Source organism: Diadema antillarum, unplaced genomic scaffold (genome assembly GCF_040938485.1).
Source record: "Diadema antillarum isolate AM-2024a unplaced genomic scaffold, OU_Dant_1.0 seq00001153_RagTag, whole genome shotgun sequence".
Classification (NCBI taxonomy): Eukaryota; Metazoa; Echinodermata; class Echinoidea; order Diadematoida; family Diadematidae; genus Diadema; species Diadema antillarum.
Genome location: NW_027271964.1, coordinates 75325 through 147413, shown reverse-complemented (window position 1 = coordinate 147413; position 72089 = coordinate 75325).

The following is a 72089-nucleotide window of genomic DNA, read 5'->3' as shown; positions in this document are numbered from 1 at the left end:
TCAAAATACTCTTCATCTTCCCCAACCACCACGTAATCTCCGTTCATCAAACTCGTTAAAATTACAGGTACCTCGAATCAAGCATAATTGGGGGGATCGGGCCTTTTCATATATGGGCCCAAAACTATGGAATGGCCTACCAAAATCTCTTAGAGAAGCATCTTCCATTGATGGTTTCAAAAAGAATCTCGACACATATATTTTCAATTTAAATTGACGATATTGTATACCTGTATGTATAGTATGTGTACGTGTATAGGCCTATTGTTTGTTGGTTTATTGTCTTATTATTTTCTGTGACACTGTTGTAACGTGACACAATAATATATGTACTCTGTTCTATAGCGCCTTGAGTATCCTTTTTAGGTAGAGATGTGCGCTTTATAAGAGTCTCACTATTATTATTATTATTATTATTATTATTATTATTATTATTATTATCATTATTATTAATCAGGACACAAAGCATGTATTTCACAAATCATATTGTTCTAACAATTAGTAACACGTATACGATGAGTGACAAAGTACGCGACGTAATTATATCGGAGTTATGAATTGACTTTAAATGGAATTCATTTTCATAACAGTGCTGAGTAAGGTCATCGCTCCGTTGAAGGTCTGTTTTATGTTGTATATTTGTATATCTCTCAATGAAAGAAAACAATGCAATACAATATAAGCTTTAAGAAAAAGTGTCTCTTTTCTAATTGAATAATAGCCAGATTCAGTATCCTCTATCCTTCGTGTGGATTTTTAAAGATAATCTCTGCTCAAGGTGCAAGCAAATCTTTTCGGTTATACAACAAGGAAGCAGAAAAGGAAAAAGAAGGATTCAACAATTAACTTCTACTTTACCTTACATACATGTTTTTTTTTTTTTTTGTTTTTTGTTGTTGTTTTTTTTTTTTGGGGGGGGGGGGGCACTGTTGCCTTCAGATGCATTTGTTATGAAAACGGTAGAGTTCTCGTGGCCCTGTCACACATTTCAGGGCAAGCTACGTGGGCTTGTTTCGAGTAGGATTTTCCAGCACGCAAGATAATTTTCTGCGGGCGGATAAGAATGTCGGCGAGTTTCGCACTTGCGTCGTACCTGCTAGACGCATGCTACTTTCCTGCTTCTTGCGTGTATTCCGTGTGACCTGTGTGAGAGATTCGAAACCGGTCCGTTTTCAGTTACGAGCGACATTCGGAGATTGCGAAGTACCTTGGGAGGTGCCTGCAAGGTGCTGCCGCTAAAGGCCTCCTACTGGTGTTCTTCGCCTACCTCTGCGGGCAAACCCCCGCGACTCACTCGGAACAAGTTTGAGCATGCTAAAGGCCTTGTCACAGCGTATCTGGAGAAGCCTTGCGGGTTGACTTGCGGGGAAAATTTTCTGCCACCCGAACCTCCCTGCAGGTGGCGTACACCTGACAGTACCTAGCACGTACCTTGCCCGTAGGGGCGCACGCAAGCCCGAGGTACACGCAGTCAAGTTTTGAGCATGACCAAAGTTTTTTTTTTCTTTCTTTTTTCTTTTTTTTTTTCGGGTGAGTCGCGAGGGATTACCAGCAGAGGTCCACGCAGAACACCAGTAGGAGGCACGCAGCTGTCTCAAGTCACAGGCAGTTAAAGACCCGCTTGAAGTACGTAGGTTGCCCATTGATCTATGCCTATGCGCGTGTCATCTGCGGGCATTCTGCGAGCATAATATGCGTGTTTTACTGGCAATGAACGGTGTCGATATTGCAATATCCGTGTAGCTGGTCAGTTCTGCGGGCGTGCAGCGAGCTGGTTAGTTATGGCATTCCGTGGGACTTTGTCAGAGAGATTCCTTCACCGAGTTGTCAGCCCTCACTCGCCACCCATGCGCCTTTCATGCAGATCACCAATAATGCACTTAAATAGAACGTAAGTAGCACGGGTCAAGCAGGTAAGACGCATGCGAAACTCGCCCAATAGTTGTCCACCCGCAAAAATTGTCCTGCATTCTGGAAAATCCCCACACGCGACAAGCCCGCGTAGCTTTCCAGGAAAGGTGTGACAGGGCCTCAACTTGGCTCCGGGCAACTATACGGGCGAGATACGTGCTAGGCGCTGTCATGTGCGGGTCATCTGCGGGGAACTTCGGGTAGCAACAATTGTTCTTCGCAAGTCGGACGTAAGGCTTGCCCGGAAAGGTGTGACAGGGTCTTTGAGCAGCGTCACACATGATCGTCCACACGCATTGATACCCCTTTTCGCGCCTTCAGTCCTACACTCTAAACAAGTTTCGCGATATCTAAGACGTTCATAAGAGCAACGGAAAAAAAATCCAGATGACATTGCCAACTAAATTCAGAAAAAAAGGAGCATGCAGCAAAGTACGGTTAAAAGAGGGAAACAAATCGACATTCAGTGGTTATATAGCAAGTACGCAGAAAAACAAAACAACCGTCATTTGAAACGAATGTCATGGAATTCAGGAAACTTTGGGTGTCAGTTTCATGCGCTACTGTGCATGGAGATAGAGAGATAAGAGAGAGAGAGAGATCTTTATCTCTCCTCTCTTGTGTTATCTGCATTGTGATCATGATCAAATCGAGCAAACAATCGAAAGAACAATAAGCGCATCAAAACCATTCGGCTATTAATAACAGACATGCATAAAGTTGCATCATTATTGGGGTTTTTCACTGGACGTGTTTGCGTGTGAAGGCAGCAAACGAAGAGTCGAGATTCTTATCAAAACACTATTTCAAGGATTAGAGGGGGAAAAAAGATTGATGACGTGTGAAGCTGACTCAGTTGATTGATGAGTGGAGTCATGCAGAGGTAACTGTGAAAGTTTCAATCATGCTTGGGGAAAAAGAAGAACTAACAGCTGTGCAATCACTGGTTTAAAGGCATAATTAACCATTTGCAGATGAAACAGAAACCAAGCATTAGTGCTTTAAAATAGTTCTAACATGTGACAACACGTGTGTGAGTTAGGGATGGAAACAACCACTGTAAAAATTTGAATCCGTATAATGGATGTTAGGTGTTGTTAAATACCCAAAATGTGAACAATAGGTATAATAAAAATGTTTCCAGACTAAACCGTCTACAGTTATGGTTTTTGAGAAAAAGAAATACTGATATCACCTTACATTTTAGGCTTTATTGCCAAAATTTTATATAGTAGGATGTTTTGTGATACAACAGACCTTGACAAGTCATATGCATCAAATGCGATATCTTGAACAGTTTTTTTAAATCACTACGCCCAAAGCTAAACAGGACCTTTAACATCATTCTCATAAAACAATGGGATAAAGTGGTGATGGCCATCGTCTAACAAAGTTTCCGTTTTTATTAACACACATACAAACTCACACGCACGCACACATACACACAAACACGTACATGCATATATCATTGTATAAACACAAATCATATACATATATACATGTACATGTATATGATTATGACAATGAATATTATGTCGTATAATGCTATCATATTGGGTAATAGGATCATTTCACCCTGGGTCTTCCTAAAATTTGTTATCTGTACAAATAATTACAATAAACCTTCTCGAAAAGTGTTTATTGAGAAAGGAGGCTTTAAAGGTTAGGGTCTATTCAAACACCCAATCTCACCCAGCGGTCCTCGATCTGTGCAATGAATGTAATGTGAAACTCCGTAGAGACCCCAATGAAGGGATTATTAGATTATCTCGAAATTTTCATTGATTAGGAGGACATTCTATTCATGACTATACCAACCACTGTACATACAGTATAGCATCATCCTTTCAAAAGGGATTTTAAAACAATAGAAGGGACCTCTTACCACGTTATTCGAGAGAAAAGAATGTTCCAGAGAAACTGCGAAAAAACCAACAGTTTCAAATTCACTTTGTATTCCCAAACTAGCAGTTATGTAGAAGAAGAATTGCTCTTTCAGGATACTTGTATATTAAAAAACAACAACTGAAGACTAACCAGGTTGAGTAATTTCACCCATTTGGGGTCTTTTCGTAATGTGTTTTTGTGATGCACGGTAACATGAATGATACATTATGTATAGTGCGAGAAGGGGTCCCGACCGTGTATCCACAGAACCAGTGTAGCTCCTTCATATATATTTATATGTGTGTGTAAGTACAATGATATATATATACAATGAATATATAATTGGGCCGTGACGCGAGAAAAGGGCTCTTAGCGCCGCTGCGCGCAAACGCCAGAAAACGGCGCGGAAGTTTAACAAAGCAATACGCGCAAAAAAGATCAACTGGCTAACTACGCGGAAATGCATAGACGCATCAAAAAGTGACAGGATTTTGGACAAAACATGCTGTTTTGAATGCCGTAATTGGAGCATTTAGGAATGGAATTTCAGACAAAGGTTTGCATATCCAAATACGTCAGAGTTTCTTCTACAATATGGAGGTGAAAACTCATTTTCGGTATATAATGCCCTAAGGGCCCTTTTCTCGCGTCACGGCCCATATGTATATATAATATATGTATATATATATCATAACATATCGAATTTGTTCACTCTTGAAGGAGTGAATAATAGAAAAGAGTAAGTTTCGAGTAAAATTGGAGTGAATTTTGAATGAAAATCTTCATTTTCACCTGGAGTGACCTCAGGGATCACTCCAAAATCTTCGAGTGATTCCTGAGGTCACTCAAAAAATTAGTGAGAATGAACATTTTCACTCAAAATGCACTCCAATTTCACTCGAAACTCACTCTTTTCTGTTATTCACTCCTTCAAGAGTGAAGATTTGCACTCTTCTTTTTTCAGAGAGAACATGATTATGTGTAAAAATGTCCATATAAGGCGTATGCGTCTGAAAACGAGGTATCTTAAGGGAATTCGCTCCGAAGAGGAAATTTTTGATTCCCCTTAAGGTTTTGACAATGTTTTTCAATGCCTTATCAGTGATCTGGGGCCTAAGGATTACTCCACAGTAGGAAACAGATCACGACTTAAAGACTGGAATGGTCACTTCTGTGAGTTCGGTGCAACATTTCACCTGTATGATGTAAAAGAAATAAGAAAAGGAATTCCAGTGAGGATCAGCGTAAGTCATAGACACAGAGGTGTTCTGGTTAGCATAACAATTGAGTGTAACCAACATCACCACATTCCCCCCCCCCCAAAAAAAAAAAAAAAATAGCGCTAGATACTGTCAACATCCATATCTTGCCAATATTCTTTCCTAATCTTGATGACATATTTTTCAGTCTGTTTGGGGTTGATTTCCCTCTATTTACTTCCAGGCGATTCGGAACCTGGAGGGCAGGTTCAGTTGTGGAGTCAAATGATGCTAGTTGTTCATGAACAGAATAATCTATACTCTAATTCGCACAGAGAACTATAAATTATGTCACTGACTGAAGAAAAAGGCCAACGTTTCACCTCAAGCCCAGTTTTAGGAGCTGTCTGTCGATGCGTAAAATGAAAGTTTCACATTTTAGTAGCCAACCTCGACTCACTCTGTAATTGGTTCTTGGGCAAATCATTTTTTTTTCTCCTGTAAATCATGTAGCGGACGGAAGATGACGATTTTTGTAATGCTTAATTCAGTCAAGAAAGAAAGCTTGACATCAATCTACACTTCTTTAATTAGGGATACAGTGGGCAGAATTTCACCCGAATACCATTAAAAACAACTAAATCCTATAAAATGCACTCTGCCGCTGTGCTCTTACACTCATATTCTTTGAAAAAAAGTATAATAGACTCTACATATAGCCTTCACACTGGTTTTACATGATGGAAGAACAATGTATACTGTCATTGTCACGATTGTGGCAGAGTTGAGTTGTTTTTCTCATCAATATCTTCTGATTGACACCGACAGATGAAAGACAAACAAACGAGCAAACAAACCAGGTAATAATTCTACGTCCATTGTTGCAATGCGCATGCGCAGGAGTGATATATTGCCAAAATGTCTGCTTCCCTCTCCGTTCTTTGACAACAAAAAGTATAGAAAGATCGAATAGGACACAATGAACGCTTGGCCCAATTTGTTCATGCACTCTACACAATTGCGTCATCTCTGTCTGTCTGTCTGTCTGTCTGTCTGTCTGTCTGTCTGTCTGTCTGTATATACGTATATATATATATATATATATATATATATATATATATATATATATATCTCAAAAGAAGACAAACAAACACTTACTGACGAGTTCAAATTCTGGCAAGTCAACAATAGGAAAATACTCCGTTGAGCAGGTATAGTCAGAGATTCACGTGCCCTTATTCACTTTTGTTCACAAACAATTGTGAACAATTGTATAGGGCTCCAAATATTTCTCTTTTTCTCTTTCTTCTTTAAAACAACAACAACAACAAACAATTGTTATCGCAAGCATGCCCACGCAGGGCAAGAATCCATGCGAAATAAACAAACAAACAAACAAAAATCGTCACGGAATGTCAAAGTACCACATAATTATTTGCAAAGCAAAGACCATAGAACGGAAGAGGCAATTGTGTAAAGACTCAAAACTCTCCCATTGGTTTGAACCCAGGCAAAATGTTATTATGTTATCAAAAAATATGACTGACCGCTTTTTCCTAAAGGTCATGTTCAGTTGTTATCCTAACATCTTTAATGAAAGGGGACCCATGTTTAAAACCTGATTGATGAATAACATAAATTATTGTTACATAGAGCAAGGTAAGTTATATGCTTGAGGCTTTGAAAACAAGTAAAGCACTTACCAACTGAGACAAAGAAATGTCATTTCGGTATGTTCCAATGTGCACATGAGCCAACTCTGAACTGGCTTTAACATTTGATGAGAAAGACACTTTTTGTTTTCACTGTATGCATCTACCCCCACCCTCCCCCCCCCCCCCCCCCAAAAAAAAAGAAAACAAAGAAGTTTATTAAAGATTTGGGTTCAGCTAAACTGCAGTCTTTTGAGGTGATGACGTCATCAGCTCCGTCAGTTTGAGGGTAGTTTGTGGACACAAATCCTTGTCGGTTGTAAAGGAGTCTGCGCCAAAATACCTACATGCAACATTGGCCCTATCCTATGCATTATGCACTTTTTTTAAAAAATGAAATTTTGTCTACCTCTTCACCCCTAAATTTGCTGGTGATAAAAGCCTCACTCTGTCACAGGCTTCACGTGTAAGAAATGCAGCAGATTTTAGCAGGAATTGCTCTTGTTTGGGTTTTGAAAATTTCATTGTGATTTGGGAAGGTTACATATTCGTTTCTTCGATTTTTCAAACTCTCTTCGCGAGTGAATAGCCTTGTGCCAGGTACTAGTAGTCACCGTGCGGACCGGCTGCTCGCTGGCTGGGCGCCACGGCCACTGCAGAAGAACAGGTGTCTTCACCCGTGCGGCGGGAAACCGGCGCCACGTTTGCTGAGCTGCAAGTGTGTAACCGCTCTTGCTCGCGCATGCTCACGTATGGAGACGGCGCCAATAGTTAGAAGTGGCCCAGTGCGAGCGCGTGTAGCCTTCACATGGCACAGAAAATGGGTCATTTGGGATGAATTGTTCAAGCTTGTCGGAGACCGGAAAATGAAATGGAGAGTAAGAAGGTGGGGGGGGGGGGGGTGGGGGGGAAGGGGGGGGGGGGGGGCTAGAGAGACGGGTGAGAAAAAGGTTTACTCAAGAAATGGAAGGAGAAAAAAAAAATCATCGGTTACATGTCCAGAGGTTTTTAATGTGGCCTACAGAAGAAGTAGAAGTAGAAGGAGCAGCAGTAGAAGGAAAACATTAAAAAAAAAAACAGGAGAAGGTGGACAAGAAGACGGAGAAAAAGATAAAGACGACGAAAAGGAAAAACACAGAACAAAAAGAAAAAGAAGAAGAAGAAGAAGAGGAGGAGGAAGAAAAGGAAAAGAAGAGAAAGAGGAGGAGAAAGAGAAGGAGACACATCTATCCTCGAGAAAGCATTGTCCCCTGTCCAAAGTGTCGGGGCAAGATCAGGGCGGCGTGTCACTCGGGAGCAGGCAATTTTAGATTGAAGTCCCGGCACTTAATCAGGGGGTGAGAATGGGGATTTGAGGAGGGCAAAACAGAAACTCTTCTCTCCCTCAAAGAGAGAGGGACCGATGGATTTAAATCCTATATACTCAGAAAAAAAGAAGAAAGAGAGAATAAACGCAAAAACGCTGCTAGAGACAAAGACTTATGAGGTGCAAAGCCATGCTGAAGTTATGGCATTCGTGTGTTATCGCTCTCTATGCTCTGACTATCTTTATAAACCATACTGCATTAATACTCATTCTTTCTATATGTTTGTGGTATATATTTTGAGGAAACGGGCACGCTCCTACGTATTCCTACAGAGCTTCATGGTATCCCCATTCTTTAGTTACAGCTGCAATAAATTACTCAGTACCCTGGCTTTCCCTCGTGTACTACTAGTCTAACAACGTTAGAACCGCATGCATCCTTTTTTTTTCAAATCAGGAGCACTCTATCAATCGAACTGAAAGGTGGTCAATTTAATGTACTAGCGGCGGATCCAGGCGGGGGCGCCCCCTTTTTTCGTTTAAAACAAAATGAATAAAAAGAAATAATGAGGGCACATGCGCCCCCTTTAATTTTATAAAGGCGCCCCTCCCTTTACGGAGTTCCTTGATCCAGCCCCTTTGTGATGAAAGTGTAATAATTACTTTAAATATCACGCGAATAGTTGGACAATCTGGCAGCTCGCTTTTGTTTTTGGTTCTTAAATTTATACTGTGATATAGTGTCCATGTATGTCAATCAATTTCAACTAAAAGCTATGTTTCAGGTTGAAAATGATATTCTGGCCGTGGTAAGCATCAAACACTGCCATGTGTAAGAAATCTGTAAGCGAGACACCGTATATATCATTACACATTCTAGAAGAAAAAGAAAAGAGAGAGAGAGAGAGAGAGATAAATCCAAATCCAAATAAAACACAAGAAAACAACGTCATGATTTACTGATACAAATGTCTCAAAAAAGAGATTGTTTGCGGGGTAGATGATATTCATTAAATCATTTCCCCTATTGCAATGTCTACGGGTGAAAGACACATTGAACGGCACACACACACACTCACACACACAGAGAAAACAATAAAAAGTAATCGTCATGAATTAAAGTGATATTGTACAAACCTTAAACTTAAGAAAACATAAAAAATCTAACATTGTTTTGACTGAAACATGCGTTTAGAACTAAATTGATGCGTGGAAGCGGAATTCCATAGAAAATGTTCCGAAATGTGACTACCACTAATTTCTTTTTTGTCTCGTCATTTGACACTGATTTCGGGGATAAAATTCCTAAATTTTAGACTCAGACTTGCTAGACAGTTCCCACAGGCATGGATTCTGTGCTGGCGTTGGTGAATTAGACAGTCTGAATAGAAGCATGGAGCTACAAATCTGTCTGTTGTAGCTCCATGATGAGGGCAAGCCAACCATGATAGTCAACATTGATGTTTATGACAAAGGAGTGCACGAAACTGGGTTTTTTAGCGGCCCAATTCATCATTGACCCGACTCGATATCATCGTCATCACAAGTTTCATGAACTCTTTCACTGGTCTGACAAATCAATTTAAATTAACTTACCTGATTCTACATACAGAATTGTCTGGGCGATCTCATTGGAATGACAATAACGCCAGAACCCGTCAGGCAGCAAAAACAAGCCAATTTTATTCGCCTGTCCCCACGCATCAAGATTCGAACGTCAGCTCGTCATGTGTCCGCTATGAGGGTTATCTCCAGAACAAGTAGACTATATCATATCTTTGTTCCGGAGAATGCACAGAATGCTCAAAGTTTTGACGCTTTGACGCATAAACGGGCGCGGACCAGATGTAATGCGCATGACCTGTGAAATTTGGTAAATGTTACACCCGTTATGACATACCCGTGAGCACTATCTGAAATGACAGAAACGATAGGAAACAAAAGCGGCCGGTGTATTGACCTGCTCCGACGATTTATCTCAAGTTACTGGGGTAGGGATCCCGTAGACCCAAGCCGTCACGTTGTGCCCCTGGTGTCCCATATCCCCCCTCGTGGGATGATTTACAGAGGAGAAAGTTAATTGAACGCGGAGAATACGAGGACACCGTTTCTTCACCGTACCGTAATGTGTGCACGCCATGTGTTGATTTCCACTCACCAAAGAGGTATTATCACACACGGACACTGTCTTGAGCGGTGTTTTCTCGCTGTACGGAATTAAAGGGAGAAGTCAAAAAATTGTGTGTTTGTTTATCTCAGAGAAATTAGGTGCAATGAAACGGATAGGGGGATCAATACCTATTTGAAAAAGCAGAAAATCAAAGAATGTTTATGTTGCACATACTTAATTGCACGGACACAACGACATACGTCACGATCATGTTCATAGACTAAAGTAACGATTATATCAAGGAACCGTAGCATAATAATCAGAAATATACAATGTGTGTGTATATAATATACACATATACTACGCGTTACCAAAAAAAATCCACTTTTGTTCAAAAACTATCAAATAACACTGACACTGATATGAGCAAAAGCTGAATGGTTTACAAGTTTGTTGGAGGTAATTTAGAATGATAGCATATATCAGTTTCATTAAATTCAAGATTTATTTCTAAGTTAGGTTTCCGTCAAATTTTGCTCTGTTTTCAACCCTCTGTACAAAATGTTAATTTTGCACATGGGTCAATTGGTATGTATGGGAGTGGGTGGTTAACACCCTGACAATGGTCCTGAGCAAGGGCCAGAATTGGAATGCTCTTTTACATATTCATGAGAAATTCTTCTATCACAGCTAGTCTTTATTCATCCTGAAATGTAGTGAATGCAAGCACATGAAAACACGTGCTTATTCTTTCATGTGCGTGCATTTTACCATTCACCATGAATTTTGACTAGCAGTGCCCAGGACAATTCATCGTAATTATTAATAAAGCATTCATGTACCTTGGAGCATGAGTCCGAAGCCTAGTCAGCAGAGCTCTGAAAAGGTGGTATTCGTGGTATTCATGTCTATTGACCAGGGTCATTGTAAGCACACACTCATTTACGCATCTTCATGGTTCTTGTATAAAAAGTTCAATTTTGTACAGAGGGTTAAAATTTGACAAAAATCTGGAACTTAACTTTAAAATCAGTCATAGATTTAACGAAACCGATTCATGCTCTCATATTCAAATCCCCCAACTAAATTGTACACTATTCAGCTATTACTCATACCAATGACAGTGTTATCTGATGTATAGATTTTGAACTACTAAGGATCAAAACGGGGAAATGTTTTTTGCAACACCTATAGTGTATATACATATATGCGCAAGAAATGTAGCATCATGTAGGGCTATGTGTCATGCGGAAGAAAACGATAGGTACTACAGAGATGTTGCTCTGTTCTGATCAGTTCATTTTGTCTCAAGTTTTCTGCCAGCTTTGCCTTTATCAATAGTTCTGTGTAGTATGCTGAAAGAAGGATACAATGGAATCTTTCAGTGCTTCCGTGGCGGTACAACGTTGGGTGGTAGAAGGCTTAAAGGAATATGTAGCCTTGGTGGAGATGAAGATTGAGCTTTTAATTCCTTGCGAGATAGTAAGAAACTAGTAATCAAATGTTACAGGGCATACCATTCTAAGAGGAATTCAAAGTTTATTTGATGAAAATCGGTTTTGAAATGGCTGAGATATCTAAAAAAAAAAGAAAAGAAAGTAGAACAAGGCGATCCTAATGAAAGATGCGCCCCATCTTTTTTTTTTTCTTATTCTAAGAATCGCTTTGCTTTGGATATCTCAGAAATTTTAAACCAATTTTCATCAAATAAACCTTGAATTCCTCTTGGAATGACATTTCTTTCATGTTTCATAAGATATTTCTCATTATCTCATTAAAAAAAGGGTTACAAACCTTAAGTCAGGTCTCAACCCAAACTATTATACCAACCCTTCATCGAGGCACCACGTATACAGAAGTATTCTTTCTTGGGTATATGTAAAGGCCCTGAAAAGGACCACCCGACGAATACGATCTGTCTTACCGGAAACATAATTGCACACAAGCATAATGCATACGAACAGGCATAATGTATAAAGTATATGATTATTTACCTATGCGTATGTATGTATGTGTGTATGTACGTGTGTATGTGTTTGTATATGTGTACGTGTGTGTATGTATGTGTGTTTCTTGAAAAGTTCATAATCACATCAGCTGCTTTGAGTTACCGCCAACATCAAATTTGCTCGGTCGTATTGATTGTAGAATAAGTTGATATGAAGGGCGTCGAATAGCTTCTGTCTTCCTTTAAACAAAAGCAGAAATATTTGTGAAGGGAAGAAAACGCCAACTCAACTTGGCGGCATCGATAAAATAATGATTGATTTTCACGAAATACCTTATGGGTGACCGTTTGGCAAACACGGGATGTTCAACAGCTAAAGAAGAATTACCGATCAAAGTTTCAAAACAACGTTGTCATTATTTTTCGCTAATCCCTCTACACACATCAAGGGTGTCGGCAAACAAAAAGATGACGTCGACCTTCAAGGACGGAAACACGAATGAAACGATCCAAGACACACGCAAATGCCACAGTTAAATCGTGACACCTGCCCACATCGTTATTTTAAAGAATTTGATCGCATAACTGGTTAACCGCAATTTGTAAACATTTTAAAGTAAGTCCATCATAAGCTTTAATGCCACATATCTCAAAGTGAAAAGACTTGGGTTTACTAGTTCAGTGATCATACTCTTCATTAGCTTGTAAAAGGGTTGGCAGATTCTTAAATAGCGCGTCATTTGTCAGGTATATTCATACCTTTTCAATAATTTTTGAATTATGTAACGGACTTAAAGCTTTACATTTCATCATGATCCAGTTATTACAAGTAATGGAAATTATTTTTACTTCATATACGTAGAAAATAATTGCCATATGCCTCGTTATTTACTATTATTATCATTATCATTATTCTTATTATTATAACTATTAATGTTGATATCATTATTTTCATTGTTATTATCATTATTATCATTATTATTTAATAATGATAATAATAATAATAATAATAGTAACAATAATAATAATAATAATAATAATAATAATAATAATAATAATAATAATAATCTATTACTATCATCATTATCATCATCATTATCATTATCATTAAAATCGTTCCCACTCTAAAAGAGTTGGAACGTGGGACATCTCGTTTCCCTATCTAAAAGGTTTGATAGAATGAGGGACATAATGTTGTACTTATGTATTTGAAATAGAAGATATTTCCTTCAAAAGTTAAAAAAAAAGATCTCTTCTATTTATAGAATCCATGATGAGCAAATAAGCTACGATTCAGTTTGTAGAACAAAAGATAAAAAATTGAAACACTGCACATTCCAGACAGTCTAGGTGTTGTTTAAGGTGTTGTTAAGGTGTTGTTTAAGATCGAGGAATGCGGTTCTTTGTGTCAGTTATGTCACTTAATGGGTATATTGGCTTCGAAAGCACAAGATAGAAACACAGAAAAAAAAAAAGATTCACCGATCAAATTTTCAAAACAAAGTTGTCATCATTTCTCGCTAATCCCTCTACACACATCAGGGGTGTCGGCAAACAAAAAGATGACGTCGGCCTTCAAGGACGGAAACACGAATGAAACGATCCAAGACACACGCAATTGCCACAGTTAAATCGTGACACCTGCCCACATCGTTATTTCAAAGAATTTGATCGCACAACTGGTTAACCGCAATTTATAAACATTTTCAAGTCCATCATAAGTTTAAGCAAATTAAAGCCTTTCCAATGATACCGCGCCTGTTGCACACACGCAATGTGGCGAGGAATATTCTAGAAATTAAGATATAAAATGTCTCATGGGTTTTTTTTTTATAATCGTCTTTGTTTTTTAAAGAGATTTAATGCCACATATCTCAAAGTGAAAAGACGTGAGTTTATTCGTTTATTGATCATACTCTTCATAATCTTGTGAAAGGGTTGGCAGATTCTTAGACAGCCCGTCCTTTGTCAGGTATATTCATACCTTTTTCAATAATTTTTGAATTATGTAACGGACCTAAAGCTTAACAGTTCTTCATGATCCAGTTATTACAAGTAATGGAAATTATTTTTACTTCATATACGTAGAACAATAATTGCCATATGCCTCGTAATAACTTCTTTACTATTATTATCATTATCATTATTTTTATAGCTATTAATGTTAATATCATTTTCTTTATTATTATTATTATCATCATCATCATCATCATCATTACAATCGTTCCCACTCTAAAGAGTTGGAACGTGGGACATCTCGTTTCCCTATCTAAAGGGTTTGATAGAATGAGGGAAATAATGTTGTACTTATGTATTTCAAATACAAGGTGTTCCGTTCAAGAGTCAAAAAACGAGACCCTTCGATTTATGGAGTCCTTGATGAGCAAATAAGCTAGTTCTCAGTTTGTAAAACAAAAGATTTTAAAAAGACAATTTGAAACACTGTACGTTCCAGACAGTCAAAGTGTTGTTTAAAGGGATCGTATAGTTTTTGGTTGAGACCTAATTTCAGGTTTCTAACATTTTTGGTGAGATAATGAGAAACCTCTTATGAAATATGAAAGAGCATGTAATTCTATGAGGAATTGAACGTTTATTTGATGAAAATTGGTTTTGAAATGGCTGAGATATCCAAAAAAGAGCGATTCTAATAAAGTGTGGGACCCACACTTTATTACGATCGCTTTGTTTTACTTTGTTTCTGGATGTTTCAGTCATTCCAAACCCGATTTTCATCAAATAAACTTTGAATTCCTCTTAAAATGGTATGCTCTGTACTTTATAATAAGTGTTTTCTTGGTATCTCGCAAAAAGTTAAAAGCTCAATTCTCATCTCCACCAATACTGTACCATCCCTTTAAGGTCAAGGGATCGAGGAATCCAGTCCTAGTGTCAGTTATGTCACTTAATGGGTATATTGGCTTCGAAAGCACAAGGTAGAAACACAGATGAACACACACACACACACACACACACACACACACACACACACACACACACAAACAACATAGTCACACACACACAGATCTATTACATCAAATATTCTTATGTAAAAAGCAGTGACACTATAGTAGGCGTGTTAGGTGGTGAGATATCATCACTCTGTGCTGTTATGGTTTATACAACGAGATCAGGACCGGGTATCATAAATTTGCGTATACTGAGGTATAATTAATCATCCAATAAAATCATAGAATCAGGATTTTTTTTTTTTTTTTTTTTGCTTGTGCGCGAGTGCGCTTGCTTGCATGAATATTTCGGCTGTATGTGTGCGTGTATGTGTCTATGTTTGTGTGAGTGTTTCGAAGGAAGTTCTCAATCTAAACTGCTTGAGTAATCATCACAAGAAAATCACTATTGCTCCTTAGTTTCATCTCTAGAAGAAGTTGATTAATTGGATTCGATATCTTTAATCTGTCTTTTGTTCAAAAGAAAAGAAAAAAAAAGAAAAGATTTTTGTGAGTGGGAGATATTGCTATCCACCATAGCTCGGCAGTATGGACACGTGATTGATTTCCCTGAAATCGCTTATGGTGGTAAACATGTCATGTTCAGCAGAAAAATAAATACCCATCGTCGTAGTCTTCAGATACAAAGCAATATCTATTTTCGCTAATCCCTCAGCATACATCAGAGGTGTCGACAAACAAACGATATCGGCCTTCAAGGACGAGAATACGGAGGAGACAATCCCAGACACAGACAATCAGTGGCGGATCCAGAGGGGGCGCACCGGGCGCGCGCGCGCCCCCTCTTTGTCTTTGGTTAAAACAAAAGAAATAAAAAGAAAAAATGGCGGGGGTGCGTGCGCCCCCCCCCCCCTTAATTTTGCAAAGGCGCCTCCCCTTTACGGAATTCCTGGATCCGCCCCTGGGCAATGACACAAATAATCGTTACGCTTGCAAGCATCATTGTTTGCTGAAGTGCTAACACGTTCTTTAATGGGAACATCGTCTGTTTGATGTATCAACAATTATCTTTTATTATGTAGTGGGTCTAAAGCTTCACTATTGTAACGTATTTTTGTGTTGTGAAAGAATTGTGCCTAAATGCTTTAATCATACAAGCACACTATCCCGAGCAAAACACGATGTACAATCTGCCTGGGTTGCTTGCCAAAATATATGGCTGAAGAGGCACTCCTTTTGTTTTAACTCGCACAGCAAATTCATGACAATCATGCCACTCACACAGTCATGTACTCAAATCACCATCACCAATACCCAAGTCATCTCAGAAGAGGCTTAATAAAGTAGGTCGCAAGACAAGTACATACCGTTCGCTGTTGACTTTATTCAGGCAAGGATCAGCACAAAGACAAACTTGTCCACTGGAGATTAGTTTCTTCTACCAGGACCAAAACCAGACTCTCTCCTCTCTCCATCTACTCGGACTTTTATACTGACCGTCCAAACTTTTATCCCCTCTCTCTCTTTCTTTCTGTCACTCTCTCCCTCCCTCTCTCTCACTACCTAGCTAGTTACATAATCTTGGGCGTACACAGCCCTACAGTGTACACCAGGGAGGTGGTCCCTGCCTACCCCCAACATCATTGCCATGCACAAGGAGGATACCCCTCTCTCGTACACACACACACACACACACACTTATTCACACAAACACTACTACCTCGTAGCTTGTGCTCAGGGAGCATACATGTACAACAAAGTAGGTCTGTTCTCTGGGAGTTCCATTTCTCTGGAAGGGGTAACACTAGGCATGGTCCTTGCTTTAGGTCAATTTTGTTACATAACTCCCTACCCAGCTTGAAACGTCCTCGTTTCAAACGATTCCATGAATAACAAACAAAATTGGACGGTAATATAATTTTTTAAACAAACTACTTCTAACCTATGAATAAACACAGTAACTAACGTAACGAAAGAAAAAAAAAACACAAGCCTGGTAAAACATATCCAAATTATACGAATAACACTATCATGCCTACACCTTTTATGTTAGGCATTGGTGCTGCAGACATGTCGCATGACTACATTAATCTTAACGCAGTTTCGTTCACTTTCTCATCTTTTGACTAATATTCTTCTGCAAAAAATAACACATAAAACATGCAATTAAAACAAACATAAGCAAAATTTTGATAATACAAATTTTGTACTATCCAAGTAGAATGTCCTGCCAACTTCAAAACATACTTTAAGGATAACTTCTCGTAATCGGTTGGAGCATGTTTAGAAAAAATATATGATGCAGCTCTATACACAAGTCCAACAATATCATTTTCAGATGTCGGTCAACTGCATACATTTGTGAATGTTTGAGAATTAACTTCTTTTCCTTTAAATGTAGAAAAACATGTATTCTGTCATAAAAAATGTGAACAAACTCAAAACATTTAAATGCGATCCCATGACAAAAGCTGTGGACATTACTCATCCACACGAGTAATGGTATCATCAAATTCCATTCAGTACGATTTTCAGGTAATGTTGGAAAGAAAAAGATAGAAATGATTAGAACGAAAAAAAAAATGAAAGTCAAGACAAGGACAGGTATAAAGAAATAATTACCTTAAACGTAAACTAGAATAGATTCCGCTTTGTAAAACAGACGTAAAAAAAACAAATAAAAAACTATATACATACTTTTTATACAAAACTATAAACATAGACAGACTTATGTCCTATGTACTACTTCCAAGGCAGACTTATGCCATTAAAAACTGTGAGGTAGGCTTATAACTCACATGATGCTTGAATACAATAGTATAAAAGTACAAAATGGTAAGAAACTCAAGGCACAACGCGCGTTAAGGAATGTTCTTTCGGCTACATGTAAAATTCATAAACTGTAAAGCGTTCACAATTCGACATACGTACATAAAACTTCATTAAACTGCAGCAATTTGTTTCACAGTTTATCATCCGTTTCTTTGATAGAAAGTCACTTGATAATAGAAAATATATATGTGGCAAAAATATACTATGGCAAGGAATGTGTATCGCATCCTAAAGACAATTTACATGTCCAATAACATATTTTTGAAACATTTCCAAAAACCCTTCGCGACAGGAGAGTACTGCAGTTTAGGCTTTCCTATATTATTGTTGTTTATATAAATACATAGACATATAGTACATAACTTTTGCACACACTGGCAAGGTGAATGATGTCAAGATTCAGCAAACACACTGGATAATGAACAAATCTTTGGCAATGATCATGAAGGAGGGAATAACTCAAAAGTAAAATAAGCATAAACTTCCCAACCTGAGTTAGAATTATCCATTTATGAAGACAATTATGTGACTTTTATCTCCTTCAATTAGAGTTGTCTTGAATGTTCCACGAGATTACGTGCAACTAGTGGAAGCTGAAAATTATCATTTAACAAACAGAACTTCCCTTTATTCTTACTCCTATTTGAAGAATTAAGTTGATACAGAAAAAGCACAGAGAAATATTGGAGTCAGGAAGAGAAGCGGAGAAAAGAACTAGGATAAGACAGTAGTGAAGACTTAGGAGGTGGAGAAGGGGTTAAACAATCTAAGAAGAAGAGCGAGCAACTCCTGAATAAACATGTTAAAATCATTCTGTCTTCAAACCGTAATCTGGTGTAACCTTTTGATCCCATTCTTTCGGTACCGATTTGACATAAGAATCTGTAGTGTCACAGTTCTTAATTAGCTTCCCGCGAGAAAAATACTTAATAATTCGTCTTTCTACAACCGAAACAAGAATATTGCCCTCAACTTTCTTTCCCTCCTCTGAGTTCTCAAGTTGCTCGTCTTTCTCCTCGTCGTCGCTATCGGATGAGTTGTCGTTGTCTTCTTCTTCTTCTTCTTCTTCTTCTAAAGATTGGATTAACATGGAAAGGGGCTTTCCGGTCATTTTGGGGGGCGATGGTGAGGGAGTCGGGGACGCATAGAGGGAGACCATTGGGCTTCCGAACACAGTAGTGGCATTGGTGACTGGTGGAACAGGTCCAGGTTGAGTCTCATCGGGGGGTGACGGCTTAACCAGAATGTTGGGTGGAAGTTGCACAGTTGCTGCAGGTCTATCATTGGTGGGTGCCTTTGATAGGTTGGTCGTTGGTTCTGGCGCTTCATTAACGGTTGAGGTTATTGGCTTGATTGGTGGGGGAAGGCTGGGATGCTGAGTCCGATAATGTCGGGCCAGATTGGAGGAGCGGCTGCTAATGTAATTGCATCGCCTGCAGGCATAGGTCCGCTGTCGGTGTCTATCCTGTATATGGCGCTGGAGATCAGTGTTGTTTACGCATCTCCGCCCACAGTCCCGGCAGTACACGGTATCTCGTCCATGCCTCGGCATCGTGTCTGTGAATAGAGAGGATATTTCAATAGTGGTTGAAATATTAATTGGAATGTTGACCTAGATAAGCTGGACGTTTTCTGGTGCGTGTGGGATACCTATGGCTTTTCTTTCCCAGTGTTCCAGCATTGTCTTCTGAGGGGCTGTTCATTTGGGGTTTTGAGGAGGAGGCTGGAATTTGAGCATGATTCTCGTCGTGAGACGGTGGGTTGCTGTCAGTTGGGGACCTTTCCACTCCAGGAGGTTCCTGAGTGTGGCTTCCCTGGACTTCCTCATTTGTGTTCGCCTTGTCATTCAAGGGATCCAAGATGACAATATCTTCTGGTTTTTTCCATGTCCAGGGGGTTAAATTCTCCCCACAATATGGCTTTAGCCTGTCACAGTGTACTACTAGGGGTTTTGATTTGGGAGACCTCTGAATACGAAATATGACATCGGACAGTTTCGTCACGATTAGGAATGGACCCTTCCATCGTAATTGAAACTTTGGTGAAACTCCCTTCTTCTTTGCAGGGTCATGAAGCCACACAAAGTCATTCTCCCTTAGTCCTACCTTCTGGGTGTGTCGATCGTATTCCGTTTTCTGATGTCTAGCTTTCTTGCTTAGGCATTGCTGGGCACGATGGTGAGCGGCCTGTATGCGCCACCGTAGCTGTTGGGCAAAGTCACCTTCCACTTCTCCCTGGTCCTCATCATCAGACACTGATGGCATTTCCAGGTCGATGGGGAGACTTAATTCTCTACCCAACATCATCATATTGGGTGACTCGCCAGTTGATTCCTGTGGGCAAGCCCGATATGCACTGGTTGCGCATGCCAGCTTTTCATCCCAGTTCCTTGTGTTGTCTTCTTCCATCATCATGGAGATGATGTTAATCAGCGTTTTATTAAACCTCTCCACTAACCCATCGGACTTTGGGTTATACGCTGTCGTTCTTGTTTTTCTGATGTGGAGGATGTTACATACCTCTTTGAAAAGGTTTGATTCAAAGTTGGATCCTTGATCTGTGTGTAATTCGTGAGGAACCCCAAAACGGCAAATAAATTCGTCCACCAATTTCCTTGCAACAGTTTCAGCCCTAGCGTCCGGAAGTCCATAGGCTTCCATCCAGCGAGTATTGTACTCGCCAACCACCAATATCCATTGATTTCCTGAGTCGCTTTTAGGAAATGGGCCCATGAGGTCTATTGCTACCCGTTCCATGGTTGCCCCTACTCTGTACTGTTGCAATGGTGCTTTCCGTTTCTTGGATGGGGATTTTCTCCTTTCACAAAGGTTACACATTCGGAGATGTGATCGCACGTCAGCAGTCATCTTCGGCCAAAAGAACCTTGCCTTCACTTTGGCCAGGGTTTTTCTCAACCCTAAATGACCCCCCAAGGGTCCCCCATGAGTGCCTGTTATGACGTCTTTTCTCATTTTCTCTGGCAATACCAATTGCCTCGTGACCGACTTTCCATCGTCAGCCTCCCAACGTCTAAACAGCACACCATCATGGACTTCCAATTGGTTCCATTGGGACCAATATGTCTTCCTTGCTGCTGACTCGTGTGATATACTTCTCCACTCAGGTCGTGGATCTTCCTTCTCTTTCGCAGAGAGAATCCATGCAATCGTATCATCTGCTAATTGCATGTCACGCAGTTGTGTGTGTGTCAACGTAGATTGAGCCCCTATACCTCTGATGTGGACTGTAGACCCATCCTTGGACAAGTCTTCCTCATCAGGCTTACTGGTAGCTACTGGAGCTTCATCTCTCCTACCGCACTGTTTGCACTGTTGACGTGACAGGCCATCAGCATTCGCATGTTTTCGTCCAGGTCGATGTTCGATTTTCAAGTCATATTCAGTGAGACGTTCAAGCCATCGCGCAAGCTGTCCCTCTGGATCTTTGAAGTTCAACAACCACTTCAGTGATGCGTGATCGGTTCGCACTTTTACTGTACGGCCATACAGGTACTGTCTGAAGTGTTTCAACGCAGATACCAGAGCAAGCAGTTCTTGACGCGTGACACAGTAGTTTCTTTCAGCCCTGCTGAAGCGCTTACTGAAGTAGGCCAGGACTTTCTCTTCCCCATTTTGCAGTTGGGAAAGCACTGCCCCCATTGCATCTGCACTAGCGTCGGTGTCGAGCACGAAGGCGTCGTTTTGAGTCGGGAATGTCAGTATGGGTGTCGACTGAAGTCGCTGTTTGAGCTCATTGAAAGCTTCCTCGCACTTATCGTCCCAAATAAATTTGGCTGACTTAGCGCTAAGTGCGTGCAGTGGAGATGCAATCTCCGCAAAGTCTTTGACAAATCGTCGGTAATAGGAGGCAAGTCCAAGAAAACTCCTAACATCCTTCTTGCAGCTTGGTCTTGGCCACTCTCTTATCGACTTCACCTTGTCTGGGTCAGTTGACACTCCTGATGATGAGACAATGTGTCCCAAGTAGAGGACGGATTTCTGGAAGAGCTGGCACTTACTTGGCTTCAGCTTTAGGTTCGCGCCTCTTAGCCGTGAGAAGGTTAGGGAGAGACGTTTGATTTCCTCCTCGACTGTCCTTCCAAAGACAATCACATCATCAAGGTAAATGAGTAGGATTTCAAACTGAAGACCCCTCATTACCTTCTCCATTAGTCGTTCGAATGTTGCTGGCGCATTTGTTAGCCCAAATGGCATAACTTTCCATTTGTAGAGGCCATTGCGTGCAATGAAGGAGGATTTTTCTTGCGCGTCTTCATCAAGTGCAACCTGCCAATATCCGGCCGATAGATCAAGGGTTGAAAACCACTTTGCGGAGCCTAAAGCGTCCAGGGTTTCATCAATTCTGGGTATCGGATATGCATCTTTGATGCTTACCTCATTGAGGTCTCGATAGTCCACGCAGAGTCTTCTGGATCCATCTTTCTTTTTGACCAGGACGATGTTAGATGCCCAGGGGCTATCTGAAGGCTCTATCACTCCTCTTTCTAGGAGGTCTTGCACCTGTTTGTCAATCTCTTGTCGGTGAGAGAATGGATGTCTTCTTGCTTTTTGTTTTATTGGGTGTGCGTCTCCAGTTTTGATGGTATGCTTGACTATGTCAGTGCGACCGATATCTAGGGAGGAGGTTGAGAATACATCAGCATATTCGATCAAACACTGCCTCAGAGTATCGTGGTGTTTTGGTTCTAGATTCACCTTGCTTCTGATGTATAAGTCTTGTAAATGTCGTGGGAGATCGTTAGTTTGTGTTGTCCCCTTTGACGCATCATCCTCTATTTCGGCAGAGGTTATTGTTCCCGCTGTGATTCCTGCTGGAATTTCAAGTTCTTCGTCATGGGGGTTTAGGACCCTCATTGGAACAACATCTGTTCCAGCATCGACAAGTGTCCTGCCAAGCACCAGTCCTTTTAACGCCAGTTCTCCTCCTCCCTCTACTGGCTCGATAAGTGCTGGGCCGCCAATCCCTTCATGACGATCAGCTATCCTCACGGGAACGATAGCCTCGTGCCCAGGAGGCACTGTGATTTGTCGCACCGTCACTATCCTCGCAACAAAGGGTCTTCCTACAGAGTTGGAGCACTGGATTTGTTCTCCGTTGATGTTCAGAGATAATGTCCTAAAATCTAAACTTCCTCCTGTTGGGAGGAGAAAGTCCATGCCAAGGATTGCTTGGCCTTTGATATCGGCAAAAATCACTTTCACCAACTGGGTTGTTCTCCCAATGCTTACTTCCATCCAGGCAGCACCTAGAACTGATAGTGGAGTGCCATCAACTTGAAGGAGTTTTACAGTGGGGCTCATCAACTGTGGTTTGCGTTCATTTTCAAGGAGGTGATAGACGCTTGAGTTGATTATTGTGTCTGTAGAGCCAGTGTCAACAAGAAATTTACACTCCATTGAGCGCAATTTACCTGTCACATAAAGCCCATGTTTTGCCTCTGCACCAAGATTTGGGATTGTGATGACTGTATCGCTTACTGTGCATTTGATTCCTTGTTGCTCGGTTTTGATTTCGGCGGATCCTTTGTCTCTGACAGCTTTTCCGCGGACCCTTCGGTCGGCTGCCGGTCGTTTCCCTTATTGCTATCATTCCTCTTGGAGGACCAGCAATTATGCTTTAGATGACCAACTTTGCCACAGCCATAGCATTTTCTTGTTTCTTTCTGTGGGAATTGCCCTCCCCTTTCATTGTGATGAGGTCCATTAGATGCTGATGAAGCCTTAGCTTCTTTCTCTCTTTGTACTAGCAGGTTTGTCAGCATACCCATCTGTTTTGCTTGCTGGGTAAGGACCGTTTCAATTTGTTGTAAGCGCTGGTCTGTTTCATGTTCGATGCCACGGGTATATCTCCCAGGCTTACCAGTACCATGCTCACTTCTCCTCTGCATTTCAATCCTCTCGAAGTTTTCTGTTTCTATGGCAGCCCTGATTGCGTCATCCAATGATGCCGGACGTGATCTATGTATAGCCTCTCGGATCGATTGGCTTTCCACGGCGTCAATGAAATGATTCTTCTCCAGTCTCTCCCTTGAGACTGGAGGGATTTCTGGGTACGCCCTGACCGAGAGTTCGTGGATCGCTTGACCCAACTCCTGTATTGTCTCCCCTTGTCGCTGTCTCCTGTGACGCAGCTCTGCCAGATAGTTCTCGGCTTGTAGGCTGGGCCCGAACCTTTGTCCGAGGAGTCTTGTCAAGTCTCTATAGGAATTCTTAAGGCTTGGGGGGAGGTCACTTATTGCACGGAGCGCTTTTCCTTGCAAACTGGCAGCTAGGTATATGGCTGACTCGCGGTTGTCCCAGCCGTTAACCTCTCTACATGCTTCAAAATGCTGCATGTATTCGCTCCATGAGGTTTGACCTTGAAACTTATCCGGTATTATCAATGGTCTTTCCCGTCTTCCTTGGTAATTGGTGTCCGGGTTTGCATGGTAATTGAAGGCTGGCCTCATTCCGTCTATCTTTGTGCCTGCAGCCTCATGATACCCCTTCATATGGCCTGGAGGGTTAGACATTTCATATCTCCCTGTAGTTGGCACACTTCCAATGTCTGCCATGCCAGCAGTTAATCTAACTTTTGGGGCAAGAGGAGTGGACATGATATCATACATCATGTTTGGGGTGGAATGTGTGGTTGGATTTGTCGGCACCTTTGGTTGTCCTACTTGTGTAGAGCCAATGTCACTGTTCGCATTTGGTGGATGTAAGACTTTGAAAGCTACTTCAGAATCAACTTCATGGAAAGACTCTGGTTTTTCTGTGTCAGGAGAAGTATTATGGCTTTTCCCTGGATGAGGATTTGCTGCATTTCCCTGCCGTTCTTTTTCTGGGGTTTCAGATTGGGACTTTTCCCATTCCAACAATTCCACCTCCATCCTAGAACGGTTCAATGCTTCCCTCAACCGAGATAGCTCTCTCTCCATCTCCACGACCTTTTCTCCAGAACGTTCCATTTTCTTTCCGTCTGTCTCTTTATCACAGTAGATTCAGAACAATTCAGGCAAACTTACTCTAGGCTCGCCAACTAGTTGATAACAGTCCAATATCAAACTGACTGATTATACACAGATATGGAACTCTATTGTACCTCATATAACACACTCAGGCATGAACAACAATGCTCAGGAGCGCTCATGACTTCACTTTGCTCGTGAGTGCTCGTGAGTGCTCGTGAGTTCACTTTGCTCGTGACTGCTCGTGAGTTCACTTTGCTCGTGACTGCTCGTGAGTTCACTTTGCTCTTGGGTGCTCGTGAGCTCTATCTTGACCATTCCGTTTACTCACGGACAGTGTATATGACTGAGTACCACTCTTCCTCACTCCATGTATATACCCCTTTGTCATCATATTTTGACTTGAGCAATACAATTGCGTCAATCACTGAGACAAGGCATATTTTCTAGCTGCGAATAACCGGACTTTTAGTTGATTATTAATGCACTGCCATGAGCATATATATCAATTGCATAAAGATGCATTCTAACCTGCTTCTCATGAGTGCTCATGAGGACTCTTGAGTGCTCATAAGTCAGGCCCTTTCTCAAAATTCAAGAGAGTACATTTGAGTTACTACATATGAGGGACTATTTTGAGCAAACTAGGCATCAGTTAGTCCATCTTCACGTCAGTTATGAGCAAGTGTTTGCATCACTTCTGAGTCTGGATAGGTCACTGTCATGAGGTAACTTCAGTTTTGAGCAAATGTTTGCGTCACTTCTGAGTTTGAATAGCTTACTACCATGGCATAACATGTACGCTGCAAGTTGCACGGAAGATGCTGACGAGAGTTAAAACGATGCCAAATTAAATCAATCCCACCGCTGCCACCATTTGTAACGTATTTTTGTGTTGTGAAAGAATTGTGCCTAAATGCTTTAATCATACAAGCACACTATCCCGAGCAAAACACGATGTACAATCTGCCTGGGTTGCTTGCCAAAATATATGGCTGAAGAGGCACTCCTTTTGTTTTAACTCGCACAGCAAATTCATGACAATCATGCCACTCACACAGTCATGTACTCAAATCACCATCACCAATACCCAAGTCATCTCAGAAGAGGCTTAATAAAGTAGGTCGCAAGACAAGTACATACCGTTCGCTGTTGACTTTATTCAGGCAAGGATCAGCACAAAGACAAACTTGTCCACTGGAGATTAGTTTCTTCTACCAGGACCAAAACCAGACTCTCTCCTCTCTCCATCTACTCGGACTTTTATACTGACCGTCCAAACTTTTATCCCCTCTCTCTCTTTCTTTCTGTCACTCTCTCCCTCCCTCTCTCTCACTACCTAGCTAGTTACATAATCTTGGGCGTACACAGCCCTACAGTGTACACCAGGGAGGTGGTCCCTGCCTACCCCCAACATCATTGCCATGCACAAGGAGGATACCCCTCTCTCGTACACACACACACACACACACACTTATTCACACAAACACTACTACCTCGTAGCTTGTGCTCAGGGAGCATACATGTACAACAAAGTAGGTCTGTTCTCTGGGAGTTCCATTTCTCTGGAAGGGGTAACACTAGGCATGGTCCTTGCTTTAGGTCAATTTTGTTACACTATGAATAGAGAATTAACCCCGTAAGCACGAGATATTGTAATTTTCATTAGAGTTGGTACAGTTCGCATTCTTTCCTCGTATCCAAAGGTTCATATCGTATGAGAAAAATGAATGATAGTCATGAACAAGTGCGTACTTCATGCGAAATTTGTAATGCCCGTTTTCTGATTACCGTGGCTACAGCATAAATATGACGATAGTCTGGTAGTCAAAAGTTTTTATTTTAACCAAAATCTGAAGCACTAAGAGTTGCAGACAAATATCAAAGCATTTTATAGTCAAGGTATCTAAAGCGGTCTCAGTCATTGGTGGTACTGTATATGTCATTTGACATAATTAGCGCGTTGTCACTTCGACAGCGGAAGGTAGAAACACTGACACAAACACACGCACACACAGAAAACACACACAAATAATCAACATACTCACACTCGTATACATACACACATCCAGTACAGAGACGCACGCACATACGCGCACATTACTAGTAAGCAAATAATCAACGTTGGTGAAGGTGATGGGACAAACTATCACTTCCGAGGCGATCTGGATGTAGCTATCTTTCCGAAGCGCAGCTGAGGAAAGATAGCGTACACATTCAGATCGCCGAGGAAGTGATAGTTTGTCTCATTGCCTGAAACTAAAAGTTGATTATTTGCTTTATATTCCACATCTAGGGTCCTAGAAATTCCCATTTTATTCCACATCTGAAACCGTTTTAGCTGTCTTTAGGTATCCTTATTAGGGCTTAGGCTACGTGCGCTTAGATTACAAAACAAAACAATGAATTTGCTGCGCGTACCGCGCGGAACCGAAGTGAAAGTGCGTTGCACTGTGTACTATCAAGTGACCTAGGTCACATGATAGTCCACAGTGCAACGCACTTTTATTTCGCGCGTACTCATCTTGCGTTAGGACTGTGTGGACTGTGTGGAGATCAGCGAAACAAAAGGGACTATCAACATAGAGTGGAACAAACTTTTCTTCTCAGGTGATGTGATGGGCAAAACTATGCTTCATCACGTGATCAGCTCTGGACCAATCCTATTGCAACATTCTTAGTATGTGGAATATAATAAAAACTAATACCAAATTCACTATACATTATTATAGCATTACCAAGTTTGTACTGGTAATGCCATGATTCTACAGGACATTATTCGATAGAAGGGGGTTCGGGTAGCGACTACGTGACGCTGAAATCGGCTACGTACTCATGAATAAAAAATTCTGATGATACGCGCAGGATTGGCGTTGTCGCGGCGTATGGTTACGTATGGTTGCGCAGGAAGCGCGTATCCTTGTCGTGTAGGCCTATTTTGCGTATACTGTATTGGGCGTAGGGTTGCATATATAAACGTAGGTCGGGGGAACGGGTCGGGTTTCACACCGGGCTTTGCGTAGATTTGCGTAGTGTTACGTAGTGTTGCTTAGTGACTACGCAACACTACGCCACTATACGCTGTGAGAACGCAACTTTACGTAAGAGTATGCCGAGGGACGCAAAATAAGTACGCGAGATGTACGTAAGAAAATGAAATATGTTAAATTTTTTCGCGTTCCCTCCGCGAAGAGCTCTGATACGTAGGTTTTACGCAAGCCTACGCAACACTTCGCAACTGTTCGCCATTTATACGCAACTGTCAGCCACCAAACCCTGTATGACATGGCGTAGTGCTGCGAATACGTAGACATTTGCGTAGACTTGCGTAGACCTGGCGTACATTTGCGTAGTGTTGCTTACAGTCGCGTTGCCTAATATTATAGGTGCAGATTTGGCATTCAAAAACCTGACCCATGTAGTGTTTGATATCATTTATCCCACTGGACTCTGAATTGCTGGTGAATGCATAGGCTACTTAACTGTGCTCTTCGAGACTTTATTATTTCTTTTGTAGGCCTAATAATTGTAAAATGCCGAAAAAGAAGAGCAAAAGGTGTGGTAGGGGCAGTAGTTCTTCTCTTGCTCGTTATACATGCCTCTACTGATCAAGATGGAGACAATTCGCCAGCACTAGACCCAAACGCATTTTCTACAAACCGTCTGGCTCGTGAGAGCCTGTAGTTGTACACTCACTGCTGGTGAGTCATGTCACGAAGTGGCACAGGCTTCATCAGCCAAATCCTCAGCGCAAGAGCGTCATCTCCAACAAGGAAGTATTCAAGTGGCTGCATGGTCACCACAGGGCAGAGGGTCTGTAGCTGCTGGCAGGTTCGTACCTTCCCGGTCTTAATGGCTGTCTTGAAAGGGTTCTGCTTCGAAACCCCAGCATCAGAGCCACAGCCAGTCTGTCCAATGTCCATTTGCATGAACCTGTAGTGAGCGTTTACAATTGCCAGCAAGATAATAGAGAAGAAACCTTTGAAGTTATGAAACAAACTTCCGGTCTTTGCAGATTTCTTGATGACAAGATGTTCACGAACAACTCGAAATCCATATTGTAGGGTCTTGTAGCTATTGCCAGTGGCCAGAAACCTCAAAGTTACAGCAAGATTGAAGTTCCAAAGATTTCCTGAAGTTTGTGATTCTCAGTGCCATTCGTGTCAGGAGTTCATCGAATACCTGTGGCACCTTCCGCATGAATTTGATCACATTAATGAAGAAAAATCTTTGGCATGCAGTCATTTCATTAGTTGTTCATGTTGCCCCTGTATAGTAGACGCTGGATCCAAATTTTGACCCACACACTCCTTCTCATTCGACTTGCAACAGCTCGTTTTCTTCTCTTTTCTCGTTCTTGAAAACGTTCGCATTCTGCGAATCTCTAGGGCATCCAAATGCTGAAGAATTGTAGTAGCAAAGAATTTAACCCCCCCCCCCTCCCCCCGTGATATTTTGCTACGGGTTCGAACAGCGCAGGCAAGAGTGAACTGAGAAGCAGAAAGTTATATGCTGGAGTAGCTCTGCAGTTTCATTAATTTGTGCATACAGCGGCGGTATGCAACTTTACGCAACTGCAAGCAACTCTACGCGGTCCGTACGCCCGACCTACGTACATGTACATGTACGCAACTCTACGCCCGCTATACGCAAAATCTGCTATTACATACGCGCTTCCTACGCAACCATACGCAATCCTACGCCGTGACGTACTACGCCAGTCCTGCGCGTATCGCAGCTGATTTCGACGTAGTCGCTACGAAACTCTACGCAAATCCCGATGTGAAACCCTCTTTACAGTTTGCTTAAAATTGCGTACCGCAAGCGTATGCACAAATTAATGAAACTGCAGAGCTAATTCAGCATAGCTTTCTGCTTCTGTTCGAACACGTAGCAAACTATGACGGAGAGGTTAAATCCTTTGCTAGTATCACAGATTCTTCAGCATTTGGATGCCCTAGAGACAATATTCACAGAATGCGAGCATTTTCAAGAACGAGAAAAGAGAAGAAAATGAGCTGTTGCAAGAATGAGAAGAGGTGTGTGGGTCAAACCTTGGATCCAGCGTCGACCCCTACAGGGGCCAGCCACTTGACTACTTCCTCGTGGGAGATGACGCTTGATTGCGCTAAGTTGGACTTGGCTGATGAAGCCTCTGTCACTTCGTAACATGACTCATCAGCAGCGAGTCTATACTATAGGATTTCATGAGACAGACGGGTTGTAGGTCGACTGGTCGACTGGCAGCAAGGTTCCGCTGCCCTATGGTCACTTTGCCTCTAATTCAGAGAGAGTCATCAAGATTACCCATGCATGCTGTGTCCTACACAGCTCTCTACTATTCAGAAACTCTACAATATTGATGTAGCTACACTTGATCATGAGGACCAGCAGCACAACAATGAAGTAATTCTAGGTTCGTCAAGACAGGACGACCATCTGCCAGACATGGAACAACTGTAGCGTGGCAACACAAGCAGAGCAGCAAAGGAGCAAAGGAAATTCCTCGCGGAGTATTTCAACTCGCCCTTAGGCAGTGTGCCCTGGCAAGATGAGATGCTAATCATTTAGATCAGTGTGACTGAATGACATTGCAGTAGCTCCCTCTACCTTGGGCATCAAAGCCACCAGTAACAATTTGGAGACATTATGTCTTCGCCGACTTTTCCCTGATGCTCCTGCAGAAATCTTCAGAAAAATAAACACCGATCGAATTCTTTATATACAAAGCATTTTATTATTTTCACTAATCCCTGAACACCTGCTTACATTGCTATTTACTTAATGGGTCGACGGGTTTTTTGAGTATTCATATATTGGTCTGATACATGGTCTTATACGCAGGGTTTTTTTAAAAAATATATATATAGTTAGGCAGGGCGAATACGTTCCAAACTGGAGTTTGGGTGGGGAAGGTGGTGGGAGGGAGTATCCCCTCTCCTAGATACAGTCTAACCCTTACCCTAACCCACCCAATCCAAAGGGAGTTGAAAAAGTGGTTGTTATAGACAGGTGGTCGTTTTAGAGAGGCTCTTTAAGATGCTTTTCCACTTTATAAAACATCAGAGAACATAAAATTCTATTAAAGGGGAATTCAAAGTTTATTTGATGGAAAGTGGCTTTGAAATGGCTGAGATATCCAAAAACAAAGTAAAACAAGAGGTCTAAGTATCCCTCCTTTTATTAGGATAACTTGGTTTTGGATATTTCAGCCATTTCAAAATCATTTTTCATCAAAAACCTTGAATTCCTCTTGAAATTATATGCTCTAACATAATTCAAGAGGTATTCTTATTATATCCAAAAAAAAATAATTATCATCGAAAAACACTGGAAACCTGAGGCCCCATCTCAACCGAAACTATATTATCCTATTAACATAAATTCAACAGTTTTGTGAAACCTTTGACAGAATATTTAGAAAATGAATCGACGGGCGATGTGAATGGATAAATCGCGAAATCCACCATCTAAAAATTGTTCCGAGTGTGCGTCTTAACAGTGTACTAAGTCTTTGGAGCTGGACAGAGAACAGAGAAGGGGGGTGGGGGTGGGAGTGCAAGTGGGTATACCACATGTGGGAACTGTTGCTTCTTTTTTTTTTTTTTGTCAGAATTGAAATGCAACGATTTGCTGCACACTGTTGTTGAAATATTTGGAAAATCTTCAACCGAAAAATAAGTTTAAAAAATACATAAGTATTCTGCAAACACAAGAAAAGCAAACAAATATCATAACATTGTACGCGCAACTTTTACTATAGATCAATATGCCTATTTGAAAATGTAATATCCATGTCTATAGACAAAAGGAGGTTTAAAATTTTCGTTCCGTACGGCCATGGTTTGAAATATCTATTTTTATCAAAAATTGCCCGTATCATGAAGTGGGCTTGAAGCTTCACTCTGAATAGAACATTATATCCCTGCATACTGGTATATATAATGACGAAATATGGCAATTTGAGATGGAGATGAAACATGCATTTCGCATCCGGTTCTTTTACCCAAAGGTGATGTACTGGTATATATCAATTGAGAAATATGAATGTTTAAGTATGTCAACGACAAGATAAAGTCTTCGAATGTTTCAAATGAGTGACCTTTGATCACTTAGTAATATAAAGCTATGGTCAGTAGACAACAGTTTTCTTTTCATAGACAATAGGAAGCCTCAGGTCGAGTTGCAGACTTTCAACGTATTTGAAGGACATGAGATCTAAAACGGTGTCACTTGGTGTGCATAACAACTTCTTCTCCTCCTCCTCCCTTCTCTTCTTGTGTGTCATCCTGGTACAACCCTGCTTTATGGCTGAAGGGCCATTCAGTCACGTCGGTATACATACTGATACATGTGATAGTGTTCTTCACTCTCTAGTGGCTCGCTAATACTGACGAGACAACCGAAAGAAAGGTTAAAAAGATGTGACGCGTTTGTCTTTTTTTTACGAATGTATTACTCCTTCGAGAAATAATCCAGACACTATTCGACCCAAAGCGTGTTTTTACGTTCCCATGCATATGTTTCTTTGTCTGTCTGTTCGTTTCGATGTCTTGATCTAAAAGTCTAGAGATGGCTGAGGTCTACAGCACAGACAGATGATCCGAGCCTTTTACGGGGCAGTTAAGTGGGCGAGTATCATTACTGCCTGTGCTATTCTCTTTCCTTTTAAACGGACAACAGGTGGATGTAATGATTCGCTGCGTTGCCACGGCAACGAAGTTTGGATGAACAAGTTCAACATTGTTCTTTGTTGTCTCGAAGAATAACAGTATACTCGCCTTTTTATTTGTGTTGTATGTTGGTATTTCGCTTGCTTTTAGTTGTTGCTGTTGCTCCTTTTATCAGTGGGGGTATTGAAATTGTATCGAAGCCAAGTAAGCCTACCCCTTTGCGATGAAACATCATCGATCCTGGTGATGTTTAAGGGGCATTACTCTTACTGGTGTAATGAAATATACAGCACCCTCCCATCTCCAATCCCCGCGGAAGAAAACAACACTAAAAGAAAATGAGAAGAAGGCGATAGCTATGAAGGAGAATATAAAAGAAAAATAAGTAATAGTAGAAGAAGAGGGAAGCATAAAAAGAAGAAGAAGAAGAAGAAGGGTAGGAAGAAAGAAAGAAAGAAAGAAAGAAAGAAAGAAAGAAAGAAAAAGGAAAAACGGGGTAGGGGTAGAAAGAAGTTGACTGTAAGACTGATACACTGACATCAGTGAGGAAATCATCATTTCACGCCACATGAAACTAGGATTAATTCATCACTAATGAAAACCTGACAAAATCGCCGAGCATCGATTTGATTATTCGAATTGAAGGTTATTCGTGACGAGCCTGCCGGTTTCCATGCATGCCGCAAAGGAACATTTCACCACCTGACCTCCCTGATTTCACCTGACATGCGCCTGCCATTCGGATAGGTCGCTATAGGTCTATAGAAGCCTACAAGTTGCTCTATACTCCCATCCACCACTGCACTGCAAAAAATCCGGTGTTAAATAGTGAACACCGAGCTGGTGTTAAATTTTCGGTGCTCATTTATGGTGTTAAATTAACACCTCCGGGTGTCATTTCCAAATTTTAAACTGTTTTTTGAAGAGTTTCTTAGTAACTGCACTTCTTGTTGATTTTCAATTTAAACAAGACGATCAAGAATTTTACATTAAAATACTAGATTTTTGAAAAAATGTGAAAATAAATTTACACCAAAGTAACACCAGCTGGTGTGGTCTCTTATTGAAGCTGGACGGGTGTTAAACCATTGATATTAACACCAACAAATATCAAATCAACACCATGTGGTGTCATTTTTGAATTAACACCAGTACAGTGTCAAAATAACACCAGGTACAGTGTCAAATTAACACCACGAAGTGTCAGGTGAACACTTTTCAACACCATCACAGTGCATTTTTAACACCTGTGGGTGTGGTCCTTTATTGAAGTTTGATCGGTGTTAGATTTAACACCCGTGGTGTTAAATCTAACACCGATGTTTTTACAGTGTGTGACAGGGCGGCGAAGGGGTTACAGCTCGTTATTCCGAAGGTTCGTTATTCTGAAGGGAAGGATCTTTATTCCTAAGATTCCATATTCCGAAGGTTCATTGTTCCGAATTTCATTTTCGGACTAACCAATCTTCGGAATAACGAACCTTCAGAATAACGACACAAATTTTCGGATTAACGAACCTGTAGGTATTGGGATCGAATTTGCGTGTTTCGGATTAACGACCCTTCGGAATAACGAACCTTCGGAATAGCGAACATTCGGAATAACGAACAGCACCCGGCCAAGGTCTGCCCGTATAGGTAGGGCCTACAGATGTGGCTCTCACGGTTGTGGAATAGCTGGTGGGGACGTTGAAATGAAATATGGCACTGGACACACTTTCCGATGGCATCTGACCAGTGCTCGAAGCAGACAGAGATCGTTCTGATTTTTAAACAAAAAAAGATCATTATGCAGGGAAATGAAAACTGCCAAAGACAAAGTTTATTTTGGGCTAGGCAGTATGATGCTCTCGTTCTGTTCATGACAGTCTGAACTTGTCCAATTTAATCGCAATGTTTGCAGACGAGTTCAGCTAAGTGCCAAACTGACTGACTTCCTGGAATCTCATTATCATCACCATCATTGTATTCCCCGGCATGTATGCTGGAGGATACTTTGAATTCAGCAGCGTTACGCCGCCGACGCGTCACATTCTTGTGTGCACTCTAGCAGCCACAAACCTTGACGGATTCCTTTGAAATTTTGTATGGATGTTCATATTGGTAATATCTCCACACCTACAAGACAAGACATGCAACATGTATATCGAAAACAAAAGAAAAAAAGAGTCATTCTGGCATCACATTGCGACAACAAAAATTGTGTCGATACTTTATGTACAGAGAATGAGATGAGTGAAGTGAGTGCTGGTGCAAGTGAATGAGCCCAGCTTTTATAGGGTAAAATGCCATATTTTTTTGCATAGTTTGTGTGCGCTCTATAGAGGTGACATTTGTTAACGGATTTTGTTCAAATTTGATATGAAGGTCTACCACGATATAATTTACAAGCCTATGGATTTTGGATCTGCTGCCCCCAGAATGCCGAATTCTGAAATCCACGTATAATTATTAATACACAGGCCGCCAGATTCCCGTAGGCAATGGGTTAAAGTGGACGTGAATGTAAGTGGATGTGTATTGACTTAGTATTGAAATCTATAAGGGAGTTGTGCATCTTTTAGAATGTATACAAAGCCTGAGTGTTTCTCATGACTTCTTGAGTTCATACCAGCCAAGTTGTCGCGGCATTTCAGGGGGAATTTCATGAAGCATTCTGTCAGATATTTTGTCCGACAAACTTTTAAAAGCTACTGAAATTCTTGCATCTGATTGGCTGAGAGCAAATTTGTCCGGCAAGTTGTCGGACAAAATGCTTCATGAAATACCCCCCCCCCCCCCCCCCCGATGTCTTGTGATAACAGTTGAGCACATCTCTGGCAGCCCTTCTCGAGCTGGTGAATGGAACCTGACGTGTAGGGATCTCACACGGTGCAGCTGTGCTTCAGAAGAGGGCGCAAGAGGGTTTTGTTAGCGTTTGTTTTGAGTTGACTGGGAGTGTCTATAATGTGGGGATTTCGATGAAGGAAGGCTAAAGGTGTTGTTTGCGTTCGGCAAACACCAGAAACATGATGGTTCCACTTCAGACTGGGTTAATGGTGATACCCAGACACTTTGTAGAAGAAACAAAGTCAAGAACTGCATCATTCAAGGTGTACTCATGATGCAATCTTGTCTTCTTTATATTGTGACTGAGGTGCAGCAGCACTTCTCTGCCCGACAGTTCTATGCATTGAGCTCCATCATCCACTTTTTTGAAAATCTGTGGAGTTCGTCAAGGTCTTGTTGAAGACTTGTCTTTCTATCAGCTGCTATGATCCACTTTAATTATTATTTTGAATGTACCTTAAGTGCACTTATGCATTAGAAACAAACTATACCCAAAAGGCCACCGCACACTATGCGACTCTCGGTCGCACGACTGACCGACTTTGGGTCTGAAATACACAAGCGTGTTTATTCCGAGGCTATTGTGATTTATTTCGGATCCAAAGTCAGTCAGTCATGCGGATGAAAGTTGTACAGTGTGCGGCGGGCTTAACGCATCTCATTTTGTATCCATATTCCATCATCACAATGTCCCGATATAATTATGACGTCGCAAATTGAAATGTTCAGCTCTACTCATGATAAAGTTCCTACCGAGCGAGTTTACCTGGAAGAGGATCATTTTGAAGTCAACCACAGATACCAAAGATTGTTTGATGAATTAGAGTGAAAGACAAGTCACGCAAATAACATGTACACTTTAATGTTGGAATATTAGTCAATAAACAAGAAGGATTTTCACTTCGAAATTTCATGTAAATTTAGTCGCTACCATGATACTTCATTATGGGCTGGCCTTCCAAATGCGTACCGTTCTTTATTAAAAGATGGGTTTTTAATTTCTATTAATCATGTCGAACTAGCGGTCATGGTATGTAATAAGGTGCCGGGCAGGGTGCCGAGACCGTTCCTGTTCAATGATGGTAAAAACGACTCCCCTCTGTTGACCTATACTTGGAAGGAATTAGATTTTATGTCAGGAAATAATTAAAGACTTTCAAAAATACTGGTTTCACCAAAATCTATCGAGACACATATAGGGCCATTACATGAACCCTGCACGATGCATAGCCATTAATTGTCGGACCGAAACAGCTGCAGTCGAGATCCATTAAATGGAGACCTTTTACTCCCTGCTGGAAGGGGGCGGCTGTTTTTGAAAGAAGGGGTTGTCTTTTTTCAACACCTTTCCCTCCACTTGGAACCGTGCGTAGGCCTAATACACCCACACTGCAAAAAGTCCGGTGTTAAATAGTGAACACCGAGCTGGTGTTAAATTTTCGGTGCTCATTTATGGTGTTAAATTAACACCTCCGGGGGTGTCATTTCCAAATATAAAAATGTTTTTTGAAGAGTTTCTTAGTAACTGCACTTCTTGTTGATTTTTGATTTAAACAAGACGATCAAGAATTTTACATTAAAATACTAGATTTTTGAAAAAATGTGAAAATAAATTTACACCACAGTAGCACCAGCTGGTGTGGTCTCTTATTGAAGCTGGACGGGTGTTAAACCATTGATATTAACACCAACAAATATCAAATCAACACCATGTGGTGTCATTTTTTAATTAACACCAGTACAGTGTCAAAATATCACCAGGTACAGTGTCAAATTAACACCACGAAGTGTCAGGTGAACACTTTTCAACACCATCACAGTGCATTTTCTACACCTGTGGGTGTGGTCCTCTATTAACACTTGATCGGTGTTAAATTTAACACCCATGGTGTTAAATCTAACACCGATGTTTTTACAGTGCACCTCTGCTCAAGCATTGATACTTGCTTTTCCTCCGAGGATGGCATACATCAAGACCTAGATCCTAGCTCCTGGAGGAAAATCAAACTATACCCTTGTCCTGAATAGCACTTTAATGTTGTTGTTGTCACGCCTGGGATGCATTCTGGTACAGTCGATATCCCAATTCATGCTTTTCGCTCTACCTCCTGCGAAAGAAATCCTTATCTTTTTTTACGCATACCTGCACCATGTATTTAGATATTTCAAACTGCGATGAGATAAGGGTATGTATAGGATGAAGTGCGTTATTCAGAAGGTTCGCTGATCCGAAGATGAATCAATGGTCGTTATTCCAAAGATTCGTTATTCCGAGACACACACAAATGCTCTATACCTACAGACATGTTTTCTTAATTCGAAAATAAAACAGGGTTCATTAAGTCAAACATTACGTGGCGTTACTCCGGAGGTTCGTTAGTCTAAAAATGCAATACGGCTTGTTATCTCCCGATGGCTCGTTAGTCCGAAAATGATAGTCTTCTTAATTTGTATATCCAAAAATAAATTCAGGTTTGTTGTTTTGAAGCTTTCTTCATCCTAAGATGAATTGATCGTTGATCCGAATTAAATGAAAAGAAGGTGAGTACTAACGAACCGTACTTCATTTTCGGATTTGCCAACCTTCGGAATTGCGAATCTTATTATTTCATTTTCGGATTTATGGACCTTCTGAATAACGAACTGTAAGTGCAACCATGGTGTACAAACTAACCTACACACGCTATTGTTACACAGTGCGACTCCGTCCTCCGCGCCCTTTCTCAACATCCACAAACCTAAAACAATCGGTGGAAGAGATGACGGCTTATCGATACGTGTATTTGTGCGTCAGGAGCATCACAACTCGGAAGATAATGATAATGTAAAAGAAAGGACTTGTTCTTAAAGAAAACGACTTATTTTCTTTTATTAATCTTGATTTTTTTTTAAAGAAATTGATTTTTTTTTGAGTCGCAGCTAGCTTTTACAGAGCTGACAATGTTTATGAACCGGCACAGTTCTGAAACAAATAAAGTTAGAGGACATGAAGGATGCTGCCTTCGCCAGTTAAGGACAAGTCAAGATGATGACGTTGTCATATTACGTTACCAGGATTTACCAGAGACCAGACTGAATATTTGCTCATATGAAGAGTAGCAACAGAAATGAGAATACTCGAATGCCTGATCTAAGGCAAACTATAGCTATCGTGATAGATGACGAAGTTGCGACCTTCTGCCCTTGTAAGGTTGTTGAGGACCCTTGCTTATCGATCAAACATTCGCAATGCACTTATCATAACAAATGTTGTGACGGAATAATGATGAACACGTGGAAAATCAGAGTTGTTTATGAAGTTGTCCGGCAGATCCAATCTATCATTGATTTGAGAGGGGCGGAATGACAGAGACTGTTCCATTCTCTGAAATATGCATTTTTTTTTCATCTTCTATTTTGTTTGATTTATGATGAAACATGTTTTACGCATGAACGACAGCCCAGCTGGCTGAGCACTTAATGCGAAAGGTCCGCTCCGAAATGCAATACATCAGAGCTTGCCACACTTCGAGGCGTGGGCAGCGGGATCTGCCGGCCTGAGAGAGGGGGACGATGCCGCGTCAAAGCAGCTAGATGGGCGACTTAAATAACCACATCGCGCTTTTAGAGAAGGAGAGAATAGAAAGAAGGAGAGGGAGGCTGTTCCCGTTCTCCATTGTTCTCGTTCCCTTTTTACCCTCAACCTGACATTCAAAGACCTGTTAAAGTTGCATTGAATGATGAGGGTGTCGGCAAAGAGGAAGAATATAATAGAGATTAAAGATTTTACATGAACTCAGTCAGGTAAAGTCAGTCAGTAGTCCCCTTCCACAAACCCTCCTAATAGACGTCCACAAACGTTCAGGAGATGCCATGATGTAACACCCAGCGTCATTATTTTGGTGGACCGAAGCAGTAGCCCATAACAAGCCCATCCTCCTATAAGATATTCGGCATGTATTTTTGTGCTTTCCATATTGTAAACGAGGAAGGTGGCGTGTATAAGTAGAGTGCCATTTCCCCTGCACTATTATAACTACACCCTATTTTGTTTGCTTGTTCCTTTGAACATTTGATTTGATTATTGAAAGTGGCAAATATTATTATAATATGGCTTCTCATTTTTTTTTCAATTCCCAGACATTAAAACGGATGGAAGTGCCAATAGAAAGGGGGGTCGTTGGCTTTGATAAACGCTATATATTTTTCATCTTCCTCGTTCCGCGTTTAGGGCACAATTACTGGGGTGGTTTTTTTTTTCTTCTAAAAACTGCATTTCCTTTACCGACCTGCTCTCGTACACTTTCTTTAGCAGATTGTTCTTAAGAAATTGGAGTAAACTGTGTGTTACTTGAAAGCCTTAAAATCTATACAAGTGTAAAAACAACAACATCAAACAAGCAAAAAAAAACTATAGTGAAAAAACGTCTAGGCTGACAATCTATCCGGCTTTTGTGATGATTGGTTACATGTATCAACACGTAACTATACCCTTTAATAGTGAATGTTTGAATGACGAATTACCAACCATGCACATGCTGATGGAGTGCGGCCCAACAGCAGAATATTGGGAACTCCTAAGGAAGACACGATCGACAGTGTTGTGTAGAAATGGTGAGATTATACGGTGACTTTCAAGGCCGAATTACCAATTACACAACATTTGTCATGAAATTAAAGAAAAAAGAAACTATCGCAAATAATTTCACACAGTGCAAAGTATAAGTTAACGCCATCAACTAGATGTAAAATGTACATAGATTATACGGGACTTGTTTGTCGTGCACAGAACAATTTCACCATTTACCGCAATAGACACAGATTCGCCTTAATGTCCCTTCTTTATTCGAAAAGCAGATGAGTCCGTATCATTGTTTTTATATCTCAAACTATTCTTAGAAGGAAAAAAGAAAGAAAGAAACAAGGGAGAAGACGGAAAGGGGAGAATTCTCCATTCATGTTGTAGTATTCCCAGACCTAGCAGGCCAGTATCGATTATCAAAATATCTATAGGCACAAATCAATGTATCATCTTCACCTTCTTATCCTCAAAGTGACAAAGACTGAATAATAAAAATCACAACTTACCGTGTATTTAACGAGGCCATGGTTGTCATGGTAACTTGGTGAACTGCTTAAATGTCCGGGGGGGGGGGGGGATGGGGTCGCAGAGTAAATCACTTATGCTCTCGTTATCTATCCGTCCTTTCAAGCCAGTCGTACCACAATTGTGAATTCCGCGGAAATCGGCTAAAATGGATCCACCACTACTCTCAGACTTTCCCCGTCAACGCTCTTCCTCCTCCGTGTCAGATTTCGATGATTGATGCGGAGCAAATTACAAGAAGAGCTGAAAGATACTGATCCATTTCGGCATATTCATATGATAGTTCCATCTATCTTTTTTTTTTCTTTCATAAGCGCGCAAAGCGATGACAGATACGGAAGATAAGATTGCCAGATGACTATTATACCTACCGCTGTGTTTTTGAAATCCAAAACGTTCGATGAAAGAAGGGATGAAAAAAAAAAGGATTTTCAACGAAAATCTAATGAAAATTCCTGTCTGGCATTGTCTCATGACTGTTAACCTTCTCAGTGTTAGCTTCCTTGCACAACCAACTCAATAAACTTGCAGGAAATAACGCGAATGAATGCATCTTCTAACCAGCTTGTTCTTCGACGAGAAATGTCGCACTCATATCTCAAGCAAGGTCGAGTAATGTGACTTGATTGACAATGAATGATTCTCAATTTGTCATTTGTTGGTGCTCATTTCCATAAACACTTAAGCCCCACATAAACTATCAAGATTTCGTCAGACGGTCCGTCTCGTGCTTACTTGTTTATGATCTGGCTCGTGCATATTATTGTAAGCTGCATGAAGCTTGAAGTAACGATGGATTATATAGATTTGATATGGGTCCTTTCAGTTGGCTCGACACGATAGGATGACGTAGTAATAAACGATACATGATGATGATAGTCACTGTGGAGGACGCTCACATCAACACATCCATTATGTTATATGAAACAGTGAACACAGATGAAATCACCTTGACAACGCCATGATACGGTGATAGGATGCCAGTTGGATGGATGGATGCAGACAAGGAGTGTTACGGCTATATGTCAGTCAGTAACTTACCAGCCCGAAGTTTGGATGGGCATGTTCATGAGGAGGCATTGCTGGATACACAATCACTTCGCAAAACGATGGTGTCCTGATCACACGAGTTCTTTGTTTTTGTTTTTTAAATGTCCAGAGTTGTCCTGAGAGTGCTGTTTGGTCACCGAGAGCTCTGAGACGTGCCTCGAGAGTGCGGTAAGGGTGATTCTATTTTCGGCTCGATGTCTCCTCTCGGTCGCTTCCCAAACTCCGTATAGTTTAGCCGCTCTGTGCGCAGATCGCGATTGTACTCCATATCGATTTCCATTTAAGAGCTCGTCGTATAAAACTTTTTTAAAAGCATTTTGTACGCCGCGACCGATTTCCGCCTGACTGACGGCGGTATTATGCTAGGTAAGTCATCCGCCTAAAGTTCGACTTCCTAGGAATTGATTAAAGTAGTCGCCCATTGTCACCTCTTCGGAATGTGCTCATGATTGCATCTGCAGCCGGTTTCAGCGCCAGAAATTCTAAACAGAGCAGTGTTACGGGGTGTCTCGTTTCGTAAGATCATTCTTTCGAGCAGGGCGCAGTCACCCTTCTCCTGACTCCAGTTTCGCCTGTCCATTCTCATCATCATCATCATTACAATATACCAACTTGATATATCGCGGAAGATGAAATATGATCGACATCATTGTTTCTTACTATACGTTGTCATTCACGGAATGACCATCGCTGTAATGTGGGACATCCATCACCATTATCATCATCGTCAAGTCATCATCATTATCATCATCATTAATCATCATCGCCCTCAAGAGTTGAGGAAGCTGAAATGGGACCACCATCAGTGTTTACTACCTCGTTGTCAGTCCGGCAATGGTTATCGTTACATTCAGCGACAGCCATCATCATCGTCGCCATCATTATCAATAATATCGTAATCGTCTTCAACAGCTGTGGAACAAATTATGTGTGTGTGTGTGTGTGTGTGTGTGTGTGTGTGTGTGTGTGTGTTTGTGTGTGTTTCTCTCTTTGCTTTGTTTCGTCTTGTTTTAGTTTGTTTTACTAGTCCATTCATGTTTCATCAAGCATGTCAAGAGGGGATGGTAGGTTGTAGCACAGTTTTACCACTGATGCTATTTTTGTTACCATCTGAATTATATGTTTACCATTGATTGCCGTCAATCTTCGTCATTTTATAGCAACGTCATATTAATCATCATTTCACTTCTCTTGAATTATTTGATTATCGAATTAATCTACACTATGTTTAAGGATTCTCGAAACGGTAACTCTGTGTAATCATGTACACTAACGATCCAATATCATAACTGAAGCAAAAGCATTTTCATTTTTCTCTGGCCAACAGTAACTGTTTCAAAAGGTCTCGCTATACCACTCCATAAAGTCACCATACCACAAACAATTACGATATAAGTTATCATTGTTCTTAATCCTTTTACAACTGCTACCATACGTATCATTCATTACTCTTTAAAAAACAAAAGAAAACGAAGGCAAACAAACGAATAAGGCCACTTATAAAATAGCCGAGCCAAGTCAGATGATTCATTCTTTAAAATCATATCATTTTCACAATACTTTTCACTTCATTTCATTTCATTTTTCTTTTCCATTCAACAAAGAGTGAGAGAAAATACAAAATACAGCTAATAATAATCATATTTTCCCCAAGGCTAGAGGATTATGGTTCAGTGGACACGCCCTTGGTCTCTCGCACATCAGATCGTGGGTTCGAATCCTGTCCTGTGCCTCATCCTCTGATGAGGTGCTTCACGCAGATTGTCCTTCTTGGCGCATCTAGTTGGTTGCCTGGCAACGCTTTTGATGAGATGATAATGACCGAGACTCTCTGGAGGAAAGATGATTTCAGTAAGAGAAAAGTTCAGGTAGATAACTTAATGTTATAATTATCATTGCACAATTTTCACCTTCATTTGTCATGTTATCGTCATAAGTATATCTGCATTTTTCATTGGTAAAAATGGTATTATCAATCTGACGATTTCTCTATTAATCTGATGTGTTGCTTTATTGCTTGCCATTTTATTTTTTTTCTTTATAATTTTTGTTCTGCTTCTTTTCTTTCATAGTCTTCTCTCCTTTTGTGTGGGGATAGAGGAGGAGTGCAATTGTGCATTTTTCTTTAATTCTGTAAATTGGATGTGTTTGTCATATTTCATAACAGACAGTAAAAAACAATTCATATCACAGGAAACAAAATATCAAAATCATTAAAATACAATTTGAAACATAGAAACAATTACAAAAGTAGATGCAATGATATACCATGAGCAGGATATGTAACATAATGTTATATGTACGTATTAATGGCGGGACCAAAATTTTAGGTCCATAACGAAAAAGCGCGTAAAATATGCAGGAACCAACTGAAAGCAATGTTTACATGAGGGTTAATCGGTTCCTTCGGTTGTGTATACACTGTAAAAACATCGGTGTTAGATTTAACACCACGGGTGTTAAATCTAACACCGATCAAACTTCAATAAAGGACCACACCCACAGGTGTTAAAAATGCACTGTGATGGTGTTGAAAAGTGTTCACCTGACACTTCGTGGTGTTAATTTGACACTGTACCTGGTGTTATTTTGACACTGTACTGGCGTTAATTCAAAAATGACACCACATGGTGTTGATTTGATATTTGCTGGTGTTAATATCAATGGTTTAACACCCGTCCAGCTTCAATAAGGGACCACACCAGCTGGTGTTACTTTGGTGTAAATCTATTTTCACATTTTTTCAAAAATCTAGTATTTTAATGTACAATTCTTGATCGTCTTGTTTAAATTAAAAATCAACAAGAAGTGCAGTTACTAAGAAACTCTTCAAAAAACAGTTTAAAATTTGGAAATGACACCCGTAGGTGTTAATTTAACACCATAAATGAGCACCGAAAATTTAACACCAGCTCGGTGTTCACTATTTAACACCGGACTTTTTGCAGTGTAGTTCTATACCTATATATTACACAGATAGAGATTCAAAGTTCTCGAGACATGAATTATCCATACAGACGAAAATACTCATCTTTTATATCAACAATGAACAATAACATACTTGTAGTGGGGGAAAAAAATAAGGTAGAAAGTACCAAATGACGGCAACAACTAAAAGCTACGCATTATAAAGGTCGGTAGCATTTCTGTTATATACGGTCCTACATACATATGCCTACCATCTAATAGAGATTAAATGTCTTTTGAGGTACAAATGTATCTATAAAGTCAAAAATATTCATTTTTTTTATATCAATTATAATCAACAACAAAGCGGGAAAAGGGAAAAAAAGTAAAACATAAATCACTATGTTTACTTTATTTCAGCAAGCAGCTCTCTAAATTAGAACTGAGGAAAGAGAAAGTCAAAATGTCAAAGTGAATCTCAATCTGCCCGAACGCCAAAGAATGAAGAGACAAAGTTTTTATGAACATAAAATTAGCAGATAAAATGGTTTCGTTAACAATAAAGACTGTGTCTGAGGCTACGACTATTATAAAACTGCTCAGTGAAAAGCACTGTGGACTGTGCACCCGCGCGAACCGGCCTTTGTACGTCAGAGTTTTGGGTTTATATACTCTTAGAATCTCAAAAGGAAACACATGAGATTTGGGTTACGAAACTATCGAAACTGTATCATACTGTGACCAGGTCATCTGAGTACGCGAAGAACACAAATTCCACAGGTAGATCTCCAATCTTGAATAAACACGGAATCGTAATTGTTGCTTAGAGTATAACTGTTTTAATAACGGACGATTGTTTGCGTGTGATGGATTGTCCTAGATGTTGATCAAAACATCGCGGCTATGAGGCTCCGGGTCCGTACCAGAGGTGAAATAGCAGGATGCATAATCAGAAAATTGATCTAAGTGGGTCGCCTTTTTACCCTGGGCCACTTATGACTGTACGTTCATACGTCAAAAAGTAGCCCCGGAGCTAGGGAGAAATTCTGATTGGGGAAAAGGGAACACGATTCCAAACCTTGATCGGAACCAATCTGATGTGCTTCATTGCGCAAAGGCAACCTGGTTAAGATACAAATCGAGTGTTGTGGAAATTAATTGACCTGATATTGATAGGATCATAACAGATATTCATCACTCTACACAAGCCTAATTTGTTGTGGTGAGTCCGAGGGGAATCTACGCGAAGGAACTATTTTTTGTAAGACTCAGTTTTGATTGACTACAAATGCCCGTTATTTTTTTTTTCCATTGAAGACAGTGTAACAACTGTACGGTTTGGTGTTTAACTTTTCAGAGTCAAACGACCTTTTCCACTAAATCGTATAGTGCTCCCACAATTCACTCGAAAATGGCAAAACTGATTGCTTGAGACAATTCAGATTTAAGATTCTACCAAGATGGCACCAGTGATGATGAATAACGTAGAAGAAGACACAAGAGTGTTTTATCCTGACATAAGGCCATGTAAGTACCGAGACGAAGGCGAGAGACTCGCCTCTGTCTCCGAGAGATGGCGCTACAAACCCTGGCAAACTGATTTTTTCCCCCTATAACATTGATGTAGATTAATTCGTTGTGATTGTGTCAATGTAATTTGTGTTTACTCTATTACTTTGGTTTCCTAGTGCCATTTTCAGCATCTATTCACTGCGGGTCTAGGGCAATTGTAAGTCTGCTCTGCATGATATCTCTGCCATCCTCAAGCTATTCACCATAATGTGATGTGGAATGGCATTTCATTAAAATTCAGTGTTTGTTTGTTTGTTTGCTTTGTTTATGTTTGTTTATTTGTTTGTTTTGACTTATTTGCAATAATCATTCAGAGTTCAAACTCTGTCATAAAGTTGCTCAAAAGCATGCAGCTGCAGGAACTTGCCGTTTGCATTTCTTTCTTTCTTTCTTCTTTTGCAAGTGCATTCCGAATTTGTGCAGTCCATCTTAACTATCACGGTCTGGCAACAACCCAAATGTAAAGCAGAAGTGTATTTTCATTTTTAATTATCATTTCACTCTTCAAAAGTTTACTAGTCTTGCAACTGAGAAAAAAAAAATATAGCTGGCACGTTTTGTTTGTTCGTGTGTTTACTCACCAGTAGCTGGCGCTATTCTGTTGTCGTCTAAAGTTTTTCATTGCATTTAGTCGTCGAGGTCGTCACCTCCAGTGCCATTACTTCATTATTGGGCTCACATGACTTAATATAGTTCCCTATTGAGACGTGTGTTAAAATTTACATTTCAAAAATTTCTGTAAAATAGCTGGGAGAAATGAGGTATTTCATCTTCGGTGACCTGAAAAAGTGAGATATACCCTTTCATCTACCAAATTTCTAAGGGGTGTTCTTTGGCTCAAATTCTGTAAAAGGGTTCGCAAAGCCAGACTTCGAGTTTTTTTTTTTATTCAACAAAAATCACATACTGTCACTCTGTAAATGAACCCAATCAAAATAGTCCCTTCAAATTCCATGAGAAAAGCGGTCATCTTCAAACCAAAAAATGCAGTTTGTAGAGGAATTCATACTCAATATATGGAGCTATCTTTTTTTTTTTTTTTGCCACACTGCATTTCTGATCTCATTAAACATATTTTAGTATCTTTGGTGAGATTTTGTGATGCGGTTAGAAATATTCCATTATATTTACAAGTATTTTCAGGTTACTAAGGCTCATGTATGGCAGGCCTAGTCATATTCATGACACCCAGTACGAGTTATTACTATGGATCTTTTTTTTTTTAGTCTTTCATAATTCCATTTTTTTTTCTATTTTCTTCTTCTTCTTCTTCTTCTTTTTCTTCTTTTTGTTTTGTTTTGTTTTTTTTTTTGGTGGGGGTGATAGAAACCTTAAGTGCATTTTTTTAAAGAACAAAAATTTGACATTTGAAAATCAAAGGGGGCTGGGGTACCGGGCCTTTTTTATGATAATGTTTTCGGTTCAAACTGGTTGATGACTTCATTGCCTGTTGCGACAAATATTGTTTTTGTCGTAACGTTTTATATATCATTTGTTCATATTATGAAAAGTTCCATACTTCTCCTATAGTTTATGTCTTATTTTAGTGAAATAATTTGTGTCTGTGTGTGTGCGTGTGTGTGTGTGTGTGTGTGTGTGTGTGTGTGTGTGTGTGTGTGTGTGTGTGTGTGTGTGTGTGTGTGTGTGTGTGTGTGTGTGTACTATGGTAACTAGAGTCAATATCGCAAGTAACTCTACTCTCTATTTCAAGAGCAGCAAAATGGAGTGAGCAGGATTGAAGTGGCCGTTCAGGAACAACCCATTAAAAAGAAGAACCATCAAATTCATCAATAAAATATTACAAAGTGTCAGGATGAACGAAGATAGATTTACATCTTCAAAAATAGGGGACGGTCGTGATGACCACGCTCTGAGGTCATAGGAGGTTTGATAGCGTTCGTGGCAGGAGTGTAAGAGTTTCTGGTAAAGTAAAGTAAAGTTTGCATGATGTTGCAAGTATAGCACTCATAAAACAAAATATGGATTGTCAAAGTGTTGTATTACTTTCGAATCCTTGTGATCTTCTACTGAACAATTTTCTTAAATCCAAAAGAGTTTCAAATTTTTGTTACCCATACTTTGTAAAGAATCATAAAACACACACTTTCAGAGACAGACCATCAAGTAAAATGGGAAACTGATTTACTGTTGAACTTACAAGATTCTTTGTTATGGAAGTCTCGATTTTCTTTGATCTATAGATCATCGATAGAGAACAGAATTCGTAATTTTCAATTTAAGTTCGTACATAGAAAAATCGCTACTCAATATTATCTATGTAAAATAGGTATCAGTGATTCTGCACTTTGTAATTTTTGTGACTCTCATCCACAGACATTATTACATTTATTTCTGAAATGTACCCATGTGTCATCCTTCTGGTATGAAGTATTTTTTTGGCTCAAAGCTAAAAATGTCCGCAATGTTATGTTCACAGATGAAGAAATCTGTTTTGGAACTTTGCATGTTGAAAGGGGACATTTCGTGAATACAATTATCTATTATGCAAAATATTTTATATTTTCTTGTAAAATCAAAAATATCATTCCAACTCTAAATCCGTTTCTGTTTTCTATGAAGCATTTGGAAAATACAGAACGCATCATAGCTATGAAAAAGAATCGTCTAGATTTTCATGTGAGCAAATGGCAAGCTCTTATACCATAGTTTTCTATGTTATACATGTATGTTTTTTCCATAATGTACTATTCATTATTTTCCATGTATTTGGTATATGAAGCAGCATGTGAATTGGGAAAATAAAGTTGGAAAAAAAAAGTATAGCACTAGAGCAGTCGCACTATCATTTCACGGTCCTCCTAACCGCCATCGCAAATGCTCTCCCGAACGATTATATACAGCTTTGTGACAGCATAATTTGTATCCGTGGTTATCTGCACATCTCACACTGATTGCTCATAGTATTGGGTTATTTGAATCAATGCTTGCTAAGGCAACACTTAGAATTGTGTAGAATTTTGGAGTGTTTTCTAAGGCTGATAAAAAGAATTTTAGGCTGGCGCTCTTTCAATGGGCAGGTCTATTTTGCAATAATTGTTCTTCATTCGGCTTAAATTTTCAGCGCCGAAGTGAAAATGCGATGTGAATATTCATTCACTCTCTTTCATATTAAAATGGCCTAAAACATTGTAATCAACATTGGCCAACTGCAATAGATGCGGTGATATGCTGACTTTGTATGCAGGTGTTCCACACGATACACACACCTGTGCATGGCACCGGCGGGGAAGCCCCGAACGATACACAAAGCGTCTCAGCTGCTGCAGTTGCCATGGTTTCGTATGGCGCTTATTCTGTACGTTGAAACGCCGGACTGTAATATCGTGTACACGTCCGCAGCGGCGGCACAGCTTTCATACATGGACCAGTACGAGTATTCATCATACTGCGGCTGTCAGGTACACACACTAAGTAACCGCGTGAAATGAAGAGAAACATCTTCGCATAGAGACTGTCACAACATCACACAAATCTAAAATGCTTCCAAAGATCCTCAACAGACGAATTCTTGGTGCGTTTTGTCTACTGATGATGATGAGGTTGATGATGACGGTGATGATGATGATGATGTTGATGATGATGTTGTTGTTGTTGTAGTTGTTGTCAATCATTAACGACGAGTGTATTGTCTAAACATTTACATCCTTGATGTGCATGGTTATTACGTCTTGCACGTATTGTAGAAATAAATCATTGAAATTGTATAGAAACTGTCGAAATGTTCTTTATAAATTGTATTTTTTTCATAGGGCCTAAAACAATTTTTTGGCTTGCGTATACTGTCCTCGAACACAGCTATTATTAATGCTATCGTTCTTAAATCGATTCAATTTTCAGCACGCACGCAAAAATGATGAATATTCATGTTCGTATGTAATTGACGTATACGTTTCTATATGGAAGGTTGCTCGATGACGCCAGTTGGGAACCATCGACCTGTCACTGATACACTGTAAAAAAATCATCGGTGTTAGATTTAACACCACGGGTGTTAAATATAACACCGATCAAAGTTCAATAGAGGACCACACCCACAGGTGTAGAAAATGCACTGTGATGGTGTTGAAAAGTGTTCACCTGACACTTCGTGGTGTTAATTTGACACTGTACCTGGTGTTATTTTGACACTGTACTGGTGTTAATTAAAAAATGACACCACATGGTGTTGATTTGATATTTGTTGCTGTTAATATCAATGCTTTAACACTCGTCCAGCGTCAATAAGAGACCACACCAGCTGGTGTTACTGTGGTGTAAATTTATTTTTCACATTTTTTCAAAAATCTAGTATTTTAATGTAAAATTCTTGATAGCCTTGTTTAAATAAAAAATCAACAAGAAGTGCAGTTACTAAGAAACTCTTCAAAAAACAGTTTAAAATTTGGAAATGACACCCGAAGGTGTTAAATTTAACACCATAAATGAGCACCGAAAATTTAACACCAGCTCGGTGTTCACTATTTAACACCGGACTTTTTGCAGTGTATGCTCATCTTTGAGTGTGATTGGTAAAGATCGATCATGGGGAAACCCGTCGATAACGAAATAATACTTGTATTCAATAAACGGAGAATTCATACCGATTGCTGTAGGGCATCAAAGAATTTTGAGGTCAAGTTCAAAATCTTGCAATTCATATTCGTAGAATGGTCATTCAAAAAGAAAGATACCTTGTGTTTCGTGTCTGCTTGTCATTCCGATTAGTATCACAAGAGCTGTCATTTTCGTTGTTCAACACTCGCAAGTGTGATAAAGGAAAACAGTATTGTTAATGCGCAGTGTAATTTTGAAATTTATGCACTCAACTCAGAAATTCACTTCTGGTGGATGTGTTTTCAGCCTTCAAATGTCCCTTTATGATGTTTGATTCAACATTATTCACTCAGATCAAAGTCACTGTGTATGGTGCATCAGTGTTGGGTGGACACACGTAAAGACGTTTGGCATGTTTGGATATGACATGCATACACACACAAACGTACATGCAATTTTCTTTCAGATGTCTTCTTCTCTCTCTCATCATTGGGCGTCGGACTGTATCGGCCGAGGGACCTTTCGTCTGGCCACAGTCTCTTGCGCCATGGAGAAACACACCAGTATAGACCACTTACGAAAATCTATGAACAGCATTTCAAAGAAATTAAAAAAAAAAAGATGTGAATTACCCTTATATGCCAAATAATATAGTTCAGTATTTCGGCAAACTCCGCCCAATTTTGGTTATGTACTTGATACGAAACTTCTATGCATTCCCGATTTTACTTCATGAATAGGCTATAATGATAGAGCATTATAACGAATTTATATGTCCATTCAAGCGAGACACACAAACGGACAAATTTCACTTCTGGTCGACGAAGAACATCGCTCCTTTTGTCAAATCACTTGGAATGATCTGATCACTGACCTGTTCATTTTGAAACACCAAAGACTAATTCGAATTCTTTCTTCTTCTTCTTCTTTCTTTTTGGTAGGGGGGGGAGTTGGGGGATGGGGAGTTGTTTCTCTGTTTGTTTGTTTGTTTGTTTGTTTCTTTCTTTCTTTGTTTCTTGCATTTAGGGACAAAATATCTCTAAAAAGGCAAAATTCATAGTATGAATTTGTATAGTATAAATTAATTGATAGAAGAAAGTTCGACATTGACTGGTCAGAGGCCCTTATCCAAGTCAAAGGAATTGCTTATTAATAATGGTCTCCTCCACTTGTATACCTCACGATGACACATGATTATTATTATCTTTTTTATTATATTTATGTATTTTGTTTTCAATTCAATTCAATTTTATTCGGCACAAAATAAATCAAAAGTACATTGTGTACACAATAAAAACAAAAGCAATGATATACAGTGTATATAATTATATACATGCACATGTTAAGGAAATTAATGCCGGGACCCCTTTAAAGCATCCAGTGCTTGTTGTTGGGGCCGAAAACAAGATTTAAAAGCACAGTCGTTAAATGGCATATTGTGCGAAATGAAAAGAAAAAAAAAATTAGGCAGCCCTACACTATACACACACCACATTCTTATCACACACGCAGCGCACACCCAAGACACACATTCAGTAGCAATGTCAGGATCAGAGAAGTGAAGAGAAGAAGAAATCTGGTATCAAGCAGTCTACTCAGTCATGGATAACAGTTTTTTAAAAGTATGCACGAATATTATGCATATAAGAATATATATATTCGTAATTCAATGTTTCTTTGGAGTAAACCTATTTATATTTTGATAGAAAATTTGCTGATTTTGTCACAAATGATTTCATTTGTACAAGTGGACAAATAAAACAAAGTGAAGCTGAAACTGAAATCATACATGGGTGAAATGCAGGTTTTACGGGTATACCAATCAAGCTCTTGCACTGTTCTCTTATCGATGTTGTTTGGTATAAAACACCGAGCGTGCCGAGAGAGCTCAGAAATTTGCGAATTGAGCATACGATCTCAAGTACAGATTCTCAAAACAGTAATAATTGTGAGCAAGCTGGAAAAAAATGCATTATCAATCTTCCACTGTTCGATGTTCGATACAGATACTTGTAAAGCTTGGAAAACGTGAGACTATGCATGATTATAAAATTTAGTAGTCATACAGAAAAGAAAAAATGAAAGCCATATTTTCAACCAGTGGCACTCTCCACGATTTGAAGTATAATAGGCCTATTATCATTTGCCTGCTACATTGAAGCAAAGTCTTCAACCATAGGTGATATTCGTAAGCGAATGAAATGCAAAATTAGTAGGTACCTATAATCTCACTCTCTTGAAATCATATGACACGAAGAACATAGACACAGATATTTAAACAAAATTGAATAGATAGCATAATGAAAAACATACATAATCATGCATAAAACAATAAGTCAAAGGGGAAAAAAAACACGGTCGTTCAGCCTACGTTGCTGCAAACTGCCGCCGTCTTCCGTGACCGGCCAGGCAATGCAGTTCCATGACGATGTCAATCTCTGGCCACTTCTATAACGGGCTACCAATACTCGTATAGAGAGTCACCACACGTTGTAGGAATCGCAGAGACCACATCTAACCACCCACCCACACAAACCGCCATTCACAGACTGCATGACCGCCGCGTCAACAGTGCCCTTCCAAGTTTAAGTACTATATCTCGACATTATGATTTTTAGCCATGGTTATTTTACACCCCACTTTGATTGCTGAAATAAGTCATTTGATGATCCTTTACAATCATTTCTATCGACCGTGGCGCTATAAATGTAAATTGCAAGGCAATGGAAACAGGTTTGTTTCTAAATTATGCCGCTGAGTAGAATATAAGTAACAAAATGCTTTTTATGTAGCTAGAATTTCCGACGCAGATTTCAAGGCGCGTTTTGAATATTCATTTCTCTGTATGAGATTGACTTGTGTGTGATTGTGGGTGTGTGTGTGTGTGTGTGTGTGTGTGTGTGTGTGTGTGTGTGTGTGTGTGTGTGTGTGTGTGTGTGTGTGTGTGTCACAATTACTCTCTCTCTCTTCCTCCCTCCCTCTCTCACTCTCTAACTATCTCTCCCTCTACCATATCATTCCGCGTTGCTTTCATCATCGGTTGCTAAGGCTCATTCTCTACGGGTAGGCTTAATCATGTTTGTGGCGCTCAATGTAGGAGCTAGGTATGATGGACTCTTTTTTCTTCTTTTTTTCTTTTTTTTTACAAATTCCGTTATTCTCATTATTTTTTAGGGGTTGTACAGGGGAGGACAAAAGTGGTGATGTAATAGTCTGTTGTTAGATTGGGTTGGAACCAGATGCACGCACAATAAACACCAGGTGAGGTGGTATTGAGCCAGTTCCATGGCGATATGGCCATGTATGACATCACACTTTAGTGCTCTTGAGTTTAAGTCGCGTTTATCGAGCACCTATTATGCTCTTCCTCAGAACAGATATTTATACCCAAATGTTATCTACACCTTATACAGTAAAGCCCCTTTTACACTTTCACGGATTGCTTCACGGATGACCACGGATCGTCATCCGTGGTGTTCCGGCATGCAAAATATCGATTTTCCTCTCAATGCCGCGGCATGCCGGTGTGAATACGATCCCAACTGGGTGTCTACACGGACAAGTACGGAAGCTACAAGGACAAGTAGGGTGCCTACACGGACAGACAAGGAATGAACGCGGACCACAGCGGAAACGATACGGAGCTAACATGGATATCAAGGAAGAGCACGGATGCAACTTGGTCCCTTCGCGGTCTTTACATGGATATACCCAAAGAGTTGACACATGACATTTGCTTTTGCTTTTGATACTTTATCATTTTTCGGGCGACATGCTTCCAGAGCTAAGTATAAACCTGTAACAAGCACACCAGAAAATCTACAGCAGCCTACATACGCATCTGCTTGTTCGACATCATAAAGGCATATCTCTTTGTTGCAAAATCTCATTTTGCGGGAACATCATAACATAAACAAAGCAAAACAAACTAAGACAAATCAAAAGACAAAAAAAAAAGACAGCAGGAAGATGTGTGTGGGTCACTGAAGCTTCTCATGCGATATAGACCTACTAACAGTAAGAGGAGTCGATTGGCTGTACTGATGGGGGGGGGGGAGATGTGAGCAAATTTCATCGACTTTCTGAGCTTGTATTGACAAAATGCACGAATTTCTCATCCCGGATGGAACCGATGCTGATACGGACGTCCCGATGTTTTCACGGAGGCAACACGGAGTAGCCGGTGCCTACAAGGAAGGAATACGGATGCAACACGGAGTAGACGGTGCAAACAAGGAAGAGTTTGTATTGATTTTCATCCGTGATTTCATCCAAGCTCAATTTTTTCAGCGGACATGCCGGATGATCAAGGATAATGCTGGATGACTTCACGGTGTCAACACGGTCTTACCGGAAACAGTACGGATGATCCCGGATCGACGATCCGTGGTCATCCGTGATGTGATCCGTGAAAGTGTAAAAGGGGCTTAAGCAAATAATCATCGACTGCGATGGCGATAGTACAATTAACATCGCCGCGGTGATCCGCGAGGTGTCTATCAGGCCGAGCAGAAGTCGAGGGCTAATAGACACCTGAAAGATTACCTTGGCGATGTTAGATTGTATCCATTGCCCGAGAAATAAAATGATCATTTGCTTTAGGGTGCCTATATCCCATATCGCTTGAAAAACTTGGTATCAACTTTTTATGAAAATGTCTTCCATCAACCACGCAGATGTTTATTTTATAATCGTGTTGGATATTACAACACAGGTGATACAACAGCGGTCCGCGGTATTAGTCGAGTGAACGAGAACGACGATAAGCCCCAGTCACACATAAGCACGGAGATTTACATATTAACATATATAAATCGCCGTGTAGATCCTCAAGCTAGTTTAAGCAACAGATGATCCTCAAGGATCTACACGGCGATCCCTGGATCATGCCGGCGATGATCCGGGGAGTTCCGGACTAGATTTGCCTCGCTAGCCAGCTACATGGATGAGGCCGGTCCAGCACGGCATCTACACGGCATCCACACGGCGCTTACATGGATCTCTACCGACCATGCCGGACCCACCCGGCAACTTCAAAGTCCATGTCGGTAGAGCACGGCGTCTACACGGACCGTCAGGGCGTCCACACGGACCAACACGGCAGCTACACAGACCAACAAGGCAGCTACACGTACCACGCCAGCAGACGATAATCTATCATAAAAAAAGCAAGCCCTCGTTCTCGTCACTTACGGACCGTGTAGAACCGTTTTCATCCCTGTAATACCGTGTTTGAACATGATGGTCCGTGTAGTTGTTGTGTGGCTGCCGTGTTTAGGTTCGTGTAGATGCCTTGATGATCCGTGACGGTCCTTGATGTGAAAAAAAAACCCTCACGGACTGCCAAGGATAGTCACGGCGCTCACATGATCGTTCCAGGCAGCCACATGGACCTTCACGGCAACTACACGGCAGCCACATGAACCATCCCAGATTGCTCTGGCAACACGGAAGTCCACGGATGTTTTGACCTCCAAAAACTGCCGTGTTGGCCTCACGGACCTGCACGGACCTCCAAGAACCTAAACGGATGCCCAAGGAGTTTCTACTCTCAAGGCGGGTCTCTCCTCCGGATCACCCCGGATCTGATCTGGGGTGATCCGGCATGTATGTGACTAGCTGGGGCTTTGGATCTAACTGATTGTGTTGTCGATAGTATTGTGCGATGTGCACGGATGTGTGCCACGATTGCAACCGTGCACCATAATGGGTATGTTAAACAGTGTGAACGAAAAAGTATGTAAGACATGAGAGAGTAATACTATTTGGGCATGGATGTTGGGAGAAAAACATCTCTCGGTCGCATGCTTCATATTCAAGTAATCCCATCGGTTAAACATACTTATGTGGGATATAAAATGCCATATATTTAGGTGTGTTACTTTTTTCTTTCTTTCTTTCTTCATTACTCCAGTACCACCTTCACATTAACAAACCCCGGTAACCCCTGTTTTATACATATAGATCATCTTACCATCTTGGGTACCATGAATGATAAAAGTCTGCACTATGGCCGCTATTTCCCGCAATATCAACAATCTACATTACACATACAGCTGTGACATGATAATACATGCGTTATAAATTACCATACACATGGCCGGCGTTGTGTTGCTGTTGTTGTTTGTTAGTTTGTTTTAGGGGCGTTCCTATATATTGGAGTATTGTTTTCTTGTTAAGAAACATCTGACACTCACTATAGAAATAAGTTTGCGGAAGAGGGGCTGGGTATATACTTATTTCCTGTTTATGATCAAAAGGGGGAGATGAAAAGGGCTGTAGTTGCTAAATCATCAACGAAAATGTATAGTTACTTGCTGTGACCATTTTGATATATCTGTTCTTATTCTCAATGATGTCTCGCTCGGGTGTCTTTATTTGACTTCATTTGATCACATTTCTTTGACTAATAGTGCAATTTTATGGAGCATTGAATCCCTGAGTTTTACCTTGACCATCATAAACTATTTCGTACATTCTGTAGAGTTTATTATTATCTCGACATACCGATTTTCGCTTGTGTTTCGTCATCTTTCGTAATTAGCATGTTGTACTAAACGCTTATATTGTTTCTTTGGAACCTACATTCTACAAGCATTGCTTTTTAGTAGGTTCCTCATATTTACACATCATTTTATCACATGTCCTTATACATTTGTGAAATTATGTCTAAAATTGAATGTTGTGTTATACATATTTTACTCCGAAATCAAATGGAATATGAAGCCTGAATATGGAATGTGGAATATGGAACTTGAATAAAAAAAAAAAAAAAATGTGACTGTTATGATAAAATTATTTTCCATACAAATAGTCGGTTTTGAGATGATGACATCATCTCTTTTTGCAACTAATATTGCTTTTCTAGAAACATCAATTATGAAATATTCCATACAGATATTCTCCTCGCGTAGATCGTAAGCTGGTGAAATCATTTTTACATTTTTACTATAGTAACTAGAGTTAATATTACAGAAATTAATCTAGATTTCAAGGGCAGCAACGAAGGATCGAAGCTGTTCGGGAACATCTCAGTGAAAAAAAAAAATAATATGGAACCATCAAATTCGTCAAATTTCAAATGTGGTGGTATAAAAGAAAGTCAAGACGAAATCTGTATTTTAAAAAAAAGGAGGACGGTCGTGATGACCACGCTCTTAGGTCATTGGAGGTTGTTGATAGCGTTCGTGGCAGAAGTGTTGAGTGTTTGATAAGTAAAGTAAAATTTGCTGGATTGCAAGTATAGCACTAGAGCAGTCGCACTATCATTTCACGGTCCTCCTAACCGCCATCGCACATGCACTCGTGAACGTTTATATACAGCTTTGTGACAGCATAATTTGTATCCGTGGTTATATTTTCACATATCACGTTAATTGCTTACAGGGGATTGGTTATTATGAATCAGCCTGGTAAAAAAGCACATAGACTTATGTAGGCTTTAGGAGTATATTCTGAGAATGATTAAACCAAATGTGGCTGGCATGCATTCAGTGGGCAAGTCTCTTTGCAGTTCGGTTTGAATTTCCATCGTCGAAGTAAAAATGCGATGTGAATATTCATTCAGAGTTTGTCAAGATCAAGTAAACACGATTAACAATCCGGGCACGCAATAACATGTCATGTTGACTTTGTATGCAAGGCATTCAACAATACGCAAACGTTGTGCATGGGATGGGGAATCCCCGATCAATACACAAAGTGAACACACCTGAACAGTCGCAGTACAATTAGCTGGACTTTGTGCAGCTGATCTATATCGTGAACGCGTCCGGACATAGCTTTCATCCATTGACCTGTGGATTTACAATGTAGTAGTGTACTATATGTGATGTTTATAGAGAAACCTCAACGCCACATGGAGACAGTTTTAACTTCAACACATATATTTTTGAAACAACAACAACAAACCCGCCTTTGCGATTTTCATCATTAAGTTAAGCCTAGTTTGAAGGAATGTCATATGATAACATCAAAATTTTGTATCCATGGTTATCACTACATATTACATCAATTGTCTTATTCGTCTTATCATCCGTAAAATAGTGAGGCTAGGCAATTGTTAATAGGCCTACACATGTGTTACAGTCTTATATTATTCCAAGCTGGTTTGTATGATTGTTTGCTTGGTTGTTTAGCATTGTAAAACGCTTCGAAACATGTTGTATTTAGCGCTAGATAAATATTTCATATCATTATTATTATCATTATAATTCATAAATAGAAAATGCTTCTGAAGTGTGGTGCCACAGTGTAATGTGGGCCTACTATTCCCAGTTTAGAGTCACGTATGTATCAAAGGGGTTTAGAAACATTCTCCAATATGGGGAGGGGTGTTCAAAGGTTAATGATCCCCTCCCCCTCCCCCTCCCCCCCCCCCATGCAAGTATGCCTATTTTATGATAATTCATTTCATGTTAATTGTTACGTTTACCATGCAGAGGCCATCTTCCTAATGAAGCTTTGCTTATTAAGGTGGTCCCTGCATTTCAAAAATTGTCTTTAAAATTTGCCTTGTGTGTTTTCTCCTAGTGTGCCTTTATCTGTTAGCTCTATACTACAGTATTTAGGACCTATACTTTACTTTGTGTATACACGTACTAATTTATCATTATGAGTAGGAAGTTGTATAACATTGAATTGATGATGAAATGCAGAAAATCAAACCGAATTAAGCTGAACTGAAGTGACTACTAAAGAAGTAAAATCAGATGAGATAAATGAGTGACTCTGGTCGGATAATAGAAAATTTTGTAATTAGACGAAGGCAAAGTAAAAACCCACTTTCGTTAAAAGTGGGGGACGGTCGTGATGACTATGCTCCAAGAGTCATCGGAGGTGCTTAGAGAGTATTAGAGTCTGAGATTCGTATTAGAGTAGAGCAGTTTTTGCCAGCATTTCACAGTCCTCCTAACCGCCGTCCTCAGTGAATTGGTGAAAGTTTTTAAACAACATGGGGGACAACATACTTTGTATCCACGGTTATCACGGCTATCTTTACCCCTCACACTAATCTTTGAATGAAATCTTCTTAGCTATAGTACTATAAGCTTAGCAGTCCAGTTTCGAAGTATATGCCCAATCAAATAAAAAACATAATTTGGTCGTAGAGTCTGTCATAAAGGAAGTAGATGCATAATTTCAGTGCCAGTTGTTTTATGATTCGCTGAAATTTTGCATAGTTGTTCCGGGCGCTATGAATATTCATCCCAAATACAATCCGGAACCTTGCCAAAGGAAATGATTCACGCGAGTTGCCATTGACTATGTGACGTCCTAGGGGGAAAACCCGCAGTGTATGATACGCATTTATAGCGTTTAACCAAACCGAAGTACAGAAGATGGAAGGTGGAAGCCATTTCCGTTAAACACAGATAACGCTGTCCTAATATAGCTGCCAGGCTTGCGCGTCAAAAAAACAAACCAAAAAACAAAAAACAAACAAACAAACCCAAAACCATCCCTCCCCCCCCAAAAAAAAAAATGATAAAAATAAAAATAAAAAACCTGCCGTTTTGGATAGTTTTCTTTCAGTCGAAATGTATACAACTTCTCCATGTTTGGGCAGCATGTACGGACTGCCATTGAACATTGAGCAATGTGTGTCGCAATTAAGCATTATTTCGGAGCTATAATTTACTAGTACAATATATTACGTGTGAGGCTTCTTCCACTGTTCTATATCACTGATTTCAGTTTCTATCTTGAAGAGGTTTGAAGGATCTCGTGTTCCTATCAGAGACGGGTCTGTATTGTAGACTTTAACGTTTAAAATTGGTTGAGAAGTTACATAACTAGTTACATAACTATTTTTTTTCCATAATCTTTTATTCATTCCATATTCAATACAATTTCATGATAAATCGAATCACTACAGAATCCACGATTCAACAAAACACAATTATAATGAAATCAAGCCAAGCTGTACTTTCAGCAAAAACAGTGCATTCGTAAAGAATATACAATGCACCGAAAAAAACAAAAACAAACAACATACACTGCTTACTTACTTTCATTAAAATCAAATGGAGCTGTCCTTTAATGGTGCCTCTAAAACGATTTGTATATCTAAATAGAAACAACTGGCAAGTCTGTCAGAGACTTTGAGGGTAGTGATCCCTGAGGGTAGTCTCCCTGAGCAATTTTATACACAGTCATGCACACAGTCATCTCATTTCAATGTTACTATTCCTAATTGATCATAATATCAAGTGTCTTGGATACCTGCAACTGACGTTCAGAACGAGTTTATATATATATATTTTTTTATTTTTAGATTGACGTTTTGCCACAATTTGCCCATACCATACATACTACATCAAAGTAATCCAGTCCTCCCTACATGCCCTATAATTATATAGCTGTCTGTTGTTGTACAGGGTCGTATCCGTTTTAACAAAAACACTCTACAAATTACGTACTTCCCTTGATTTTTTTTTTTTCCAGCAGGCCTATATGCTGATCCCAAGACGGATACTCATCAACAGTAACTCCTAGATATGTAATACATGTTAGTCGTTTGATCTGACATGATTCCATATATAATAACATGTACATTAAGATGCTTTATGAACGTTGAAGTCGTCTTGGTGGTACCGAATGATATGAACTTACACTTGTTATATAAAGTACAAGTTTCAGTGATTTACATGTAGGCCTACTCATTTCGAATCACTGTTGAGAGTCGACCACAGATTCGGCTTCTTATTATTATTATTTGTCGTCAGCATACAGAGACACGTTGCAGTCATTAAAGGAGAAATCCACTCCAAATATCCATTTTCATAAAATTTTCCAGATGTCATTCTCGTGACATCAATGGACTCGAACGAAAGAGACATACCGTATAGATTATAAAGTTTCATTGACAAACTCGAACGGATAATACGGATGGTATTCGAACACCAACAATAAATAGTCATAAGGAAAAGAAAACTTGAAAGGACGGTCATTATTGGACTACGTCAATGCACAGCTGTCATTAAACTCATTCAATAATCCCCTTTCATTCATTCGGGAACTTTAATACTTGTAATGAAGCTCGGTACATTTGGGGTTAGGAATTAAGGGCCGTTCACATTGGAGCGGTTTTGCGGCAGCGGCAGCGGCAGCGGTTTGCCGCTAAACTCTGCCGCAGCGGCACGCTGTGCACACTGGAGCGGTTTGCCGCGCGTAATATGCAAATTGGATTGTTGCCCTTGGGCACCTGCAGTTTACTAGTAACCAATTACATAATTATCATGCACATGTATACCGTGAATACATTCCCCATGGATCTGAGAATTTACAAAATCACTTTTCCAAAACGAAACAAACAATCAAGGAAATCAAGGATGCGTAACATGCAAGAAGACTATTGGACAATCAGTACCGGAATCTCAGCTTAAAAAAAAAAAACACTTTCAACACAGACTGTTCAATGAAACTGCAAAATATTCCTTGTGTTACTGATATTGGTATGCACGCAGAAATTATTGCATCGGACCACTGCCATATATACTGAGAAGGCGGTACATAAAATGTGTACATCCAACACCTCAATATCTCAAATATGATCTGCGAATGTCACATTTTCCTTGTTTTTGTTTGTTTATTGTTTTTTTTAAACAAAATTAGTCAGCATCCAAAGTAATGATATCTTATCTTGTTTCGTGTTAATGAGAAAATTACTAGTATTTTTTTTTTTTTCTGGTGTCGGCAAAGTAGTCAACTGTATGAAAGATGAGCTCTTAAAAAGAAAAGAAAAACCAGCAACATACTTCTTTACTTGTCATACCAATCTTTTACCATAGAATATTATACCGGTATTATGATATATATATATATATATATATATATATATATATATATATATATATATATATATATATATATTTAATCATCATGATTGTGTCATTCATTTTCATGTGCATGTTTGTGTAATGATTTTTGTACTTCACCATTAAATGTATACTGTATTATTACTATCATTATTACCGATGAACTCTATACGGATGAAATGTTAATGTTTGATTTGATTTCTGTCACAGTTCATGCTCTTTCTGGAATCGTAGTTACAAAGGTGAGGGGATGTTTTGGGTAATATGCCTACCATTCACTCTCCTACTCAAGCCTACTAGATCTATACGTATGTAGAGTATAATGTAATCCACAAACGGCCCATAATAAACTCACCCACATACTGTACTCCCAGCTATGGAAAAACAAGAGTAGCATTTTCACTCTCCACAACATGTGTTTTATATTATGCATGGGGAAGAAATTAATGGCAGTTTTGAATCCTCTTAGAAAAAACAAACAAACAAACAAACAAACAAAAACAAAAACTACACACACACACACACACACGATCTCAGTTTGGATTTCAAATTCATACATCTGTATTACACCATCAAATCTACGCTTTCAGAAATCTGGATAGCATTTTAACAGACAGTCGATTTCCAAGGGAACCACGCAATTGTTGGGTAAAGTGTTTACCAAAAGCCAACTGAGGTCGGTTTTATCTTAAGCAATTTTTGTAGAATCGCACTAAATCTTTTCTTCGATTAATTTAACCACCGAATGAAAACATTAGTTAACAGGAATTTTAACCAACTTACGTCCGTAAATGACAAACATCACTCGAAATACACATCAAACAATGTACATACACTAATACAAACCACACATGTCAAATTTAGTACTTGAGACACTAATTCAGGACAATTGTTGCAACATACAATCTCATTTGATGTGATCTAATATGGCAGTTTGTTGCAGAAATAAAGTACAGTGTATATACATATACTGTTAACATTTGCGAAGGGAAGTAATATAGCACATTCACATGTAAAATGAAAATTCACAAGATCTGACACTGTATGAGCAACTTTGTAAATCTGAATGCATACACATGAGTTGTCAAAACAATACAGTAATGGTAGTATGGTACTGGATTTTATGAATGATTACATGAGTACATGTATGATAATTAACACCAATGTAATTTGTTTCTTGGACCAATTTTCTATGAGCATATTATTCTCATCTCCTACATCTGAAAAAAAAAAAGATTTCAGTGCAAATTCCTAGCAGAACTGCATACTTTACAACATAAAACAAATCAGTCGTTTACATTTCACCTTTCACACCTCTTAAGGACCAATCTTTCTAAGTAATAAGAAACAAAAAGAACTTGTATTACATGTACATGGGTCTAGGGCAATTACCCCTTGGGCAATTACCCCCGACCCTTCCCCTGGCCCTAATCCTGAACCTAATCCTAACCCTAACCTAAACTGCTAACCCTTGACCTAATCCTAACCCTAATCTTTACTCTTACCTTACCAATAACCAGTATTTAGCCAGGGGGTAATTGCCCTCTGGGGCAATTGCCCGGATACGCATGTACATACATGTAGGACAGGGAAAATGTAGGAGAGAATAGGATTGAGAGAAAAGAGCAGTAGTTCATCAAATGAAGTGAGCAAGAAAGAGCGGATACATAGGGGTGGATGAGGCTTGAGATTTACAATGATATGGACATGTATTGAAGTTACAAACACAAACACAAGAAAATCAGGATAAGCAAAGGAATGCAACAAAAATGGGCACCTAGATGCTTACATGATTCAATTTAGCTAGTCAGATAACAAAATCAAGTAGCAAACAGAATAGCAACATATTACGCATATAATGCACTGACCCGTTATGAGTTATCTGACATCAAAATACTAATTTAATGCAAGGAAAGTACAAACTGAGTGTTCAAGATTATACATGTAATGAAAATAATATTCGATGCCATGTCAACATTTATAGTTCAAAGTTCAAATTTATTTCATACACTATGTATTTCCATTTTCTCAATGATGAGATTACAAAATTATTGACAACAAAACAAGAATACAAAATATATACAATCATGTCTTTTGATTGTAGAAGAAAAAGAAAAAAATATACTTGACACAAATATACATGGTCATATTGTGTGAAAATGTCACTTGTAAGTATAAGAAATATGATGGGGCCTACATTAAAGCTTTAAAGCTTGTAAAAACTGTAAAACATTTATAGATTTGGGTTTGAAGATAAACTTGAAGCTTTCAAAAATCTGTAGTAACATGCTTCAGGTACACTATAAAGTGCTTGCTTTACTGCTAATTATTTTACTCATTGCCATGCAGCATAATACAATATTGCATCCATACTCCAAAGTCAAATACACAAATGTGACAGGTACTATGTACACTGTAGGTGCATAGTGAAAAGGTGGAATTTCGTCACATTTTTGAATAGTATGTTGGCTACTGGCCTACCTGGGAGCAATGCGAAGAATTCTTGTGTTGTGGGCCTGTACATGTATATGCTATCACATTTCTCCTGAGTCGAATTCTAACTGCGAAGTGATACACAATAGCCTGCCTTGTATGATAATCATGACGAACTTGATCACTTCTTACGAACATAGATGAAATTGCTTGGGGTACATCTTCACTACTCAAGTGATAAATGAAGGATGCCAGTTGAAGACAATTATATCTTGTGTTTACAAATTACCATTCACATTATAAAGACTGAAAGTAGTTTGATCCACAATATTTTGGTTAAATTTTCTATGGATTTTTTTTCATTACACTGGCAACAAATTAATTACATACTGCATTTACCTGTAATAGTGGCCACATATGCCAAGTTCTAAGTCAACTCCTAAAAAAGCAAGAGAGTTGTTGAACTTGGGCTGGAACCAGGTGCAAGCATGGTTAGCAACAATTATTGTTGCTAACCATGCTTGCACCTGGTTCCAGCCCAAGTTCCTAAATATCTCTCAACACTATTATAGTGTTGAGAGATATTTAGGCCAGGTGAGGTCATTTAGAACTAGTTTCCATGGCGATGTCACAGTTTGGTGCTCTATACATCCCTTGTCAACTTGTACACACTATGTGTGGGAGTGGTGTGTAATAATGGAACTAGCAGCTTTTCACATATTCGATACTTGTCTACATTATCATAAGTAAAACTAACTCCTTGAAAAGTGAATACATATTTCAAAGAAGCATTGACCACTAATAGTATCAATATAAGTGTACCTTATCATTCATACACAGTACAGATGCATAGTCAAAATACAACAATATCCATATGGCAAATGGCTTGTGAAATAACATGGTCACTGTTATGAGGAGACCACAATTAAAGGTCAGTGCCTATTTCCCTATAACATTGTATGTACTTCTCAAGCAAATGCTGTTTTATAATGAAGACTTGATATGGGAAGGGTGGAGATGATAAATAAATGGTTGCATTATGGTTGACTCGGCAAATTTAGAAAATAAGGGATGGATGCCAAAGTTTCAAATCCTCCTTGTTTGTACAGGAGTCCCTTTTAAAATCGTCTCACCGCCATGCAATGTGGCCAGCAGTTGCGATTTAGAACGAAGATCAACTTGAAGACAAGATCAGCTGCACCCACAATGCCTTGAGGACTGTGCCCTGTGCTTCACAACTGCAGATACATGTACCTGAAGAGGGTATAATTTGCTTTCTCCAATAAATAGGATGAAGGGCTGTGACTGCGGATGTTCTGTGTCGACCACATATGAGCAGTTAAAACAGTCCTTCCTGGAAGAACGAAAAAGGCAAGCATATATGGAAACAGTGTAAACATTTTGAAGACATATCGATGTGCACTATTTTCTTATGCATTTATACACGTGATATTTCCAGTAATTTTGTATCATATATTTACTAGCAACTCCAGCAAACTAGGAGCAAGAGTGACCAAGATCAGAAGGTCATTCTTTAAAGCTGAAGATCTACTATGCACATACAGGAGTGAGTCAAACATGATATCTGGAAACAGGGGGCAAAATTGTTTCAGAAGGGAATGGGGAGGTAGTACAGGCCTGTAAGAAAGCTACAGATCACAACAGAACAATTCACACAATCCTGGCCTTCATGGTGCTATTTGTTTGTTTGTTTGTTTTTTTCCCATGTCTAGCTTAATTACAAACCAGAACTATCTTTGCAAAGAAGTGTAACTTGGTCTAAAGTCAATTTTTTTTTGGACCAACCCCCCCCCCCCAAAAAAAAAAAATATAAAAGTGACAATTTTACATTCAAAGTTACATTTGACTTGCATTTTCATGTCCTCCGAAACTGATTAAATTGGTATGGTCCAATTACTAGACCTAGGCACTCATGGTACACTATAATATACACAATTAAAATGATTGATTGGTCCACACTGCATATTGTGATACTTGTCAAATGCATGGGATGTTGCCATATACATTATAAAGAAAGAGAAGAATCTACATACATGTACATTTCCTTGGAATGAAGGGGCAGGGTAAAGATTAAAAGATGTGCCTTCACGGAAATTTCACTATTAAGTTAAGTTCACTCTTTAGTTCTAGGTGACATACAAAATATGTACCTGTGTTGTCATTAGAATTATCAGGTACAGTACAATACATGTACCATCACTTCCAAAATAAAGTTGTTGTTTTTTCCTCCCACATGAGTAAGGTCAAGTTCTGAACAATGGTCATGGTATAAATGTACCTAGAATGTCAATCTTTTGAATAATGCACTTTCAGTAAATCCTGAAAGCTGAAACTCACAGCTTTCCAGTCAATGAGTGAGCTTGCATCAAAGCCTGGTCAGGGATGCAGCCTCCTTTGCATGGTCTTTCCGCATTCGCTGAATAGGAGGGAAGCAGATTCAATCATTGTTTACCCGAGGGTAAATAATATTCATACAAGTGAGGTGTTATACATGTACAATGCATTATAACGTTATTTCCTTACATAAATAGGGGGAACTTTTTACTCAGCACAAAGAAAATGTAATATAAACAGCTCTCTTTTAAAAAGCACCTTAGCCCTTTACTCCCATATTCACCCAACACCACATGCAGGAACTGATTGCCTGAACTTTTGATATCTGATTTTGCTCTTAAATTGCTCATTTTGCAGTACAGTGTAAGTGCTACTAAAATGCCAAGTGCTTATATCAATGAAACTATTCATGAAAATATACATTTGGTATTGCTACCAACATGAATTAATGCACTGAATTACCTGCAGAACACAATACAGAGGGTCATCTTTCCTACCGAGGAACACAACACTGGCACAGCCTCCCAGAAGAAGTAGTGGCTGCTTCAACCCTTGATACAATATGTCAAGGGTCAGCAATTAACCAACCACTGCATCACTGGCATCTAAATTGTATGAATGAGGGTACCACCTATCGGCACCCTATGAATTTGCAGCTCGTTTATTCCAAAAGTATAAAACAAATTCGCCTAAGTTTTTCCTCAAATAAGCTGTACCCTGCAAATACTGCAATTTCAAATCTCGTGACCGTTCTGTTGATTCTGAATCTCCGTTGTAAAATTATGCAATTTTAGCGCGTGCGATGCATTTTCTCAGCGTGGCTGAAAAAGGGTACCTCACGATCTGCACCCCTTCCCTCCATAGGTAATACATGTGAATTTCATAGTCATGTGTTGTTACTGAGTGGATGTGTAATTGAAACGTGTTTAGTTTGTTTTGTTGGCTTGATTTTCGTTTCTTTGTTACTGTTTTCTTAGCTATAAAATGGCACTTAATCCCACGCGTACCTTTTTGTTCTGTACGCAAACAGCCATGATACGCAGGGTGTCGATGTACCCTGCCAATAGCTGGTACCCTTACCATACATTGAAGAAACTGTCCAAGTCTATTGATTGTGGGAAATGTGGGCATCTTTGGAAAGGCAAGACAAGATAATGCACATGCTTACCAGCTACAGTACAGTTACAGTTAAAGTGATTTTAAAACATTACCCTTAACTTGGTCAGACTCAGCCTGAGAGGATTTGATTCACTTTCTAACAAGACAAATCAGTCCTACTTCACTGCCTGTCTGATGATGCGAGACTGAACGCGAGTAAATTCAAGTAGATCGTCTTTGTCATGCCAAAATGATGCCAATGGACAAAGTTGTGGTTATGTGTATGCATTTATACCAGTGCGGTGGCAGTATGGCAGTACAAAAACGTGACCTAGATCTAGTCCTGTATAGAGGCAGAGTCAATACCCAGAACATACTTTTTTTAGGGCCTAACGCACGTTAGGTCTAGATACTTTAGACTAGAGTCTAGAACTATGTCTAACGTTAACAGTATTATCAGAGTATCTAGTATCAGGCCTAGAGGCTAGGTGTTTCTGTTGTTGTTTTCATTTGAATTTGTTTGCCGTTTATCATTGATCATTTTTTCCCTGTATTGATTTATGCCAAATGTTTACTTTTGAATTAGGATCTACTACCTAGTACTTGGATTGGAATTCCAAAATTTTCCCTAGGCAGGGCCTACATTATTTTAATTTGATTAGAAATAATTCAGAAATACTCTATGATATCAAATATATCTAACGATAGAGTGTCTAGTATACTAATAAGCATATCATAACGTTAACCACTTGGCTGCTGACCATGTAATATTACGTCTTTGGCAACTTTTCATTGTGTCCTGACCACGTACTATTACGTCTTCATGCTATATTGTGTGATTTGAAGCCTCAGCACTGTGCTGCCCCAATCCCTACAGTGCAAATAGCACACAGCCCAGTCGCTGTACGTAGGTACGTCGCACAGCGTACTTACAGCGTCTGGTTGGGCTACTGAATACCAAAATTGAATTTATGGGCAACAGGTGCCCCCAAAAAATCAGTGATTTAGCTGTGATTTGTGAGGATTTTGATTGATCTCCAAGGTGTCAATAGAGTCTTAATTCAAAATGGCGACCTGCAGTGGGAAGAATGGTTTTGATGAAACCTTTGATGATAGAAGTGAAGTTGCCCTCAGTGAAGGATCTGTGAAGGTATGAGGAGAGGATGATGCCTCACTATTTCATATTTTTAATTTTAGCAATATAATCTTGGCCAAACTTTTTTCTTTTGCATGGCATGATATTATATACACATGCATTATTATGCATCAGCACCCGGGGGTTCAGTGTGCACAATAGCCTGCAGCAGTCAAGTGCTTAAATAGGTTGTATACGCCTACGTAACCTTTTTTTTATGACTTATGACTGAGGAATGTTACTAGGCCCTACCACCTGCCTACCGGTATACAATCGACCATATTGTGGTCCATTTATCATATGAGAAGCCCTTCCCATCTATGGACCCCATACATTACTGGTCATCAGTAGGTGTGAGACTAGTCGGACAGTAGGAGTGCTCCTACTGGACCTAACAGTAGTTCTAGATCTACTCTAGACTTCAAGGCCTTCAGTACCACGTTGGCAGAATACTGTATCAGACGTAGATAGGCGTATATGGGACTGTGATATTGATAGACTGCTTTCTTTCGCTGGCGAGTCTGCGTCTATGGCAAAATACGTGGAAAGTTACAATTTGCAATGTAGCCTCTGCAAGAGAGTGACCGCTGTCAAGGGTCGAAACAAATGGCGAAACCTTGAGAAAACCAAACGAGCAACTTACCATTTAGCCCGATTTCATCACCAATGGTCTCTAATTCGACATTTTCCTCAGGAGTGTTTTTGTGAACATAATTGAGTTTATTGTACAAAAGTTGTCTTTTCTGGACGTCTTCGTTCCGCTCTTCGATCGACGTGTTGGACCTTCGCGAGACTCTTTTTCAAGCTAAAGTTTATGACCCCACCCACATAATAACGTCACGAACTATACTCTATCATGATTGGTCAATAGCAACCTCGCCGCAGCGGCAGACTAGAAAAATCGCTCAGCGGAGCGATTCGAGAAAACCGCTTGCGGTTGCCGCTCTAAAAAGTCACCGCTACCGCTCCAGTGTGAACGGTTGTACATGAACAACACGCGAGGGATTTTTGCGGCACGCCGCTGCCGCTGCCGCTGCCGCAAAACCGCTCCAGTGTGAACGGCCCTTTAGGGAGTGATCACTCAGAGCCACGCAACCCTTTCTACGTTTATCCGCCAAACTTCGTAGTCTACTTAACCGCCACAGACACATTTGTATTTGAAGTTTATGTACCATTTCGTGACGCAATCATTTCCAATCACGGTTATTTTTGCATATGTATTAATTGCTGAAATGAGTCATTTGATAATTTAATCATTGCTTAAAACTATAATTATCGACAGTACCTCTATAAATGTAATTTTAAAAACAAGGCAAACGCATTTCTTTCGCATTCAGTCATTATGCAGAACAGAAAACGGCTTTTATTTGGCTTGAATTGCCCGCGCAGAATTCAAGGCTCGTGATGTATGAATATTCATTAGGTGCCGGGATAACTCGTCCTGGACTCAGTGACAACTCGGCCTCGCTACCAATACGAGACCGAGTTGTCCAGCTGAATTGAATCGATCATGAAATAATAATCTGTCGGGTTTTGTTTTGGGTTTTTTTTTTTTGCTCATAATTTAAAACAGGAATATGTTGAATGATAATATTAAAGGTCATTTACAGCTTTTCTTTTTTATAGATGAAATGAAATGAAACTATAAATAAATAAGGGCGGTGAGTTGGCTCAGTCGGTAGCGCGTCTGCCTCACGATCACGCGGCCCGGGTTCGAACCCGAGTCTGGACTGAGCAATGTTGTGTGTAAACATACCGTCCCCTCTAGCAAGAGGCAAAACACTCTGTCCCTCGGATAGGACATAAAATGGAGGTCCCGTGTATGAGAGAGTCAAAGCTCATGCACGTAAAAGATCCCGCTTCATTCATTCATCGCAAAGAGCAGGGTGTTTAACCCGGTGAAGTGGTCCCACCTCACGTCCAACTGGACCCCATGGAAGACCAGCTTAGCATAGCTGAATATGGGCTATCCAGCCATCTTCTCGGATGGAAATGAACAAACAAACAAACAAACAAACAAACTGATTTTTCAGATAGTTTACTCGCAGTTCACGATTAATTGGCATAGATCGATGCACATTCTCTTTACTGTGCATTGACGATTCGGTCTCGTTCGAGTCGCTGGTTTTATCGGTAAATCTAAGCAAAATAATCGCTTTGATCTTGAATGAAGGTCTTTTAAATTTATGCCTGAAACTAACTTCATCTTTTTAATGTCGGATGTAGCAGGGCCTATACACATCAGATGAGATAAACGATATTGAGTGTTCACTTACATGGTCGGGAATGACCGGACTCCTGTATTAGTCCAGCTACTAGTACTTGGAGCAGTTCGCTCGCTCGCTCGATCGATCGATCGATCGATCGTGTGTGGCCAAAAAAAAAAAAAAGTACATAAAAAAAGAAAAAAAGGTACAAAAAAAAAGTCTTGCAAACTCCGTGGCCGTCCGCCGCAGCACCCGTTGTTGCGGGCGGGGAATTGAAGGAAGGGGCCTATTTTTGTGATACGGACTCGTGCACTATCAATTCTACTCTAGCTACATCATTACCATTGTAGTCATTCGGAGTAGAATCTAATGAGGCTCCAAATATTAAGCTTGGCTTACTAGGGATTCTATAGAAATTCCCTTTATCTCTGTATTCTCTCACGATGATTTCTTCACCGGCCTCTCGTGCAAAGTCATCCATAGATTATGATGGATCATTGTGAATGTTTTCTTAAGTAATTTGCCATGCAATAACAATAAATGAAATGATTACCTGTTTTTTTTTTCTTGTAGGCCTACATCATATACCTCCAGATTTTTTTTATATTTTTTTTGTCTCATGATCTCCTTTATATGTCTCAACTTCG